The sequence below is a fragment of the Bufo gargarizans genome, chromosome 7 (assembly GCF_014858855.1).
Source record: "Bufo gargarizans isolate SCDJY-AF-19 chromosome 7, ASM1485885v1, whole genome shotgun sequence".
NCBI classification, from domain to species: domain Eukaryota; kingdom Metazoa; phylum Chordata; class Amphibia; order Anura; family Bufonidae; genus Bufo; species Bufo gargarizans.
This window is the reverse complement of record NC_058086.1, coordinates 161,544,903-161,605,850: the sequence shown is the minus strand read 5'-3', so window position 1 is coordinate 161,605,850 and position 60,948 is coordinate 161,544,903. Positions and strand designations below refer to the sequence as shown.

Below are 60,948 nucleotides of genomic sequence, written 5' to 3'. Positions count from 1 at the left end.
GAAATGCAATTCTGGAGCAGTTATTTTTATGACTCTGTGTTGTGCCATTCCCCTATTATTCCTGCTAGAATTTTACATATAAGTGTACAGTTTGGGGCATGCCCCTGCACAGCCTCGCACTATCCAATCACTGCTAGCAGTGTCGAAATGTGCAGGAACACACCTCTCTCTGGTAGTACCCATTGTACCATTATTCATAAATTTTTAGCAGGAATAATAAAAGAATGGCACAAAACAGTCATAAGAAAAAAATGTAGTAGATACTGTAAATCAGTGCCAGATTTACCACAGTGGCTGATGCTGGATGATAAATCTGGACACCTTTAGAGTTACTTTAGTCTTAAGATGCCACCTATTGATTGGCTTAGTTTTACTCTACAAATGTGGCAAAATGTTGATGCATTTTTTGATGGAAATGCTCCTTTCCAACACACCCATGCCCATTCCTGTTAAGCCCCCTCCCCTCCGGGCAGATTAGTCACAAAAAGTGTCTAAAACATTAAATATGGCACAAACATATACACCAGATTTTGGTGCAAATAGCTATGAGCACATTTGCACAGATTTTTTTCATTGTTCATTTGCTTCCTAAATGCAAAAATGAATCAACTTTATAAACAGTCTTGATTAAATATCCCCTACCACTTTGCAGAGAGTGTGAAAGTCCTTCACCTAGCTGCTGCTGCACTGAACAATACTGCTTCTGTTTCTGTCTCTCTGCTCTCACAGTTCTAGATATAGCAGATCAGAGTGTGGAGTGAGGGGAGAGAATCCAAGGATGACAGCTCACGTAGACTGTAGATAGGAAGGAAAGCGCACACAAGGCATTTTGTAGGGAGAAGACAGCAGCATCCTGGACACACAGATCTCATATTCAGCATGTATTACTGGGAGAGACACATAGACATGGAAAAAAAAATCTGAAACTAGGGGCAGGTTGCAAACTGAAGATCAGGGTTCTGAAACTTAGTGTCACCAATAACATGTAAAAATCATATGAAATCATAGCAAAGTCCTATGAGGACGTAACCGCGCTGCGATATCATTACCAGTGAACTTGGTGAAGAGCTTCGTATGAAAATGACAGCAGTACAACCTCAGCTGCACCGGTCCAAGTGGAAAAACATGAGATGCTTTTCAAAGTTCACTGAAACTTCTCGGCATCATTTCAGACCGTACATCTCAATCCAGTGAGTCAATCTGTGTCTAAAATCTTCTGGTACGGAAGTTGAAGGGGGGCCGAATTTAGTCCTGCTCAGTGTGTACGGGATTTTACAGTTACATAGAGAAACTCGCCATACCTCCAGATACTGAAAGGAGGAAAAGAAAGAGGAAAGCGGCCCTATAGACCGAACACAAGATTTCTGAACTACTGATATTCAGGAAGTGGATTTTGCGGTTTCCATCACTTTAAAAATAAGATTGCGCCTGTAACTGATGACAGCCAAGTGCTCCAAACTACTGACAACATCTCACATTTCCCCTGCTTCATATCTGGTAAGTTTAGATGGTTTTATAAACCCTTGGTTGTTATTATACTGTTCAATTTGTATGTACGGTATTGGAATCAGTGCCAGGAATGTAAAGTCATACAGGGACCGTATTAGCAAAGCAACATGGGTCCTCAGATTAAATCCAGACCCGGGCATGCCACCCGTTACTGTGTATAATGAACGATGATGATGATGTGTATAATAATTAACCTCTAGCATAAAATGTGCAATAACCACTTTTCCCACTAAGAAGATAGAGGGGCTTTGTACAATTCGCCGATGTTAACCTCCCTACAAAAAAAGAAAAAACTTTTATACCTAAGGCTACTTTCACACTCGCGTTTTGTGCGGATCCGTCACAGACAATACAACCGTCTGCATCCGTTCAGAACGGATCCGTTTGTATTATCTATCCGTCTTGAACACCACTGAAAGTCAATGGAGGACGGATCCGTTTTCTATTGTGCCAGATTGTGTCCCCATTGACTTACACTGTGTGCCAGGACGGATCCGTTTGCAGGCAACGTTTTGGTGTCCGCCTGCAGAGCGGAATGGAGACTGAACTGATGCATTCTGAGCGGATCCTTTCCCATTCAGAATGCATTAGAATGCAAACTGATCCGTGTTCAGAAAACTGCATGAAATCTGCACCAAAACCACATAAAAAAACACACATAAATCAGCTCTATAACATTTTTTGTGCGTTTTTTTAATGCAGCTTTTGGTGCAGATTTGAAAAGGGTGAAATGCGCCCACAAAAAAAAACTGAATAATAATTGACATGCTGCGTATTTCAAAATCCGCACCTAAGAAAATAACCAAAGTGTACATGAGATTTGTCTCATCTCATACACTTTGTTGGTACTGTATTAGGGCTCATGCACATGTTGCCGTCCGCAAAACACGGATCCACTAAAATAAACGGATGACGCCCGTGTTGCATAATTTTTTAGTTTTTTTTTGTGGATCCATTGTAACAATCTCTGTCCTTGTCCGCAAAACAGACAAGAATAGGAAACTTTCAATTTTTTGGGTGGAACGGACATGCGGACACAGAATGCACATCATTTCCATTTTTTTTCAATCCCCTTTCAATTAAATGATTCCGCATACAGACCTGTAAAAAAATGGAATGAAAACGGATGAAAAATACGCTTGTGCATGAGACCCTACAAAATCTGCATGGAAAAACTGCGCATAATCCACAACATGTGCAGGTAGCCTAAGGCTGGGTTCACAAGTGACTGAAAATCCAGAGACAAAAACACACAAAAAAAGGTAACAAAACTATACATATTACATGCGTTTTGTTCTTTTTTGTTGCAGAAAACCCTGCAGACTTCATTCTCTCTGTTGACAAGGGTGAAATCCGCAAGAAAAATCGTCTGGATTTCTGCTGTGTTTTTTAAAGGCAGTGTGTGGATGAGAAATCCGAAATTCTCATCCACTTTGCTTGTTCTGAACAACGCTGCACAAAAATCCACAGCTAAGGCTACTTTCACACTGGCGTTTTGGCTTTCCGTTTGGGAGATCCGTTCAGGGCTCTCACTAGCGGTCCAAAACAGATCAGTTTTGCCCTAATGCATTCTGAATGGAAAAGGATCCGCTCAGAATGTATCAGTTTGCCTCCATTCCGTCTCTATTCCGCTCTGGATTCGGACACCAAAACACTGCCGGCATGCGGTTGAACTATTGTAACGGATCCGTTTTTGCAGACCCATGACGGATCCGCCCAAAACGCGAGTGTGAAAGTAGCCTTATCCGTCAAGGGTGCCTTCACATGTGGCAGATTTTGTAGCAAAAATCTCTGCCACTGAAAATCAGTTTCATGTATATGAGTGGGTTGTTTTGGCGGCATGCATGTAGGATTCTGCAAGCCCCATTCTAACCGTTGGAACTGATTTCCACTTGCAGAAAATTCTGCAACAAAATCTGCAGTGTGTGAAAGCACCCTAACTTTTTAGCTGTAGTTAATGCAACCCCCCCCCCCCCCCCCCCCCCCCCAGATCCACAGTTGGCATCGGTACAGAAATGGGTAACATCAGACATAACATGGGTGAGTTAAAGGGGCAGAGTGATGAGATCAGGCACAGGGGGAAAACCTGTTTGAGGGTGCAGATGCCATTACTGCTGTCTGACGAGGAGTGCCTTCATGTATGGATGTGGTCATTGCCTAACCACATTTTTCGTTTTGTCTTGTCTACCATCTGTAAGTTCCTCCCCAGAAGCAGGATGGAGTCGATGTTCTCCTGGGGCTCAAACATAAGGATGTTCGGTGCCTACAGCAGCACAATTTAAAGGCATCAAAGAGGCAGTTCTGTTTATTAGATGTATCTAGATATTTTACTATTTTCAGTATTTTTTTTGTCTTTCTTTATAAAAATAATAAAAGAGATGGAGACATTATATGGGGGCGTCATGTGGCTGACACTACTGTGGGGAACGTGTGGCTATCACTGTTTGAGGGGACTATTTGGCTCGCACCATTACAGTTCACACTGTAGTTGTATGAGTATCTTAAAGGGGTTATACAGACAGTAAATGCTAATTGAATCTATATCGGTATAAAAAAAAGTTACTTTTGTCATTTACTTTCTGTTACATAAAAAAATTGCTTAAGCTGTGAGATACTGTATTTTGTTTTATTCATTATAATGCGGCCCCCTAGTGTTTTATCTGTATAGCAATGTGCACGTCCACCTAATGGGGAGGCACATGCTCAGTCACTGAGCATCCACTGAACTGTTATAGGGAGAGAGCTGCCGCAGAAAGGAACATGACTCCTGAGCTGTAATAGGGAGAGAGCTGCCGCAGAAAGGAACATGACTCCTGAGCTGTAATAGGGAGAGAGCGGCCGCAGAAAGGAACATGACTCCTGAGCTGTGATAGGGAGAGAGCTGCCGCAGAAAGGAACATGACTCCTGAGCTGTGATAGGGAGAGAGCTGATGCAGAAAGGAACATGACTCCTGAGCTGTAATAGGGATAGAGCTGCCGCAGAAAGGAACATGACTCCTGAGCTGTGATAGGGAGAGAGCTGCCGCAGAAAGGAACATGACTCCTGAGCTGTAATAGGGATAGAGCTGCCGCAGAAAGGAACATGACTCCTGAGCTATGATAGGGAGAAAGCTGCCGCAGAAAGGAACATGACTCCTGAGCTGTGATAGGGAGAGAGCTGCCGCAGAAAGGAACATGACTCCTGAGCTGTAATAGGGATAGAGCTGCCGCAGAAAAGAAACATGACTCCTGAGCTGTAATAGGGAGAGAGCTGCCACAGAAAGGCACATGACTCCTGAGCTGTAATAGGGATAGAGCTGCCGCAGAAAGGAACATGACTCCTGAGCTGTGATAGGGAGAGAGCTGCCGCAGAAAGGAACATGACTCCTGAGCTGTAATAGGGATAGAGCTGCCGCAGAAAGGAACATGACTCCTGAGCTGTGATAGGGAGAGAGCTGCCGCAGAAAGGAACATGACTCCTGAGCTGTGATAGGGAGAGAGCTGCCGCAGAAAGGAACATGACTCCTGAGCTGTGATAGGGAGAGAGCTGCCGCACAAAGGAACATGACTCCTGAGCTGTGATAGGGAGAGAGCTGCCGCAGAAAGGAACATGACTCCTGAGCTGTAATAGGGATAGAGCTGCCGCAGAAAAGAAACATGACTCCTGAGCTGTAATAGGGAGAGAGCTGCCACAGAAAGGAACATGACTCCTGAGCTGTGATAGGGAGAGAGCTGCCGCAGAAAGGAACATGACTCCTGAGCTGTAATAGGGATAGAGCTGCCGCAGAAAGGAACATGACTCCTGAGCTGTAATAGGGATAGAGCTGCCGCAGAAAGGAACATGACTCCTAAGCTATGATAGGGAGAGAGCTGCCGCAGAAAGGAACATGACTCCTGAGCTGTGATAGGGAGAGAGCTGCCGCAGAAAGGAACATGACTCCTGAGCTGTGATAGGGAAAGAGCTGCCGCAGAAAGGAACATGACTCCTGAGCTGTAATAGGGATAGAGCTGCCGCAGAAAAGAAACATGACTCCTGAGCTGTAATAGGGAGAGAGCTGCCACAGAAAGGAACATGACTCCTGAGCTGTGATAGGGAGAGAGCTGCCGCAGAAAGGAACATGACTCCTGAGCTATGATAGGGAGAGAGCTGCCGCAGAAAGGAACATGACTCCTGAGCTGTGATAGGGAGGGAGCTTCAGCAGAAAGGAACATGACTCCTGAGCTGTGATAGGGAGAGAGCTGCCGCAGAAAGGAACATGACTCCTGAGCTGTGATAGGGAAAGAGCTGCCGCAGAAAGGAACATGACTCCTGAGCTGTGATAGGGAGAGAGCTGCCGCAGAAAGGAACATGACTCCTGAGCTGTGATAGGGAGGGAGCTTCAGCAGAAAGGAACATGACTCCTGAGCTGTGATAGGGAGAGAGCTGCCGCAGAAAGGAACGTGACTCCTGAGCTGTAATAGGGAGAGAGCTGCCACAGAAAGGAACATGACTCCTGAGCTGTGATAGGGAGAGAGCTGCCGCAGAAAGGAACGTGACTCCTGAGCTGTGATAGGGAGAGAGCTGCCACAGAAAGGAACGTGACTCCTGAGCTGTGATAGGGAGAGAGCTGCCGCAGAAAGGAACATGACTCCTGAGCTGTAATAGGGATAGAGCTGCCGCAGAAAGGAACATGACTCCTGAGCTGTGATAGGGAGAGAGCTGCCGCAGAAAGGAACATGACTCCTGAGCTGTGATAGGGAGAGAGCTGCCGCAGAAAGGAACATGACTCCTGAGCTGTGATAGGGAGAGAGCTGCCGCACAAAGGAACATGACTCCTGAGCTGTGATAGGGAGAGAGCTGCCGCAGAAAGGAACATGACTCCTGAGCTGTAATAGGGATAGAGCTGCCGCAGAAAAGAAACATGACTCCTGAGCTGTAATAGGGAGAGAGCTGCCACAGAAAGGAACATGACTCCTGAGCTGTGATAGGGAGAGAGCTGCCGCAGAAAGGAACATGACTCCTGAGCTGTAATAGGGATAGAGCTGCCGCAGAAAGGAACATGACTCCTGAGCTGTAATAGGGATAGAGCTGCCGCAGAAAGGAACATGACTCCTAAGCTATGATAGGGAGAGAGCTGCCGCAGAAAGGAACATGACTCCTGAGCTGTGATAGGGAGAGAGCTGCCGCAGAAAGGAACATGACTCCTGAGCTGTGATAGGGAAAGAGCTGCCGCAGAAAGGCACATGACTCCTGAGCTGTGATAGGGAGAGAGCTGCCGCAGAAAGGAACATGACTCCTGAGCTGTGATAGGGAGAGAGCTGCCGCAGAAAGGAACATGACTCCTGAGCTGTAATAGGGATAGAGCTGCCGCAGAAAAGAAACATGACTCCTGAGCTGTAATAGGGAGAGAGCTGCCACAGAAAGGAACATGACTCCTGAGCTGTGATAGGGAGAGAGCTGCCGCAGAAAGGAACATGACTCCTGAGCTATGATAGGGAGAGAGCTGCCGCAGAAAGGAACATGACTCCTGAGCTGTGATAGGGAGGGAGCTTCAGCAGAAAGGAACATGACTCCTGAGCTGTGATAGGGAGAGAGCTGCCGCAGAAAGGAACATGACTCCTGAGCTGTGATAGGGAAAGAGCTGCCGCAGAAAGGAACATGACTCCTGAGCTGTGATAGGGAGAGAGCTGCCGCAGAAAGGAACATGACTCCTGAGCTGTGATAGGGAGGGAGCTTCAGCAGAAAGGAACATGACTCCTGAGCTGTGATAGGGAGAGAGCTGCCGCAGAAAGGAACGTGACTCCTGAGCTGTAATAGGGAGAGAGCTGCCACAGAAAGGAACATGACTCCTGAGCTGTGATAGGGAGAGAGCTGCCGCAGAAAGGAACGTGACTCCTGAGCTGTGATAGGGAGAGAGCTGCCGCAGAAAGGAACATGACTCCTGAGTTGTGATAGGGAGAGAGCTGCCGCAGAAAGGAACATGACTCCTGAGCTGTGATAGGGAGAGAGCTGCCGCAGAAAGGAACATGACTCCTGAGCTGTGATAGGGAGGGAGCTTCAGCAGAAAGGAACATGACTCCTGAGCTGTGATAGGGAGAGAGCTGCCGCAGAAAGGAACGTGACTCCTGAGCTGTGATAGGGAGAGAGCTGCCGCAGAAAGGAACATGACTCCTGAGCTGTGATAGGGAGAGAGCTGCCGCAGAAAGGAACATGACTCCTGAGTTGTGATAGGGAGAGAGCTGCCGCAGAAAGGAACATGACTCCTGAGCTGTGATAGGGAGAGAGCTGCCGCAGAAAGGAACGTGACTCCTGAGCTGGGATAGGGAGAGAGCTGCCGCATAAAGGAACATGACTCCTGAGCTGTGATAGAGAGAGATGCCGCAGAAAGGACATTCCCCCCTGAAAAAGGAGACTACACCCCCTGCAGCAGAAAGGACACGCTCCCTGAGCTGCCAGTTTGTAATAAATCTAGCAGAGAATTGGAGCAATGAATGGGGAGATCACTGGATCCATGTGAGGTACAGGGCTGGTTGTCACATACTATAGGATATCTTTTTTGTTGTTGTTTTTTTTAACCATACACGGCACAAACCCTTTAAAGGAGAAATCTGTGCAAAACTGTTACTGTGTTGTGCCTATTGCAAACCTTGGGGGGGGGGGGGGGGGACTGTGAATCTCTGAATACCTGTGGCATGCACATGCATCCCCTCCAACTCAGCAGATGAAGCGAAGAGGTGGCCAAGCGTGCACGACGCACACTCCATTATAGATAGGAATACAAAAAATGTAACTTCCACTTGCCAGTTAGTTGTGGCATATATTCTGTTGTTATATAATTTATCACTGGGGAATACCTTTTGAAGGGGCAATCCCAAAATTAGACCAGAAAAGGTTGGACAAGCTTGTATGGAAGTGAACCCAGAGTAAATTCACAAAAGGATGAGGCTACCCCATCCTTTACAGGCCCCATAGCAGCCACAGGGGTCCCCCATCCTGCATTGTATGTAGCACCAGATGAAAGCTATAATGTATATGCTTTTATATATATATAACATTATATATATATATAAATATATATATAAAATTATAAATTATATATAAAAAGAATATATTCAGCAAAAAGATCTAGAAATTATAAGAGCTTCCTGAGAGTAGAGTGAATCATCTTTTTATATATATATATATATATATATATATATATATATATATATGTTCTTTATGGGAAGACACAACTTTAAAGATGATTCAATCTACTCTCAGGAAACTCTTATAATTTCTAGATCTTTTTGCTGAATATATTTTTTTAGATGGTTTGACAGTGATTATTGTCTGACATAGTTTTGATTTTATCACTACCAACAATCTCCATTATTGCTTTCATCTAGCAGCCAGACAGGTTCAGTCTCCGTCAGCCACATGGCAGGGTTAGCACATCAATAATCCAGGGCTGAGGACCTGCAGCTATACACCACAATAGGCTTGGTATGTGAGATGCTCTGACGGGGGCTGTGGACTGTAGAAAATGCCTCCTGGTTAAATGTCAGTCACACTCCCAGGTTTCCCATATGCTGCTGCCGCTGGTTGGGTTTCGTGGTGAGCCAGGTGGGACTGGACATGTATTTCTCACATTAACAACCAGAATTATCACAATTTTTTGGCCTTGACATTACAAGCCGGGAGAAAGATTTCCACCTGGGTATAAACAGAGTTGAGATTAAGTCAATCACTGAACACACAGAAAGGGTTTTCAGTTAATTAGGTACAAAAGTTCAGTTTGTGGAGGATGAACACACTGAGGTCTCCACATATCAACGGTAATCCAAGAAAAGATGTCCAGCAAGCGCTTAATCCATTGAAAACCTGATCTGCTTTATTTCCATAGGTTAAAATCAAAGGGTTCACATTGACAAATCTGACACGTATCGGACACTTGACGTGTCCTTAGTCATAGGTTAAGATTACTGAAACATGGTTTCTATCTAGGAAAGGGTGGTGAGCACCCAACACCAAAGATGGCCATACGCATGAGACTAAGGGCTCATGCACACGACTGGATGTATATATATTACGTCCGGATGAATACGGAACGGCCGGCCCCTAATAGAACAGTCCTATCCTTGTCCGTAATGCGGACAATAATAGGACATGTTCTATTTTTTTGCGAAACGGAATGCACACGGAGTAACTTCATTTATTTTTTGCAGACCCATTGAAATGAATGGTTCCGCATACGGTGCAAAAAAGAAAAACGGAACGGACACGGAAATAAAATACATTTGTGTGCATGAGCCATAGGGTTGGGACTAACCTTGGCGATTTTGGTAGCAATAGAACGCCATTTAATGTATATGTGCCAACATTCAAACCGATTGTAGATGCAGTGGGAAATCGGGATCGTTCTGTTGGGTTTCAACATGCCCAATTCTTTTGCTGTCAAATGATATAAGTTGATGCCAAAGATGCTTGGCGGTGGCACATTACCCTCTTCTCATTGTATGGGAGGAATGGCTATTAGTCTACAGAGCACTCGGCCAACACTAAAGTGTACGGGGAGGTTAAAGGAAATGTGTCATCAGAAAATGACCTATTCTTTATATCATGTTTTTATCTTTATCTTATTTTAATCTTTGGTGATGTTATTTTTAATTTTCCATGTCACTATATTTAAACAAAAACCTTAAATTCCTGCAGTTTTTGCACTGACACTAAGCCCAAAGGCTGTATTACACCTGCTGATTTTTTGGCAGATCGCTAACGAGCGTTTGTATGAACACTGGTTAGTGATCATCTTGCAGGGTAATACTGCCGCTGACTGCCTGATGAACGAGCAATAGGGCAATCCAAATCTTTTGACATGTTATAAAATAATCGTTTGCAGGCAGCAGATCGTGGTGTTTAATAACGATCTGCCGCAGGCAAACCATTATGCAGGATGCTATAGCAATCACTCTTCCCCATGTTGCGGAGGAGATCGCTGCATGTAATAGCAGTGGTCTCCTCCGCTAGCGAGCAGACGATTGCCGGGAGGGAACACTTCCCTTTTGATAAATCACTTGCTCAATCGGCCTGTGTAATACAGGCTTAATAATAGGCGCCACTTTTTAGTCTGTACAGATCACTTTACTGCAGTTATCTGCTTATCTGTCATTCTAATGCTGCCTGTAATGATATCACCTATGTGTATAGATAAGACAGGATCCTCCATTCACAATAGGTGATTGTCAAAGATTCTCTATTCTTTCCTTGTACAAAGACCTCCGCGCAGGTCACAGAGCATGCCTAAAAATTCTCCCATAGAAGTAAATGAGGTCCACTCCTGTCCATTGTGTCTATGGACCATGGGGATGCTGTAAAGCAATTTTTTTAATGCTCATACAAGATGGCCATCCCAGTAATCATGGTCAGGAAAGAGAATAAATAAATCTGTAAATAAAATACAGAAAATCTGGTAGAATACTTTTTGGTGACATTCTCGTCTGAGACATTGATGTTATATCGCTAGGATATGCCATGGATGTCAGATAGCTGTGGTCCCAGAGGAGATCCTATCTCCAGAACGAGGCACCCAAAGTGAAGGGGAGATCACTGCACAAGTGCGGCCGCCCTCCATTCAATGGTATGGGAGTTCTGAAAAATAGCCGAGCACTGGCTATTGGCTATTTCCACCAGTCCCATAGCGGTAAATGGCGAGGCGGCTGCCCATGCGCTGTGCACTCTCTATTCACCGCTATAGGACTTACAAAAGTAGCCAAGCGTGGCTATTTTCTGGACTCTCCACTTTGGGGGCCTCATTTCATAGATAGGTATTCGTCCCACCTCTGGGACTCACTCCGATCTAACATTGATGGCAAACCCTAGCGATATGCCATCGATGTGGTGCTTTTTCCTATAGAGTGCAAGCCCGGCCACCGCTGATGGACTGCAGGGTGGTCGTAACTCTTGGAAACGAGCAGCGTATAATGTGATAGAAAAATAAATCCAGCCAGCAAAGGAAACAATATGGACAATCACAATACATTAGTAAGTGACTTGTATTAACTTTCTCTACATGATAAAGGCCACTTACTGAAGTGAGACAACCCCTTTAACTGGACTATATATAGTCAACTGGTCTGGGACAGAAAATCTGCTCAGGACCTGGCTCCTTCATGAATGGAGACTATGTACACAGGCTTATCAGCAAACTCTGATTTTTTTTTTCCCTCTGTTGGATCTCAAGGATACGTATATAAACAGATGGTGGACCGGCCGCTCTCCCATCAGCATATTTTTTGCCAGGTCCTTAGTTTTTATGCACAAAACGTATTACCAATTTTTGATAGCAGTGAAATAACACACGACTGATCCCGAAAAAAAAAACATGTAACAGAATTGATTCTTATTATTTTGTATAGTGGTATTATATTCTGTGACGCTGTACAAGGTGATAGAAGCAGAATGAGTGTCCAAATACTGCAGAACAGACACAGTGGTAAGGCTGCTTTCACACTTGCGTTGTTGTTTTCCGGTATTTAGATCCAGCAGAGGATCTCAATACCGGAAAAACACGGTTCCATTTAGTCCTCATGCATTCTGAATGGAAAGAGATCCGTTCAGGATGCATCAGGATGTCTTCCGTTCCGTCAGCATTCTGTTTTCCGCTGCAATCTGCGGTTTTGTGTCTGGTCATAAAAACGGAAAACAAAAGGATCCGGCACTGAAAACAATGTAAATCAATGGTGGCGGGTCCATTTTTTATAGGAGCCTAAAAAACTGATTCGTCACCCATTGACTTTCAATGTATTTAGTGATGGATCTGTTTTTTTCCGTTTTGATTTCACAACCGCATCCTAACGGAACGGATGCATCCTGATGTGCAAAATCAAAACAGATCTGTTTATATCCAGTACAGAGATCCTCTGCCGGATCTCAATACCGGAATTAACAACGCAAGTGGGAAAGTAGTAAAGTTGTGGGAAAGTAGCCTAACAGATACTGTAGGAGGACTACAAAAAATGTGAGATTGCACTTCAGTCCCTGTCTCCGGGAGAGGGGGGGGGGGACACAATCTACATTTTGATTAAACCTATTTGTATGTTTTTGGATTGTGGATGGAAACCTTAGCACTGAAATGGATCGAACAGAAGATCCTTATTCAGTGTGCCGGCCTCAGTCTCCCTCCCTCCCATTAAAGTCCATTTACAAGAATCGGGATCCATGAGTCACGTTGGCGGATTGTAAATATTTTTTGAGGTTAGTTGGTGATTAGGCAAAAAAAAAAACAACAAATGAAACTGATGACAATTTCTTACAGTTTTTTGATCACTTTACATTAGCCGCAGAGCAGAAGCATACAGGGGGGGAAAACTAAGTGTGAAGTGTGGTTGTTCCGTATAATGTCAGATGAGTTAGAAGAGAGAAGATTAGAGATGAGCGAATTTCATCGTTGGAAATTCTCTCACGCTTCGTTTAGTCATAATAGAAGTCTATGGGCTGCAAAACGGATCCGTCCTGTTTCCTTTATACAGAGCAGTCCTCCCCTGCATAACGGAAACGGGACGGATCCGTTTTGCAGCCCATAGACTTCTATTATGACGGAATGAATAACAGAATTCCTCTAAACGCTTTCGTTATGCATTCCGTCATGGAATTGCGTTATGGTCCGTGGTAACGGAATCCATAACGCAATTCTGCTTTTACCAGTAAACGAAGTGTGGACGAATTTCATAACCTGAAATTCGCTCATCTCTAGAGAAGATGCCGGGAGGCGCACTGAACATTTTGGCTCTGGATGCTCAGTGGACAACTTTACATTAACACAAACTGTATATAGCGATGCTGCCTTTAAAGAGCCTGTATGGGGAATACATGCATTATGGATAGGGTTGAGCGAAGTGAGCTTAAGATGCTTCATCCGAAGTCTCTTCATTCAAAACTTCGTTATAATACTGTACAGAGATCCGTCTCCATTCAGTATTAGAATGTATGGGCTCCGATGAGCTGAAGTTAGTTATTCACAAAGTCGTGCGTGACTTCGTTCAATACCTTCAGTAACTGATTTCTAAAACTTGAAATTGAACTCGGTTTTGGTTCTAAGCTACTAGTCTGAACCGAAGCCGAGTTTGGTTTCAAGTTTTAAAGTGGTTTTCCACTTTAAAAATCAAATACCGAAGTTATTCAACAAATTCACGCGCGACTTCGCGAATGACTTACTAATTATGGACATACAGAGAGTGCAGTAGAAGCCCATAGTAGATAACAGGGGTCATATTATGGATCTGTACAACATAGATTCTTAAAGGGGCCATGAGTATATGATTGGTGGTGGCGGCCTCCTAGAACTTTCCCTAGGCCAGTGACATCACGTTTATCAGTCACATGGCCTAGGCGCAGCTCAGCCCCATTGAAGTGAATTTGTAGTGCTTTGGTTTCACGCCAAGCCCAGCAAAAGTCAAAGACTTTGTTCAGATTTGCATTGGAGGCTCCATTCAGAGTGTTCCATGTTCTGTCAGATTTGATGGGAAGGATAGCACTCTCATCAAATAGGGAGGCCTGGAAGGAATAGCTATCAGCCTAGAGAGCACTCAGCCAACAGCTAAAGTGTATGGGGAGGTTAAGGTTAATTCACTAAGGAGGGAGACACAATGGTGAAGCCATATGAGAACTCCCTTCTGCTACTTGGTTCCTCCCTGTCCCTGACACCTACACCCCCAACAGTCTTTTTGAGTAGTGTGCTCTCCTTCACTTCAGGGGCCCCTTCTGGAGACAGAATCAGGTCCCAGATCACTTTACTGCAGTTATCTTCTTATCATTAAAGGTAGGATTAGAATGACAGATATCACCTATATATAAATATATAGCGATAGCACAGGATCCACCATTAGTGGGAAATGCACCTATCTGATATTGAGCACCTAGTAATATCCCATCAATGTCTGAGATGGGCCAACATTTCTGATTAATGCGTTATGGAAAGAAACACATTGGTGAACCCATATGAGGACCCCCTTCTGGTACTTGGGTTCCTCCCAGTCACTGATACCCCCACCGCAAAAACTGACCGTGATTTTGGTTCTTAAAACACCTCACCACAAGCATCATTAAAGGGGTTGTCTCAGCTGGACATCTATGAGATATTGATAGAATATGCCATAAATGTCCAATAGTTGCAGGTCCCACAACTTGAACCAGCTTCTATCTGAAGAAACAGGGGGCCCACCGAGGACGAGCACACACTAGTTCATCAGGGGATGGCATCTTTCATGCAGCACATCGCCATGTGAAAACAGGAATTTGAGTGTTGCATGTTCCGTCAGATTTGGTGGAAAGAATAGCCATCTCGTCAAATCGAAACAAACCTTGACAGAAAGTGGGAACGGATTCTAGAAAGAATATTGGATTATTTATAGTTTTTAAAATTAAATAATTATATTTTGAAACCTTTTTACCCGCTATAGTAGAGAACTGCATTATTTTGACACTCAAAAAATACATCCAGGCCCTTCTTGAATTTATACAATGAATCGGCCACCACAACGTCCTCTGGCAGAGAGCTTCCATTGTCTCACTGCTCTTACAGCAAAGAATCCCCATCTATGTTGAAGATAAAACCTTATTTTCTCTAGACGTAGAAATTGCCCTTTTATAATGGTTACAGATCTAGATATAATCTATATTTGGTCGGTACAGCATCAAATGCTTTTGAAAGTCTAGACACACAGCTATAGATGGTTTATTGCTTTTTATAGATAAGTTTTGTTTTCCATGAAAAAAAAAATTTTGTCTTCGTGTCTAAAAATAAAAAAGTGATTTGGCTAGCCTAGTTACGGCTCTGGTAGTTCCTAGCAAGATTTTCCGGTCATAGCTCATGTATCACTGATATATTGACCCTATATACCCTCTTCAAATTACCAGATGCAGGGGTGGAATTGCCATTTCCGGGGCCCCAGCTGCACTGCTAAACTATGGTCCTGTGGAACCTCTACCCACATGAGCCCACTAAACCTCACTCTCCGCTTATAGCCAGGGCATTTCTGCTACTGCTCCACGGCTGAAAAGCGCCCCCTCCCTCTGGGCCCCTGTGTAGCTGAAGCGGAAGAATGTCCACCCCTTTAGTGGTTTCTTTCAGCCAACCACTTGTGGCCAGCAGGGGGCCTCCTGATCTCTGAAGACCCAAGCTTTTGCTTGGTTTGTGTGATGGTAAATTCCTTCCCCAACCAGAGAGGAGGTTCGGTGAGATGACCCTCTGGCTGTTTCCCCTCAGACTGCTTTGACTGTGGAGACAGGGTCTAAAGTAGGTTCACACCTCCATATGATCTACCTGGGCTGGACTGCCCCTTCTTATGGACCCTACGGCAGATGCCACCATGGTACATAGGCTGTTGAATTAGGTTGGAGGCTTTGGTCTCTATAGAACATCCCCTATGGACAAATAATCACCACAAGAATGGGTCTCATACCTGTAGGAATTAAACCAAGTACAATGCACGTGAAAAGAAATCCAAGGCGCTCTGTCACTCGGAGGGGAAGGACCCTCTGGGTAACCAGGTGACAGAAAAAGCAGTCCTTCAAGAGCTTGCCTGGCTAACAATGGTCTCATAAACTAAAAGCACAAGAAGTCCGGCATTGTAATACTGCACAAAGTAAGGGCTCATGCACACGAACATATTTTTTTTCCATGTTCGTTCAGTTTTTTTTGCGGACCATAAGCGGAACCATTCAATTCAATGTGTCCGCAAAAAAACAAAAAAGACTCTGTGTGCGTTCCGTTTCTTGTCCATTTTGCGTAAAAGGATAGGCATTGTTACAATGGATCCACACAAAAAAAAAACAGATGCAATACGGATGTCACACGGACGTCATCTGTATTTTTTTGCGGATCATTGTTTTGCGGACCCCAAAATACATACAGTCTTGTGCATGAGCCCTTAGTATAATATATACTTTACTACTATTTTGCACAGTGTAAATGTTCATCTCCATTTCTATAGATGGGTAGAAACTAGGGCACACTCGAGTTTGCAGCTGTTATGGTTGATCTGCTAATAAATCAAGATGGGTTCACCAGGTCACACTGGTACAGATTTGACTGTGCGGGGTTGTATCTGCCCTGATTGAAACCTCTCATGTATGAGTCAGACCTTCCCATCTGCACATCTGGAGCCACTGCACTGTGTAGAGCAATGAGTGTGATACTGTAACAAGGTTACACCGCCATACCGGCTCCATATCATCCATACCGTCAAGGGGAATGATACAGAGCATTTATCAGACATGTTTTCATTGGTGATCATAACTGGGGTTTACAGGATTCTAAAAATATGTCTGCTTTCGATTAAAAAAAAATAATTATATATATATATATATATATATATAAAATAAAAAACAAACAAACAGCACAGCACCTGCCCATGTGTCGTATGTGGCATTTGTATGCTGCTCTATTGAGGTGAATGGAGTTGAGCTGCAATACCGCACGTAAGTATAGGGGGGGGGGGGTGCTGTTTTGAAAGAAAGACATGTTTTTCTAATCCTGAGTAGAGAATGGTAATTCTCTATGGAGCACAATGCCACCATCCTGCACTTACCTGATCATGTAGTAATGACACACTATGAACGTTTGCTGATTTCTTGTAGTTTAACTACATTATAATCTTAGGGCCCTTGTATACTGTCTGATGATCGGGACAATTGATGAGTATGAATGTTCACTATGTAAATGTGCCGCCGATCAATCACTCATTTTCACTTTGCATTTGACCATTTAAAAAATGTACTTTAATTGACGATCGATTGGCGCTTCTCCAGGGTTGTAAGTGCCCTGTGCTAAAAGACCCAAGTCATGTCCAGTGCACACTCCATTGACTTCAATGTGAAGAAATGAAGGGGCTGGCTTATAATGTCTTAAATAAAAGCTTATATTCTTGCTATATCTATTGACTGCACTAGTTCTCACTGCATTTTAAAACATGCAGGGCCACATATTAAAAAACAAAAAAAACAAAAACAGTATGAATATATTCTACACTAAATGGTTATGGAAATGCTAAAGACCTCAGGTCTTCCATGTTCCGCCACATGGTACACAATTGCTGCTAGGGAACAATACCTCCATATTATCCATCTGATGGCAAATTTTTTTTCTTCTTAGGCTACTTTCACACTAGCGTTTCTATTTTCCGGTATTGAGATCTGTCATAGGGTCTCAATACTGGAGAAAAACGCTTCCATTTTGTCCCGATTCATTGTCAATGGGGACAAAACGTAACTTAGCAGAACAGAGTGCACCAGAATGCATTCTGTTCCATTTTGCTGCATTCCCATACCGAAGAGCAAACCGCAGCAAGCTTCAGGATGGATCCATCTTGGCTATGTTAACCCCTTCACGACTGCCATACGGCTCGGCTATATACGTGCTATCTGCACATACCCCATGCAGATAGCACGTGTATAAACGTCATGGCAGTCCTTTAATCCAAGCGCTGCAAAAGGCTTGGATTAAACCTTCTGCCCCTGCCCTGCTGCTGTCACCGACAGCATACAGTCCAGTAATGCCGGTAAGGGACCAATCAGAGTGGTCCCTTGTCGGCGATTGCTCCGATTGGTTAGTCTGTGCAGACTGACTAATCAGAGCGTGGCCAGGGCCGTCTTTAATATTGATTGGAGCCCCCCTTAATTTACTTGGGCCCCCTGGATCCCACCTTCCCACACCCTAGCATGCAAACACGCCCTCCACCACAACACTCACCTGGTAGAGTACTGTGAATGACTGTAAATACTTACAGTACTGAAGACTCCAGCGGCTCAGGATCAGTGCTCTGGGCAGCTGGGCTCAGGCTGGGAGTGGGCACCGCTCTGCAGGAAGGAGACCAGGGCTCAGCTCACCCTAGTGTTACAGTGCACCCCAGCACCCCACAGTATGCAGTATAGCACCCTATAGTATACAGCACCCCACAGTATGCAAGCAGTATAGCACCCTATAGTATACAGCACCCCACAGTATGCAAGCAGTATAGTACCCTATAGTATACAGCACCCCACAGTATGCAAGCAGTAAAGTACCCTATAGTATACAGCACCCCACAGTATGCAAGCAGTAAAGTACCCTATAGTATACAGCACCCCACAGTATGCAGTATAGCATCATATAGTATACAGCTCCCCACAGTATGCAGTATAGCACCCTATAGTATACAGAAACCCACACTATATAGTATACAGCACCCCACTATATATAAGAGCAGTATAGCACCCCACAGTATACAGCACCTCACAGTATATAGTAGAGCAGTATAGCACCCCAGAATATACAGCACCCCACAATATACAGCACCTTACAGTATACAGCACCCCAAAGAATACAGTATACAGCACCTCACAGTATACAGCTCCCCGCAGTATACAGTAGAGCAGTATAGCACTTCACAATATACAGCACCTCACGGTATACAGCACCTCACGGTATACAGTATACAACACCCCAAACTATACAGAATACAGCACCTCACAGTATACAGCACCCCACAGTATACAGTAGAGCAGTATAGCAGCCCACAATATACAGCACCCCACAGTATACAGTAAAGCAGTATAGCACCCCACAGTATACAGCACCTCACGGTATACAGCACCTCACAGTATCACAGTATACAGCACCCCACAGTATACAGTAGAGCACTATAGCACACCACAATATATAGCACCCCAAACTATACAGAACACAGCACCCCACAGTATACAGCACCCCACAGTATACAGTAGAGCAATATAGCACCCCACAGTATACAGCACCCCACAGTATACAGTAGAGCAGTATAGCACACCACAATATACAGCATCCCACTGTATACAGCACCTCATGGTATACAACACCCAAACTATACAGAATACAGCAACTCACAGTATACAGCCCCCCGCAGTATACAGCACCCCAAAGTATACAGTAGAGCAGTATAGCACTCCACAATATACAGCACCTCACGGTATACAGTATACAGCACCTTACAGTATTCAGCACCCCACAGTATACAGCACCCCACAGTATATAGTAGAGCAGTATAACACCCCACAGTATACAGCACCCCACAGTATACAGCACCCCACAGTATACAGCACCCCACAGTATACAGTAGAGCAGTATAGCACCCCACAGTATACAGCACCTCACGGTATACAGCACCTCACAGTATACAGCACCCCACAGTATACAGTAGAGCACGCCACAATATACAGCCCCCAAAACTATACAGAATACAGCACCCCACAGTATACAGTAGAGCAGTATTGCACCCCACAGTATACAGCACCCCACAGTATACAGTAGCTTACAGTATAATAGCATAACAGCCCCTGTCACCTTTTCCTGATGTAATCTTCACAAAAAAAGCTCCACAGTTAAGGCAAACTTCTCCTGCAGCAACACTCCTGGTAGAAAGAAAGGACCTTTGATTACCTCATAGCCATGTGACCAGTAATATTGCTAGGTTACTGGTCACATGGTGATGGTGTCATCTAAGGTCCTTTCTCCTAAGAGAATCACAGCTCTAACGGTTTGCTGCCTAGAGTGCCGGCAGGCGGGCATGGCATGGCAGCACCCCCCTGTGTAGATAAAAGCCTGACACAAGGGGCAGTGACCAGCAGGGCTCAAGAGGGAGCTGCCTTGGGCCCCCCAGGAGCAACTGGGCCCGGGGTAGCTGCCCCTTTTGCCTCTTGTTAAAGACGACCCTGAGCGTGGCAGTGTTAAAATGCCGGTTTCAGGCTCTGATCTGCCCTGTCAGATAAATCTTGTAAAAAATAAAAATGGTGCCAAAACAGCACTTTTTGGTTAGATTGCCTCACAAAAAAATGTAATATAGAGCAATTGAAAATCATATGTACCCCAAAATAGTACCCATAAAACTGGCACCTTATCCCCTAGTTTCTAAAATGGTCACTTTTTTGGAGTTTCTATTGTAAGAGGAAAACAGAGGTGTTACGCGCGACAATACGCCCCAAAGAAGCTCCTGTACTTCTTGGGGCGTAGGGCGTTTTACAGCCCGTTCGTACGCGCTGTAAAACGCTCAGGTGAGAACCATGCCCATAGGGAAACATTGGTTTTTGCCTATTGAGCGTTTTACAGCCCGTAGGAACGTGCTGTAAAACGCTCAGGTGGGAAGCTAGCCTAAGGGTGCATCAGGGGGGCTTCAAATAGGAGATTATCTAGAAACCAGTCCAGTAACATTTTAAGAATTGCTTCTAAAATTCTAAGCCTTCTAAAAAATAAAATGACATTTCCAAAATGATGCCAACATAAAGTGGACATATGGGGAATGTTAAGTAATAAATATTTTATGAGGTATCACTTTCTGTTTTAAAAGCAGAGAAATTGAAATTTAGAAAATTGCTAATTTTTCTAAATCCTTGGTAAATTTGGGACTTTTTTTATAAATAAAGGTGAAATATAGTGACTCAAATTTCAGTGTGTCACTCAAGTTCAGTGTGTCACGAGAAAACATTCTCAGAATGGTTTAGATAAGTAAAATTGTTCCATAAAATTGTTCCACCACATAAAGTGACATGTCAGATTTGTAAAATTAGACGTGGTCATGGGGGCATCAATGACCCTTGGTCATACAACCGGATCCGTTCATAACGGATGCAGACGGTTTTATTGTCAGTAACGGAAGCGTTTTTGTTGAGCCCTGCCGGATCCAGCAAAAACGCTAGTGTGAAAGTAGCCTTAGATTCCCTATGGATTAGGCTACATGCACATGAACGTTGTTTGTTTCTGTGTCCGTTCCGGACAGCACACAGTTCCGTAGCCCCACAAAAAATATAGAACATGTCCTATTCTTGTCCGCTTTAGGCATTGTTACAATGGTTCCACACAAAAAAACGGATGGCATACGGATGTCATTTTTTTTTGCAGATCTGCAATTTGCGCACAAAACACATACGGTCGTGTGCATGTAGCGGGAAAGAAAACGTATGCCTCATATGAGATCGCACGAGGATGTACATTCATGGCTCCACATAAGTTTGGGCTCCCAGTAGGATGGATTTAAAAAATATATATTATTTTTTTTGCAGCAGATTTATTTCCCCCTTTTTTGTACAACTTAGGCCTCATAAACACGACCGTTGTTCTGGTCCGCATCCGAGCCGCAGTTTTTGTGGCTCGGGTGCGGACCCATTCACTTTAATAGGGTCGCAAAAGATGCGGACAGCACTCCGTGTGCTGTCCGCATCCGTTGCTCCGTTCCGTGGCCCCGCAAAAAAATATAACATGTCCAATTCTTGTCTGTTTTGCGGACCAGAGTAGGCATTTCTACAATGGGCCAAATGTTCCGTTCCGCAAATTGTGGAAGGCACATGGGCGGCTTCCGTGTTTTGCGGACCGGTCATGTGCATAAGGCCTTATAGTGGATTCACACTAGCGTTAGGGATTTCATTATGGCTTTCCGTTATAAAATGGTTTTCTAATGCAAAAAAAGACACTGCGTCTAACCTGCAGCTTTTCTGCAACAAAATCCGCAGTGTGGACGCGTTTTTTTTCTGATGAAGATTAGAAGCAGAAATGCTGCAGAAAATCCACAGCTAATCGGTCACGTGTGAACTCAGCCTTAAAAGGTTCACAGGCACCAAAGAATGAATTCTGACCAAACTTGTCCAGAGTGAGGCTTCTTTTATCAGACATGAATAGGAGAATGGGGGTGATAATTACCGGCAGATGCACGATACAGAGTAACAATGTAACTACTAATATTATGATGATCAATATTATTATCAGTAATGTATCCTTTCATCTAGCAGAGGAAGATCAAAGGAGGACCCAGGCTCAATCAATACATAAGACATACAGTTGCAAGAAAAAGTATGTGAACCCTTTGGAATGATATGGATTTCCACACAAATCGGTCATAAAATGTGATCTGATCTTCATCTAAGTCACAACAATAGACAATCACAGTCTGCTTAAACACAAAGATTTAAAGGGAACCTGTCACCGGGATTTTGTGTATAGAGCTGAGGACATTGGTTGCTAGATGGCCGCTAGCACATCCGCAATACCCAGTCCTCATAGCTCTGTGTGCTTTTATTGTGTATAAAAACCGATTTGATACATATGCAAATTAACCTAAGATGAGTCAGAGCTTGAAAATATGACTCTTCTCTGGTCACACAAGTAAGATGTGACTCTTTTATGTTAATTTGCATATGTATCAAATATTTTATTTTTTTTACACAATAAAAGCACACAGAGCTATGGGGACTGGGTATTGCGGATGTGCTAGCGGCCATCTAGCAACCAATGTCCTCAGCTCTATACCCCAAATCCCGGTGACAGGTTCCCTTTAAATGTTACCATGTTTTTATTTTATATACACCATGTAAACATTCACAGTGCCGGTGGAAAAAGTATGTGAACCCTTGGATTTAATAACTGGTTGACCCTCCTTTGGCAGCAATAACTACCCTGTAGTAACGTTTCCTGTAGTTGCAGATCAGACGTGCACAACGGTCAGGAGTAATTCTTGACCATTCCTCTTTACAGAACTGTTTCAGTTCAGCAATATTCTTGGGATGTCTGGTGTGAATCGCTTTCTTTAGGTCATGCCACAGCATCTCAATCGGGTTGAGGTCAGGACTCTGACTGGGCCACTCCAGAAGGCGTATTTTCTTCTGTTTAAGCCATTCTGTTGTTGATTTACGTCTATGCTTTGGGTCGTTGTCCTGTTGCGACACCCATCTTCTGTTGAGCTTCAGCTGGTGGACAGATGGCCTTAAGTTCTCCTGCAAAATGTCTTGATAAACTTGGGAATTCATTTTTCCTTCGATGATAGCAATCCGTCCAGGCCCTGACGCAGCAAAGCAGCCGCAAACCATGATGCCCCCACCACCATACTTCACAGTTGGGATGAGGTTTTGATGTTGGTGTGCTGTGCCTCTTTTTCTCCACACATAGTGTTGTGTGTTTCTTCCAAACAACTCAACTTTGGTTTCATCTGTCCACAGAATATTTTACCAGTACTGCTGTGGAACATCCAGGTGCAGCAATGTTTTTTTTGGACAGCAGTGGCTTCCTCTGTGGTATCCTCCCATGAAATCCATTCTTGTTTAGTTTTTTACGTATCGCAGATTCGCTAACAGGGATGTTAGCATATGCCAGAGACTTTTGTAAGTCTTTAGCTGACACTCTAGGATTCTTCTTCACCTCATTGAGCAGTCTGCGCTGTGCTCTTGGTCATCTTTACAGGACAGCCACTCCTAGGGAGAGTAGCAGCAGTGCTGAACTTTCTCCATTTATAGACAATTTGTCTTACCGTGGTCTGATGAACAGCAAGGCTTTTGGAGATACTTTTATAACCCTTTCCAGCTTTATGCAAGTCAACAATTCTTTATCGTAGGTCTTCTAAGAGCTCTTTTGTGCGAGGCATCATTCACATCAGGCAATGCTTCTTGTGAAAAGCAAACCTACCACTGGTGTGTGTTTTCTATAGGGCAGGGAAGCTGTAACCAACACCTCCAATCTCATCTCATTGATTGGACTCCAGTTGGCTGACACCTCACTCCAATTAGCTCTTGGAGATGTCATTAGTCTAGGGGTTCACATACTTTTTCCACCTGCACTGTGAATGTTTACATGGTGTGCTCAATAAAAACATGGTAACATTTAATTCTTTGTGTGTTATTAGTTTAAGCAGACTGTGATTGTCTATTGTTGTGACTTAGATGAAGATCAGATCACATTTTATGACCAATTTGTGCAGAAATCCATATCATTCCAAAGGGTTCACATACTATTTCTTGCAACTGTATGACCAATAGGTAAAGTGAAATAAATTATTACTGGATCAACTCCTAAGAAATAGTAACATGGGCCAGGGTGCACCACCAATGAGGCCAGGTGAGGGGATCGCCTCAGGCAGCACCAGATAGGGGCAAGAGGGAGGGGGGGCAGCCAAAGGGCCATGGGCTGAGGGGAAAGAGTTAGGTTAAGAAATTGTCATTGGGGAGGGGGGCCTAAGTTGTACATTAATTATTACTGTCATTAATATTTAAGGAGCAGTGTATTGGGGGACAAGGAGGGTTATTAATATTATTGTTACTAATGGCAGCATACCAATGATAAGATGATGATGATGATGATGATGATGAAGAATAATCAGTAAGTGGTTATTATTGATGTGGATTATTAATTTTAAAAACTAACTAATACTTGCATGACAATTATATAGTTTATTTTATTATGGTTATTGTGATGATGGAGCAGAGCATTGAAGTGATGAAAGTGCAGAGCATTGCACTGAAGAACGTGCAGAGCATTGCAGTGATGTGGTGTCAGTGCCAGCTCCAGGTCTGTACACCTGTGCAGGTTATTGCAGGGTGTCTCCTAGCACAGAGCAGTGTGGTGCCCCAGTTCTGCAGATGGCACAGTGTGATAGGGGCCATGGTGGGGGCACTCTGCCCGGGCCAGTGAGTCAGGTTTCGGAGCTGATTGAAGACATGAGAGGCGCAGAGATGTCTGTGATAAAGCTGAGAAGCTGTATCTGCTGCCCTGGACACAGCCATGGATCCCAGTCCCAGCAGAAATACAGCGAGGATGATGAGGGTAGTGGATTCTTCACCACTAAAAAACTGTGTGAAAAATGGAAATTGACCTGTTGCTAATATATAACTGTGATATATCAATATAACTCAAGATTCCATATTTACAGGTCTTCTGAAGTCTTCCTCAAATGTGTCTGTCTATATTATCTCTATAGGTTATATTATCTATATATGTATCTCCAGGGGCGTAGCTAAAGGCTCATGGGCCCTGGTGCAAGAGTTCAGCTTGGGCCCCCCTTGACTCAGCGCTGGTGCACCTAGCTTTTCTGCTGCCCAAGGCAAATATTGAAATGCCCCCCCCCCCTTCCCTCCAGTCCTACTGTTAAAGGGGTTGTCCTCTTTTTACTACTGATGACCTATCCTCAGGATAGGTCATCAATATCAGATCAGCCGGGGTCCTCCGGCACCCCCGATGATCAGCTGTTTGAAGAGAGGGCAGCGCTCATATGAGAGCTGCTTTCTCTGTTCACCTGCTCGCCATAGCATTTGCAGTGATGAGCAGGTAAACAGAGCAGAGAAGGCAGCGCTCATACAAAAAAAAAATAATAATAAAAGAGGACAACTCCTTTAAAGACATACTTGTAAAACATTACATACAGCACTACAGAACATACAGGGTCATACAGCGCCACATATGTACCTCTTACATCCAGTGACTTCTCTTCTCTGATTTAGATATTCTCTTTCCTCTTCTTCTCCTGTCAGACCAGACCACCATGGTGACTTCTTTCAGCCGCATCCCGTCTCTGCAGAGTTTAACAAACAGACATCTTACTTTCCTACTTTTCTATCATCCTCCCACCTTCTCAACACCCCATCCTGCCACCCCCAATACTGTGTCCACTGTGCTCCCCAATACTTTCCTGCAGAAACAGTCCCCCTGAAAATACTGGTACCACACAGATAGTGCGTCAGTACAAAAACACCCCTTTATATAGTGCGCTAGTACAAAAAAATCCCCCCTTCCTTTCAGATCAGACATCCATATAAAACCCTGAATGAGATCCCCCCATCTCAGACCAAACCCCCTTTAGACCTCTATGTCAGACCCCATATAAGACCCCAGTTTTAGACCTCAGATCATACCCCATTAGACCTCCATGTAAGACCCCCGACCCAATATCAGACCTCCAGACAACCATTAGACCTCCAGACCCCCATATCAGACCTCTAGACCCCACTAGACCTCCAGACTCCCACTAGACCTCCAGACCCCCATATCTGACCACCATTAGAACTCCAGACTCTCAATCAGACCTCCATTAGACCTCTAGACCTCTAGACCCCCATTAGACCTCCAGACCCCCAATCAGACCACCATTAGACCTCCAGACCCCCAGTCAGACCTCTCTAGACCCCCCAGTCAGAGCTCTCCAGGCCCCCCAGTCAGAGCTCTCCAGACCCCCCAGTCAGAACTCTCCAGAGCCCCCAGTCAGACCTCCAGACCCCCCCAGTCAGAACTCTCCAGAGCCCCCAGTCAGACCTCCAGACCCCCCCAGTCAGAACTCTCCAGAGCCCCCAGTCAGACCTCCAGACCCCCCCAGTCAGACCTCCAGACCCCCCGATTAGACCACTTCAGACCCCCAGTCAGACCTCCTCCAGACCAGTATTCCCTTTATAAAGGATAAAGTACAGTACCACTGGCTTAGGGTCCCGGTCGCAACCCCGACCGCTGCGACCCCTATAGTTACGCCAGTGTGTATCTCAGTATTTATTTATATCTATATTCATCTCTATAAGTTTTTTCAATCTCATATATAGCTACCTACCTGTGTATGATGTATGAATCTTTACATATATCTATATTCATCTCTTTTGTTTTTAATCTATTTACTAGCAGAAGGGCCCGGCTTCGCTCGGGTATATTTTATCTATTTCATTTAATGTTTGTGTGGGTTGTTAAAAGATATCAACACTATCCACTATAACAGTGACATCTACAGTCCCCCGCCCCTTTAACAGTGACCTCCACAGCGGCCTGCCTCCTTAACAGTAACATCCACAGCGGCCGCCCCTTAACACTGGCCTCCATAGCAGACCGTCCCCTTAACAGTGATCTCCACAGCAGCCTGCCCCTTTAACAGTAACCTCCACAGCGGCCTCCTCTTTATTAGTGACCTCCACAGTACCCCATCTCCTTAACAGTGATTTCCACAACACCCCGTCCCCTTAACAGTGGCCTCTACAGCATTCTGCCTCTTAACACTGTCCTCCATAACGGATTGTCCCCTTAACTGTGACCTCCACAGCAGCCCTCCCCTTTAACAGTGACCTCGACAGCATCCCGCCCCCTTAACAGTGATCTCCACAGCAGCCTGCCCCTTTAACAGTAACCTCCACAGCGGCCGCCCCTTTATTAGTGACCTCCACAGTGCCCCATCTCCTTAACAGTGATTTCCACAACACCATGTCCCCTTAACAGTGGCCTCTACAGCATTCTGCCCCTTAACACTGACCTCCATAGCGGATGGTCCCCTTAACTGTGACCTCCACAGCATCCTGCCCCTAGGGTGGCCGGAGGTCCGGTTTTAGGCCGGACAGTCCAGCTTTTAGACTCCCTCTCAGGGATGTCCTTTTAAACAGCTCCCTCTCAGACAGCAGCACCGTGCTGTCTGACCTGAGCTGCAGGGAGAAAGTCATACACTCTCTCAGGTTTATATATTAGATGTATCTCATATCTATCTATTTCATATCTCATATCTGCCTACCTACCTACCCACCTACCTACCATGCTCCCCCTCCATCAGTATCAGTCTCCCCTGCTGGTGTCTGTGGTACAGCCAGGGGGACTCTGTGTATTACAGCCGGACTCCTGGATCTGGGGGGCAGGGGGGGTATAATCTAGCCGGTGCACTGCTGTTCTCCTTGTCTCGCTCCACACACAATCACACCAGTCTCTTATCTGTAGGTCTCGTGCCTCTGCTGCCGGCCCACCTCTTGCTCAAGAGGCTGTCACCAGGCTGCTGATGAAAGATAGGGGCTGAGGTTGAGTAACTCCCTGTCAGTTCCTGGCTGCCCTGATTCCCAGGTGGACAGCGAGGGGTCTGTAAGAAAAGACTGAGGAGGAAGTCGCTGCTCGGCCACCTGTCTGAATGCCACCTGGTGAATGGAGCCGGCAATCCGAGCTCGAGCTCCGCCTGGCCCCGCCCCTTCTGTCTCTCGCCACGCCCACCGCCCCTACCTCTCCCTCCCCAGCTACTGCCTCCTCCTAACCAATGGCCAATGTCACATTTGTGACCAGATAACAGGTCTGGAGATATAGAGGCAGCCACCACTACTGCTTGTCACCACTGCTGGACCTAGGACTGCAGCCATGCCCAGGTCATTCCTGGTCAAGAGCAAGAAGGCTCACAGCTACCACCAGCCCAGGGCTACTGATGGGGAGGACTACAGCCTGCAGCAGGGGGTTCTCCTGGCCCAAATCTGTGCAGGTAAGACATAGAGACATATGAAAAGTATATGCATTTTATAGATATGTCTGTGTGTGTTGATATATATATATATATATATCATAATTTAATCAATTTACTATTTATTTATTTTTATACATTTTTATTTTTATAAAATCAAGTACAATGCCAGTGCATGCAGATTGTGAATACCTAGGGTTTATGGAGAGCGGATCCAGCAGCCAACATTACAGTGAGAAACATAACATTTTGGTCCCAAATTAACTGAAATGGACCCATTTCTATTAGAAGAATCACAATGTGTCATAGATATAATGTATAACCTAATATTACGTCACTGGATGTTTTCTTCTATTTTCCAATCACTTCCGACTAAACCCAAATTCTCCGTTAATTGATGATGGCTCCTCCACTCCGGGGGCATCTGCCAGCTCTGTGTGCCCACACCTCTGCCCCTCTAGTGACCCCCCTGCCTTATGAGGGAATAAAAAATAAAAAAAAGTCCCATATATATAATGTTTAATACACATTTATATTTAGAAATATTGATAAAGATGATTACAGTATCTGTACTGCACAGCATAATACAGGGCGACATTGCGTTCTTATAGTTTCCTATAGCCTTGTGATTGACAGTTTTATATAGCTTAGTGCTAGATAGTATTGTATAGTATTGGGTTTTAGAGTTTTATATGGTTTAGTATTGTATAGCCTTGTTATTTCGTTTTAAATGGCTTAGTATTGTATAGCCTAGAGTTTTATATCGTTTAGTATTGTATATTGTTGTGATTTATAGTTTATATCGTTTAGTATTGTATAACTATGTGATTTATAGTTTTATATCGTTTAGTATTGTATAACCTTGTGATTTATAGATTATATCGTTTAGTATTGATCATATAGCATATACTGCTTTCATACTGTGCTGTATGTAATAGCACTGTAACTCACTACAGAATTATATTGTAGTGGAGCATACTAGTGGATAGAAATAATTTGTATACTGGAGCACTCTAGTATAGCTTAGTACAGTATGCTTTATAATATATATTTGTATGGTATTGTGCACTGCTAAGGATATTATTTGATGGTACAGTAGTATTATATCAGATTGTATTTATTCTCCATGATACAGACAGTAAAGATGTCCCCCCCGTGGAGGGCAGTGTGTCCCCTGTGTCCTCGGCCTCCCCCCCCAGCCTCTGTGACACCACAGCCTCTGAGTGTGAGGACTTCTGGAGACCTCCTTCTCCCTCTGCTTCTCCAGGTAATGATCATGACAAGCTCTTCTGGTGTATGGATAATGTTTCTATTAGTAATGTATCTGTATATTCCTATGAAAAGATCCATGGACATGTGAGATAGAAATACAGATTTTCAGATAGATATGAGGTGTAAATCGCTATTTATGGATTAATAAGAGCTCAGTTTTGCTTGTTTTCAGGCAAAGCTTTGTACATATGGTCTTTTAAATGTATTGGGAAAAGATACATATGTACAAAAACTATGGGCCATTTGTTTAGCATTTTTTTCTGAAAAATAGCATTATGGAAAAAATATTAAATCGATGGCTATGATAAAAAGGTGTGTAGATTCATTGTATGAAATCGATGGCTATGATATAAAGGTGTATGCATTGATTGTATTAAATCGATGGCTATGATATAAAGGTGTATGCATTGATTGTATGAAATCGATGGCTATGATATAAAGGTGTGTGCATTCATTGTATGGAATTGATGGCTATGATATAAAGGTGTGTAGATTCATTGTATGAAATCGATGGCTATGATATAAAGGTGTATGCATTGATTGTATGAAATCGATGGCTATGATATAAAGGTGTGTGCATTCATTGTAGCTAAGTAGAAGAAAATAAAATCTGTATGAGGATCTGACAATGTGATCTTCCTATATGATGATGATTGGCCCCTTGCAGTGAGGACATATAGATTGGCAGACGCCGGAATATTCCCATAATCAGCAGATTTTTCAGAGTTTTATCTTCTACTTTGTGTTTCAGAAAACCAGGGCTTTACTACTGTGTATGGTTATTGTAATCCACAGTCCATATTGCTGCCATGGTCGTTCTTATTCCGTTATAATTCGTTAGAAATAGTTCTTTATCAGAATCAGTGGAGGAGTTTCCTATCAGCGCCCAAGTGGTTAATAATGAGCGCCTGCGCATTTTCAGTAGGAATAGTAAATAGCGCAGGATCCTGGGAGATATGTACTAATCCTGAGCGCCCTGGTGTCTGACTGCTGTGATGTGACCATATAAACGTGACGTCATAGGTACATGTCATCACATGAAGGCCCCTATACTGCTGGGCTTCCTAAGGGTTTGGTCCTTATAGTAACGAGTATTATACACAGTAAATGTAACTACATTCAGGAGTTTTTGTCTATCTATCTAATTATTTATCATCTATGTATTATCTATCTCTCATATATATATACACACACACACACACACACACACACACACAATTCACCTTCTCATGAGTGATGTATGAAGATATCACAGTTATCCATTTATTTTTTAATTTTAGAATTCATTCTGGTACAGTCACTTTCCATGTTTCCTATACATACATGGACATATGATGACAGGGCTAACTATATAATAATAGACATATACCACATACCACTTTGTTTGTTTAGAGCCAGTAATGTCTCTTCATTTACTCACTTTGATCATCCACCAATCAAAACCAATAAAGTAAAAAATATCCAACTGGTAAATTCAAAAATGTCCAATTGATACATTCAAAAAGTATCCAATGAATAAAAATATCCAACTCCAACTGATACATTCAAATAGTATCAAATAAATAAAAAATATCCAACTGATACATTTCATTCTCAGCATCTAAATCACAACATTTATGAGCAATCTCAATGTGTCCCAGTGAATCCAGTTTCCTCCATTTACATAATATTAGCTACACTTTCTTAAAAATAAGGTTGGTCAATATTGTGTTTTCTGTACTTCTGTACAGAAGTAAATGAGCACATCCACAAGTCTGAGTTTTTTCTAAGCTAATTTATGCATGATGCAAATGAGAGATGGATTAACATTCTACAGAAACAGATGATTTCATCAGTAATAATATGGACATTTTGAACATTTGTGGCAACAAACATACACTAAAAAAAATCAGTTGATAGGATTTTAAGGACCTTTTATCTGTGTAATTTAATGGGACAAATAACAAATTTTTCCTGAAGTTAAGAACTAATATAGAAAATGAAAAAAACGAAAACAATAACAAATAGAATTCGTTCACACTAGTACCCTTTGAGCCTTGTAGGTATGAAAGAGTGAAGAGAATTGTGCAAATCATTTTCATCATTTTTGGTGTAAAATACAGAGAAAAACATGTCTCTTCCTCTTTTTTTTTTAACAGGGAAGTAAGAGGAGTATGGATTTAACTAATGCTTATTTGTATGTGTCCTAAAACCAGAGCTCTGTAATAGCAGTACATTAGAAATGAACCTACTGTATATATCTAAAGCACATTCTTTAATTATTCTATATATCTGAAGCTAAATTTTCCTCTATTATCTATATCTATATATATATATAAAGCAATTGAAAAATATTATAAAACATAAATAGATATAGATAGACATACAGACAGAGATATGAGACAGATAGATAGATAGATAGATAGATAGATAGATAGAAGAGACAGATAGATAGACACTTTGTTCTTTTTGCATGCTGACCCAAACTGATTGGACAAGTGATGCATAAAATATAAAAATTTTAGGCTGTTTTTTTAATCTACAGGTTCCAACTATGTAGCACTACTCTGTTCACACTGGGTTTTTTGTTTTCTTTGTTTCTTATTGATTCCCTTTTATATCAGTTTAAGTCTAGTAGACATCAGTCAACATTCTTTCTTTTTTGAGATTTTTTTTAATTCCTTTTTTTTTAAATTAATCTACAAACACAACATATCTTGATAGATGAAGCGTGCACTTCTGCATTAGCTTACATCCTGGAGATGGGATCTGTTAAATTGATCTCTTTCTGTTTCAGTTGTTTTTTTAAAAAAAAACATGTGAAATCCAAGTTTAGATGCATTAGGTTCTCTTGAGTCTGTATATTTATATCTGTGCATTTTTCCCTTAGAGCCATATGTTTTTCTATATGCTCCACTGAGATCAATGAAGTCCAGAGGAGCTGCAGTTTTCTTTACCCCCACAGTCTATCTGTAGCACTGACCTGCTTGCCGTATGCATATTGGCTCTTCATTATGGATGTTTCAAAATAAGGATTCAGATTGAAATTCAGCTAAATCTTTTCGGGACTTTTAGGGTGAATTTACATGGGACAGATTTGTTGCAGAATTTCTTTGACTGAAACTCAGTTCCATGCATCTGAATGGATTGTTTTAGGGGCAAGCACGAGGATTTCTACAAGCCATTTTCTAATGAATAAAACAGTTGCAGAAATTTCCCTAAAACTACCCAAACACTGATGAATTTTGCTGCCTGTATGAATGTGCAGAATGCGGATCTACAGTACATCTGTATGCTATAGAGGCAGGAGCTAAAGTGCACAAACATGTCATCTATTGAGTCCAGCTCAACTGGTTGTGTAATCAGCCGCACAGGTCATAGACCATCGATATCTGCAATGTTCAGTATTTTTTAATACTAAAAAAATTAAGGAAGGGGGATTTATCATTGTAGGTGTAGATGGGAGTTGCTATACGTACCTGTGCCAAATTTATGAAAATGGCGCACAGTAATAATAAATTTGGTGCATGTGCAATGTGGTTGCGCCTATTTCAGTAAAAGGATGCGTTGGGGATGCCTGGCGTGGAGATGCGACTTAAAAAAAAAAACACATTTTGTAAATGTTTTCAAATCTTTACTTCAAATCTGTAGTCCAGTGCTCAAAGGGTCATAAAATTGACCCCAAAAAGTGGCAAAAATCCCTACTTGGGACTTTTGAAGCCATAATTGTGGCATGCAGGGCATTATATATATCTGTGAAGAAAGAATGGTTATTTTTTATTTCGTTTTCCTCCTGTATGTCTAGGGTATGGATTAAACATGTGCAACAGGTCTAATGGGAAAGCTTATTATTTCAATTACATCCATACTGTCTACAACTCTGTAAAAAAAAAACGCCCCATAGATTAACATTGGCTCCACCATGTGAACCCTATAAATATAGATGTGAAATAGAGGGGGACATAGGGGGAGATGTATCAAGCTGGTGTAAAGTAGAACTGGCCTAGTTGCCCCTAGCAACCAATCAGATTCCACCTTTCATTTTTCACAGCTCCTTTGGAAAATGAAAGGTAGAATCTGATTGGTTGCTATGGGCAACTAGGCCAGTTCTACTTTACACCAGTTTGATAAATCTCCCCCATTGTTTTTAGATGGACAAATTGCAGACAGGTACTTCCCCTTTGGCTCTTTTATAAGAATTAGCATATTGATTAAGAACAGTTTTTTGGGGAGGAATAGCATATAAATGTATGTAAAACTCCCCGTGGTGGTGACAGATTCCCTTTAAAGAAACCTGAGAATTTTTATTACACAGTTCATGCGCCTCATGGGGAATTATAGTTATGACCGGTCACCCCAGTCACAATTAGCCATTGCCAGACAAAAATCTACTAAGAACGGGTTCGCATTTGCGTTATGAAATTCTGTTATAGGTTCCATTATAACCGTTATAATGGAAAATAACGGAATTTTAGGACGGAATGCAAAAAGGAAGCCTTTAAGAGACATTCCATTTTGCTCCATCCTAAAACATGTCTACGGGGACACATAACGGTTCCGTTGTACATGACGGAAAAAAAAGTCCTGTCGCCAGGACTATTATTTTCCGTCATATAACTGAACCGTTATGTGTCCACGTAGATATGTATTAGGATGGAGCAAAACAGAAGGCCTCTTAAAGGCGGAACCTATAACGGAATTCCCAAACGCCAATGTGAACCAGTCCTAACATATTAAAATATACCTTTTTATACAACTGAATGAAATTACTTTGAACCTCTGTAGATTTCCTTAATTGAGTTTAGCAACCTAAAATAGAAGATAACAGCGTGCGCCTACTCTTTGTCAGCAGCAGACCTGGCATTTATACCACCCTCGTACTTTGCTGTCCAGTGTCTCTAACATTGCCATTCTCTTGTAGCTTCAGAAAGGTCTGCCTGTCCGTCCTTGGAGGATTCTCCACCATTTTCGTCCTCCTTCAAGCCATACATGTGGAGCAGCCTAGCAGGATCAGAACTACGGCAGCTGGTGCACGACTACAGGCCCTCAGGACTGGAGAGAAGTTCTTCTCTGGGTGTCTATGGAGAAAGTGTGCCGTCAACTCTGCCGCCACCTTTGTACAGCTCTGAGAATCGTGTACATGGACTCTATGGAGATTATACACAGGGGGTGTCCCACTATGGGGATTCTCGTTCTTCCCCTACATTGTACACCGAAAAGACTCAAGGGATCAAGGTGGAGTCTGACCTGCTGTGTACCCGATTGTTGCTCAACACTGGCTCATACAAATGCCTTAAGTGCAGCAAGGTACGTCAAATAGATACCTAAAGACGTGCTACACAACATGGGCACTATATCTAGAAAGCATGATTGACCATGGTTTTAGACATTAGAACTTTACCACTGAGAACCTTTCCAATCGTACATGTATTTTTTTTAGGCCTCTTTCACACTACCGTTTTTTTTTCCGTTTTGCGGTCCGTTTTTTGCGTTCCGTATACGGTCCGTATACGGAACCATTCATTTCAATGGTTCCGCAAAAAAACGGAATGTGTTCCGTATGCATTCCGTTTCCGTATTTCCGTTTTTCCGTTCCGTTGAAAAGATAGAACATGTCCTATATTTGGCCGCAAATCACAGTCCGTGGCTCCATTCAAGTCAATGGGTCCGCAAAAAAAACGGAACACATACGGAAATGCATCCGTATGTCTTCCGTATCCGTTCCGTTTTTTGCGGAACCATCTATTGAAAATGTTATGCCCAGCCCAATTTTTTCTATGTAATTACTGTATACTGTATACGCCATACGGAAAAACGGAACGGAACAACGGAACAGAAACGGAACCACAACGGAAGCAAAAAAACGGAACGGATCCGTGAAAAACGGACCGCAAAACACTGAAATGGACATACTGTAGTGTGAAAGAGGCCTTATTATAATGAAGACTGTCTGGACTGTCCAATCAATTTTTACTCTTTGTTCCCAGGTCTTTTCTACGCCTCATGGGCTAGAAGTCCATGTGCGGAGGTCTCACAGCGGCACAAGACCCTTTGCCTGTGAAATATGTGGCAAAACATTTGGCCATGCTGTCAGTTTGGAGCAACACAAGGCAGTTCACTCCCAGGTACTAAGGGCAAAACCTTCTCGTGTGGGTAATGGAATTAAACTAGAAAAACTTCATCCACTTCATTCTGGAGCAACAGGAAAGTGTATTGGACCTACCACAATCATTCAATATAAAGTCAAACCTCTCCCAAAGACCACCTCTTTGAGAAGACTACATTCTTCTCCAAACCAGATTTACTGTGACAGATTTTCAGTTCCTCTATATATAATACACATTGGCCTTCTTTTTTAAGAATTTCTTTCCTCTAGAAGGCCACCATATCATGAGCACTGTGGGGTTTCGATCTGGTAGACAGGATTAGCGGACGCAGTATAGAGGCAACAACAAGTTCTTTGGATCAAACAGTTCAGTGTTTTATTCACACTTTTAAGTGACAAAACAAGCAGTCATAATCAAACAAAAAGTCACCTTGCGGTGTTGGTGGTAATTCACACCATGCGGCAATTCTGCCTCAAAGAGTCCTTGCTGATAGCAGCACCAACCTGTTTTCACGCCAAACAGGTAGCAAGCCTTCATCCAGACACAAGGCTCCCAGATCCAAACACAGAGACCTGGCTTCTGAGCCCAGCTGCCTATTTAAGGACAGCCAGGTGTTGCCAAACCCCGGACTGGCATTTAAAATCCGGTCCAGTATTTGACCTCACCTGGCTGTAAATCAGCCCAGCAGCACATGCTGGGAGGAAAATACCTGTTTTCCCAGACGAAACCTCTCACTCTCACACAGCACTCACATATTCCCATTCATGGAGGCCAAAGCTCACAGTGCCTGTATGACATGTTAGAATTATATTATGAATTTAACTGAAATGTCTCCTCAACTTAAAGGGTCATTGAGTTTTTAAAAAACTTTTGATATCTCATAGAGACAAATCAAAAGTTTTGATTGGTGGGTCTTTGAGTGCTGAGGCCCTCACCAATCCCTAGAATGGTATATCACACTCTCTCTGCTAGCTGCAAGAGTTGGGCTCTATAGAAGTCTATGGACCCATCTCGATTCAGTCTTCTGCAGCGAGGAGATAGAGCGTAATATGTGAGCGCTTCTTTCTCCTTATTCTAGTGAATGGTCTTAGCACTCAGACTCTCACCAATCAAAATCTTTACTATGTCTCTATGACATAGCAACAATTTTTTTTTTTTTTACTCTGCGACCCTTTAAATAGATAGACAATATTCACAGGTTGGTATTGATGGACTTTGTCTCTCTCTTTTATGCAGGAAAGAAGTTTTGATTGTAAGATTTGTGGCAAAAGCTTTAAGAGATCATCTACGCTCTCCACACACTTACTTATCCACTCGGACACAAGGCCGTACCCCTGCCAGTACTGCGGCAAGAGATTCCACCAGAAGTCAGATATGAAGAAGCACACCTTCATACACACCGGTGAGTGTCTGTCACACACACAGCATATACTGGCGTTCTACATACTGTATTAGATGCATTTGTGGATATGAAGTCCATAAGATCATTCATTCATGAAAGAGATGTAAGAAAACAATGTCCCTATTGCACCCAAGGGCTTATTCTCCTAGGCAATTGGAGCACAGCTTCCACTCAGTTATTATAGATATATCTAGATCTATATCCTTCCCCTGAACATTTACAGAAATAATATCATTAAACATTTTTATAATTTTTTTTACCAACTTTTTATATAGGCTGCAATGATGATTGGCAGGGGTCCTGAGTGTCCAACCTCCACCAATCAGATACTATATGCACTGATATAAATTAATATCTGGTTCCACGTTCTGTCCCAAATATACCAATTTACATACGGATATGAGTCTCCTGTGTGTAAACCAGCTGATTGTAGCTTAGTGCCAGTCCCATTGAATAAGCTTTGTCCTTCATCTTGATGATTAAAGCCACCGAGTCCGTCATCACACAGCTAACACTAGTCCATGCACAATAGCTGTGGAGAGATTTTTGTTCCATACCACCATCTGTTTAATGAATCCTGGCCATGCAATCAGTGTCGCTTTAATATGATCTGCCCTGTGTTTGCACAGGGAGACTTTTCTATAGGATCCTCTCCAACCCATTGTGCATGTGGTCTTGAATTTAAAGGCAACTAGAAATGACAGGTGATCATGGATGACAATGAAAAGCAGCCCTTTCCCATCATCTGTTTCCGTGCAAAGTCAAATGCCTTTATATTTAATGTTATAATTCACTGTTCTGTGCTCTTATTTGGCACTGAAGGGGTTAAGCAATGCATACATAAATCAATGTCATAAGCAATGCATACATAAATCAATATCATAGCCCTGTAGGAGCTCAGTGCTTCTGCCCTACTCTAAATGGAGGTAACGAATCAGTCAAGTTCATATACAAGCAGCCCTGTTGGGCCCAGGCGCTGATACCATAGCGAGCCCCAAAAGTCCAAGAGAAATACAACATTTTACCACTAAGGTCTTTTAAAAAAAAATAATAATCAAACCCTATTAGTCTTTGGGGGTTAAACCCAAGAAACCCCAGTCCGACACTGGTCACAGAGAGAAAATTACCTACTGTTTAAATTATTTTAAGGTAAAGAGATTTCAATTTTTATTTTCCATTGCACAATCTATATATATATTTTTTTTTACTAAAAAGATTCTAAAATCTTGCAGTTTTTTGTACTGGCCACAAAGCCTCATATTACTAACACTATCTGTTCTGTACAGGTCACTTTCAGCAGTCATCTCATTATCATCACAGACAGGATTACAATGAGAGATAATACCTTTGTATAGATAACACATGATACACCATTCACAGTAGGCGATATAGTCCCAGTTTATCTGCCTCCCCTCCCTGGAAAGTAACAGGAAATGTCTAGAAAACTTCCCCATAGTCAACTGGTTCCCCTCCTGTCCATTGTGCCCTATGGCCCATGGAGGCTGCTGTAAAGCATCTCTCTAAATACTGTTAACAACATCTTAGTCGAGGCCGCCCCCATGACCATGTTCAGGAAATAGAACGAAAATGACAATCAGAAAATAAACACAGATTAGAATAATGGAATATTTCTAGGTTTTACTTGGTAGAAATCTGTAGGTGGTACATTTCTTTTAAAGGGTGACAAACCATGAAAGTGCAATCTGTAGACAATATGCTCAGGAGCTGAGCAGAATAAGATATGTAAAGTTTTATGGGGAAAGATTCAGTAAAACTTGTAATTTATTCAATTAACCCTCTTCTTTTTCTCTGCTTAGGAGTCACCTGGGAGGTATGATCAGTTATTGACAGCTACCTCTGCATGGGAAATAGCTGTCAATCACTGATTAACTCCTCCCACAGGAGTGAGTGACACTTGAATAAACTATGTATCAATCTGCTCAGCTCCTCCTGCTCTATAACATAATGTCCACAGTCTGGACTGTATTTTCATGGTGACAGGTTCCCTTTAAGAGCCACCTAACATTAAACCATATTAATGGGGAAAAAAAATAGCAATCAATACTACAGCCAAAATTAGGCATTTGTTAAAGGGGCTGTCTGAGATCATCAAAAATCTCTTACAAACCCTACAATGTCTTAAAATGTGAACACATGATATACTCAGTGCCGTTTTCTCTGCGGAGCTCCTCCAGTACTCCCACTACTGCTTGAATATGGCACTGCTGCAGCCAATCAGTGTCCTCAGCTGTAGACCGCTGAGGACACTGATTGTCAGCAGCAGTCACATGCAGGCACGTCAGCGCTGCTGTTTGTAAACAACCAGTGGTGGAAGTACTGGAGGGGCAGCCCTGGAGAAAAGGGTGAGTATTTAAATTTTTTTACATTTTAAGACATCGAAGGTCGTCCAAAATGTTTAATTTTCTTGGACAACCCCTTTAAATTTATTAACAGCTTGCAACATTTTATTAAGCATAACAAATGAAAGAACCAAAATTTCAGTGTATAGAAATCCAAGTGGCCGTGGCCTGTGGTTGCGCTTGTGCAACTTGAGTGGAGGCTTTAGTGTCCAGTGCATGAAATATGATCCTACCAGTAGGAATAACATGGTTTTTACTTTGGTGCTAAGTGGTTTCAAACCTGGTGCCAAGTTTCCGTAATGCTATATCATTCCTACACTAGTGTATCTTTGGCGGCAAATAGCTGGAGAGCCACAAGGGGACCAAATGCCACTAAGGTTTCTGTGCCATCTAGATGGTAATATATACTAGCAATTATAGGCAAAAATTTAATTTTGCTCATCCAACTGCCCAGCTTAAAGGGAACCTGTGATGTTGAACGTGTTGTGTGAGCTGAAGGCGGCATGTGATAGAGCAGGAGGAGCTGAGCAGATTGATATATAGTTTTATGGGAAAAGATTCAGTAAAACTTGTAATTTATACATTTATATCCCTGCTCATTCTAGGCTTTAAAGTCAAGGAGGCGGTTCCATCTAGGATGGTGTATACAGAAAGAGCTGTCAATCACTGATAGGACCGCCTCCTTGACATCAAAGCCCAGAATGAGCTGGAATTTAAATGAAGGAAATACAGGTTATACTAAAACTTTTCCCATAAAACTATATATCAATCTGCTCAGCTCCTCCTGCTCTATAACATGCTGCCTGCAGATTACTTAGCATTTTCATGGTGACAGGTTCCCTTTAAAAATTGGCAACTTATTTTTCACACTTCAGGATGTATAAATGACACACGGCAATACTTTTTAAAATATGCATGCTGTAAGACCTGGATGCTCAACCTGGTTGGGCATCCCTGCTGTAAGGTAAAAAATTGAATATCTATGCTCTGACCCTCGAGTTTCATTTCTTCCTTCTCTCTGTTGTAGGAGAAAAGCCTCACAAGTGTCAAGTTTGTGGCAAAGCGTTTAGTCAGAGCTCGAATCTCATCACTCACAGTCGGAAACATACTGGTTTCAAGCCATTTGGCTGTGACCTTTGTGGAAAGGGCTTTCAAAGGAAGGTGGATCTGAGGAGACATCGCGAAACGCAGCATGGACTGAAATGAAAGTGTCTCTTGGTCTGTGCAGGAAACCTATGTCTTCTGAGAACACTAGGTGCACATCAACATGCAGATCTGTAGTGTTGATTCCATGAACCACTAATGGGGGTGGAACGTGCAAATCAAATCTCACCTTAGGGCCAGTCTTCCATGATCAAGGTCGCGAGCAAGGTCAAGAGTATGGTATGGTATGTGGATATTGACTTGGACTGCAGATCTTGAGGACGGATGCAGAGAAGGAGTCGAGATGGACTTAGGAATTCCAAAAGGACACCTCTTAGTCTCAGCAGTTACAATGTCTAAACCCTCATTAAATACATATTAATGTGTGTTTATTTTTGTAATCTAGAAAATATCAATTATTTTTTTCCGTCAGACACAGAGAACTGAAGCATTCCTCTGCAATGAACTCTGACTGTCTGATACCGAACCTTGCTTTGTTGCTGTGTTTCTTAAGTGGTTTTCTCCCGCTGCTTCACATGTGGCCTGGGCTCAATTTTTAAGGAAATTGGATGTACAATTGGCATCTAAGCGTTGAGGCCAACAAGATGACAGGACCTAATAGTTCAGTTTTCTTCTATGTCTTCCCTATGGATACTGTCAATATCATTGTCTGTTTGTACCAGTAGGAAGACGCCTACAAGGATGTGAGTGTGAGGGGTTTAGCCATCTCCGCATCTACTGATTAGTGTGTTGCTTCTGTTTAAAGAGGACCGGTCAGATCTCCTCCTAACAGGTCTTTTTAGTCATTGAAATCATAATTCTGGAGCACGGTTTCGTAAAATTTTATGTTGCGCGGTTCCTCTGTTATTCCTCCCTGAAATATATTAATAAATTGACAGCTAAGTCAACGGGATGTGTTTAACTCTGTTTAATCAGTATTGACACACATGTAAAGACACACCCTATCGACAGGAGTCAGCAGTTTTGTCCCTATGACACTGGCTGACCTGTTACATGTGCGCTCGGCAGCTGAAGGCATTGGTGAAGGTCCCGTGTTCATATGTGTCCGCAAATGGACCTCTAGGAGCAACGGGTGCATTGCCATAACACCTAGAGGCTCTGCTCTGTGCAACTGCCGTACCCTCTCTGCACTTTAATTGACAGGACCAGGTGACGTCATCACACCTGGCACTGTCAAAGTGGAGAGGGGGCGGCCGTTCCAGAAAAGGCTGAGCCTGAAAATTGCATTTCATGGGGCAGACATGTACCTGTCAGAGGAGGGGAGAGAGGTCCTCTTGTCTCTTCCATGTATGATCTTTCTACCATTCACTAAGAGTTGCTATTCTTTCCCACTGATCCAGAAGTGAATGTATCCAGAGATCAGAGAACTGGAGATACATAGCTTTTCATGATAAATTAACTGCACAGGAATGCATGAAGTGAAGTAGATGTAGCCTAGACCTTGAAGGGGTTGTACAGTCGGTATTTATTGATGACCTATCCTCAGGTTAGGTGGTCAATATCAGATCATGGGCACCCCCATCAATTAGCTGATTGAAGAGGAGGCAACGTGCTATGTGAGCCCTGCTTCCTCTTCATTACACTGCCCATCGTCTCCCCTGTAGAGGCGGCATAGTGTAATTACAAGTACCCGCTCCATTCAAGTGAATGCAGCGAGTACTTGTAATTACACTCGATTCTGAGAGGATGCGCAGTGTAAAGAAGAGGAAGTAGTGCTTGCATAGAGCGTCGCCTCCTCGTCAATCAGCTAATCGATGGGGGTGGCGGTCCACACCGATCTGATATTTATGACCTATTCTGAGCATCAATATATACTGTCTGCACAACCCCTTTGAGATGGTCACACATGTCTCCTGCTGTGATACCACCGCTGACTTTGCAGCAAGTGCCAGTCTGTCCCTCATCTATGAGAAAACAGATTTTGAATCTTCTCTGGGCATTGATTCTGATTCACTACTGGCCCTCTAAACAACCCAACTACTGATCCAATAACTCAATCTGGCAAAACTATTGGGCATTGTGGGGCCAGCTTAAGACAAATTACCCAAAAGGGTTGCAGCTCTTAGGTGGTCTCTGGAACGCCCTTTGATTTTTTTTCTCCCCAGAGGTTTGTTATTTGCATTTCAGTCATAGTCTTCCATCGTCATTTCCTCTTTCCCAATATATTATAAGCTTTTCTAAATCTCCAAGCTGATGCACTGTTTTGCTACTATGTGGCCAAGGTGTGAAGGGATGCAGACAGAGCGGATACAGGACGGAGTGAAGTGCGAGCCTTGTAGACATTTCTGTGGAACCCAAGCTGGAGAGTGAATTTACTAATCTGTTTCTATACTCTCTGATTTCATCATTGCCTTAAATATTTGTCTCACTGTTAAAGCTGTTCCCAGTGAATCTGTATGTAAATATATGATAGTCGCAGGTCATTCTGAAGTGTTATTTGTGTAATGATGCCTATTTATTGGAAAAATATCTTTTAAATTAATAAAAAAGTAATTTCTTCATTTCTTGTTTGAAGATTGTTTACATATAATGAATAGAAATCAAACTATTAAATATTTATCTATCATATGTATCTGTCTATCTATCTCATATCTATCTATCTATCTCATTTCCATTATCTATCATATCTATTTGTCTATCTCTCTATCTCATATCTATCTATCTATCTATCTATCTCATTTCCATTATCTATCATATCTATTTGTCTATCTATCTATCTATCTATCTCATATCTATCTATCTATCTATCTATCTATCTATCTCATTTCCATTATCTATCATATCTATTTGTCTATCTATCTATCTATCTATCTATCTATCTATCTCATATCTATCTATCTATCTAATTTTTACACACATACATAATTAATTGGGGGTTAAATAAGCCCCAACCAGAAGTAGCAGTGATGGTCAGGTTGGGGTAGGCTTAAATATCTATCTATCTATCTATCTATCTATCTATCTATCTATCTCAAATCTATCTAATTTTTACACACACATAATTAATTGGGGGTTAAATAAGCCCCAACCAGAGGTGGACAGTGATGGTCAGGTTGGGGGCATCCCCAGAGGTGGGCTTAAATGCCCCACATTTACCAGAATGTGGGTAAGTATGGATACACATTTAAAATAATAATACCACTGATATGAGTCTGTGAATCCATGCAAATACTATCATGACATAACCTTAGCGGATGGAAGAGGCTTTGTGAATAAGTAGCTGTATTGTTGGAAAGTGATGGCGTGGGGCCCCATTTCATGTTTTCCAGTGGACCTCCTTAATTGTTATGCCCCCTGAGGAGTACTTGACATAATTTCCAGAGGATAATAAAAACTACAAACTCTATAATACACAATATAGTAACAGTCATTTAATACAATACATTGGGAGTCGGGACCATAACATTAATATAGTGCTCCCTCAGGTTACAATTTTGTTGGTTCCAAGAGGCTCAATGTAAGTTGAAAATATTGTAATTTGCAACTATAACTGTGGAAAACTAAGAATTTGCAACAAAAGTGTCAAAATGCCATCTCAAAATAAGAAAAGATAAAGATTAAAGAAAATTGGCAGATAACCAATACATATAAAGCAATTCCTTACATATAAAGGCTAGAAATAGCTGCTGGAAGCTGTAAAGGTGGATTTACATGGGGAGATAATCGGGCAGATTATCGTAAACAAACGTTCCTGCGAATGCTAATTCCCGACAATGCAGCCGATCACCCAATGAAATGATTCTTTCTGGGCAGCATATTTTGCTGTCTAAACCGCGATCTGCTGTCCAGAAACAATACAGCTGTATGAGGACGAAGGATCACAATAGCGAGGAGGTGGTCACTGCATGTAAGTACAGCGCTTCACCTCCACTTAATGAGCAGCCGACTGTCGGGAAGGAACACTTCCAACAATCGGCTTTAGCTTGGCTCGTCTAAATTCATCTTAAATAAATTTCTATGTAAAGGACAGTAGCTTCCTGAGGGTCTTGTTCAGTACTCTCTGGCCTAGATTAACTATTGTGTTTGGGACTTGATTGTGGTGCAACATGTGGCCCTTACTCCTTTTTTTTTTTTGCCTCACTGGACAAGAGGCTAAGGCTTACCGGTAGTTGAAAAGGTGGAATAGACTAAATTGCGACTTATTGTGCCAAAATGTGCCAAGATTTCTGGCATAAAAACTGAAACAAAATAAGACAACTAAAAGTTTTAAGCAGGGAGTCTATAGATGTGCCTGATTCATCATACAACCTGAGTCACTGGGATAATTCTGGAGCGTTTAAAGACTTCCTGCCTACATGTCTAGCCGTACTAACACATAGTAAATTTGGGGCACTGTGTACCATAAAAATAACATGGAGCAGCTCATCCTGGCAGAGGTAAGGAGCAGAACAGAACATACCGGACCACACTGTACTGTAGAGAGGCGCCACTAGACAGCCAATCACTGCATACATGACAGTAACACTGGTGTTTTACTAGTGAAATACATACTTACCAACATTCTTGTTGGTAAAGTTAGAGCATTTAAGCTCCACCCCTGAGGAACACTCCAAACCCACCATGGAACACCCACTTCTGGGTAGACTTACATAAACCCTGCTCATTTGTAGCCCAAGAAAGCCCAAATTTGAAAGGATTGACTTTGAAAATTAAGGGAAGTCCCTGTAAATTCGAGACTGTTGGCATCTATGGATATACACATGCTGGACCTTCTAGACAAAGTGTATTAAATATGGTTTTACTTTACTTTTGTTGAAATTATTCTAACTGTAGGACACTGTATCTTGAAGGAGCCACAGTTTCTATAATATATTGCAAATGATGTATAGAAGATGTGTACATATAATATTAGCCATAATGCCTAAGAAATCTTACCAGTCAGGATGTCTTCTATTGTTATAGCAGCTATGGTACACACAGATGCCAACCATAGTCGATCCATATATAGGAAACATAGTGGTGTAAAAATAGTGCCATAGTTCCCATATAATATAACCTTAGTGTACACTATGTACTACTGTATACCTTAGTGCCAACAAGATATCAGGCTACATGCACCATAAAACACTGCCATGCCAGCTATTGTATGCCTCACAGTACTGTACTGACAGGAAGTCACCTGATGTTACTTCCTTGCTCCTTGCCAAACTCGATATCAGGGCAGGGCAGGATAAAGATTATAGGGCCTACTTGGAGAGGTCTTTCCAGGCAGGCAGTCCCATACCCTTCAAGTGTACCTATTTGGGAAGTATTTTTGAGCCACCTGAGGAGCCTGAGCAGAGGATGACAGTGGTGGTGGCCCTGATGATGTGTCACGGTGTACTTTCTAGGCCGTCGCTCCCTGCAGTCGATGCAGTGAAGGAGGGGCACCGTTTATTCCCTCGGACGCTCCCTGTAACTAAAGCTCCTACCTGATGGTAGTTTTGAGGTGGCCTCAATGTTAAATGTCTGTGTTTGTGCAAAGCAAGGCTTGAAATGATGCATTGGCCTGGTGTGTGGTGTTAGGAGTGTCAGTAACCAGGCCAGATTGAATTTAACTAAAGTCTCTCTTTACTGTGCTGACTTGTATACAGTGTGATTTCTCCCCAGATGTCCAAGCATGAGCTATCCAAGTAGTTGGAAACAATGGACCTCGGATTACTCTTTCTCTTGCTACAGTCTCTAGCACTGGGATCTCTGGCTACCAACCATAATCTGTCTGCAATTTGCGGTTCCAATAATACAGCAGGGAATGCTGTACACTGATCACTTTGCTGACTCTTTCTCCTGCTTAAGTCATGAAAATTCTCCAATTCTTCTTTCTCTCTCTCTGATGGTAGCGGAGGACACACAGGGATCTGTTAGTCTCCGGAAGCATTGAAGTTGAATGCTTGAGAAGAGGAGTGCATAATGTCTGCTCCCTGCCTCCTCCAGGCTCGTCTTCACACTGCTTACTTCTAGAATCTTCTGGAACTAGGGCAAGGGGCTAGCCTACACCCTAAGCTCCAGAGAAGGCTGAGCCAGGATAGTTAACTCTGGCCATGCCTGTTTCATGCTTAAAGGGAACCTGTCACTGGGATTTTGTGTATAGAGCTGAGGACATGGGTTGCTAGATGGCCACTAGCACATCCGCAATACCCAGTCCCCATAGCTCTGTGTGCTTTTATTGTGTCAAAAAAACGATTTGATACATATGTAAATTAACCTGAGATGAGTCCTGTATGTGAGATGAGTCAGGGACAGGACTCATCTCAGGTTAATTTGCATATGTATCAAATCAGTTTTTTGACACAATAAAAGAACACAGAGCTATGGGGACTGGGTATTGCGGATGTGCTAGCGGCCATCTAGCAACCCATGTCCTCAGCTCTATACACAAAATCCCAGTGACAGGTTCCCTTTAAGCATACTGGGTGTGTCACATTATATAGCAGTGTGTAACACAACATTACAGTCCAGTACATTACCAAACAATTGCAGATACCTCTTTCCACTGGGGTACTGCTCTCCGTCTATTTCAAATGGCCTGTACCTCTCTTTGGTAAATAATTGGAAAGATACAGGGGAAATATCTAGCCTGACGTGGCTTTTCCTGGTGATAACAGCTGACTACAGTGACTAATGCTTATGGCGGTACAGTGAACTGGCTACATATATGAGGCCCCAACAACTACTTCCACATTGTCCAGGCCACGCATAAAAGCCAGTAGTCTCACCATTACTGAGCACGGATGGCTAACATAGGAGCCATCATCATGCCTAGTACACCCTGACCCCGAACTCAATTAGTACTTTATATACATAATGATGGGTCTCAAATATTTGGTTACTGACCCTATGATTGCTGGTCTTGCTGATTTGCTTACTTCTACAGAGTGGACCATCTACTATAGGTTACCTAGTCACCCAGGGTTGTTATGATGAACCCTTTTAACATTTTGGTTACCCACAAACCATGATTTCCAATTCAAATAATATCACTACCCACAAACCATAACATTCACATGCAAATGTGTCATTTTCCCACACACAAGCAACTCATAAAACATATTCTACGTTATTAACAGTAAAAAATTACAGTTAACTTCCTCCCCTCCAAAATATTATAAGAAAAAAAAAACAGAAGGAAAATCTTTGGCTTTTAAATGTACTTGTTTTCTAGGAAGGAAGTGAAAGATCCAGAGCCACTTTCTCATGTCATGATGTAGACAGATGAATCTGGCTTGGAGACAGACACGTGTTTAAGGGAAGTGCTATGTTCACTATGTGAATAGGCTCGGGCCACTAGTTCACAGTTAGTGGTTAGGTCAGGTGACACTTCCGTATTACGCTCACCCAGTCCGCTTCCCAGCAGGGTCAACTTCGGCTGTTTTTCTGATCAAATGGAAAATGTGCAGGGGATCAACTGCCTACAAATATCAAAATGTTTACTCTGGTACCCTGGAGGATCCATGGTGCTCACCAGTTTAATCTATTTGGTCATGGGGCAAAGGTATTATTATTTAGTCTTTGCATAGTGGTCACTATATGACATGTGTTTCTGCAATGCTCCCGTACTATAAATGACCATACATTAAAGGTGGTTATCCCAAGATACACATTTATTACCTATGTACAAGATAAGATGATAAGTATACGATTGTTGAGAGCTAAGCTGATCACTTGAATGGGGGTCCATGGTCTCCCCTATACCTCCTCACCTGCTATCACATAGCAACATATTAATATAAGCTGGGAAAAAAAACGTATGTCCATCCAGTTCAGCTTGTTATTCCGCAAAGTTGATCCAGAGGAAGGGAAAAAACCTCATGAGGTAGAAGTTATTTTTTCCCCTTTTAGGGAAAAAATTTCCTTCCCGACTCCAATCAGGCAATCAGAAGAACTCCCTGGATCAGCGACCCCTCTCTAGTAGCTATAGCCTGTAATATTATTAAGCTCCAGGAATACATCCAGGCCCCTCCTGAACTCTTTTTAGGAAATTCACCATCACCACCTCCTCAGTTTCATAGTCTCACTGCTCTTACAGTAAATAATCCTCTTCTATGTTGATGTGGAAACCTTTTTTCTTCCAGACGTAGAGGTATACTATAGAACAGGGCCGGACTGGCCATAGGGCAGACCGGGCATTTGCCCGGTGGGCCGGGCCAAACACAAGCAGCCGTTTTTATTTATTTTTTATTAATGTGGCAGGCAGCAAACAGCAACAGGACGGCCCGATGTGGGCGGAGCTATCATAGCCCCGCCCCTTTTCTACCCGCGAAGCGATTCCTGCAGCCTGAACCTTTCCTGCCCAGCAGCAAGCTGAACATGAGTTGGATTGTCACCAGTTAACTGCACCAGTGATGTGAGTGACAGGGGAACTGGGGTTATATTCAGCTTTCCCAGACTGTGCACATGTGACCTGCAGTACAGTAGGAAAGCTGGGTGAATTATATCATGAAATGTCATCCAGCTTCCCTGCTATCCTGCATGGCACAAGTGCAGAGGCATTAGAGTATGGGGGAGAGGCACAGCAGGAAAGCTGGGTGTTTATATATGTGTATGGTATATGTGTGCGTCCATGTATGTGGAGAGTGTGTGCATGAGTGCGTCCATGTATGTGGAGAGTGCGTGTATGAGTGCATCTATGTATATGGTGAGCGCATGTATGACTGCATCCATGTATGTGGAGAGTGTGTGTATGAGTGCATCTATGTATATGGTGAGCGCATGTATGTGGAGAGTGCGTCCATGTATGTGGAGAGTGTGTGTATGAGTGCGTCCTTGTATGTGGAGAGTGTGTGCATGAGAGCGTCCATGTATGTGGAGAGTGCGTGTATGACTGCGTCCTTGTATGTGGAGAGTGCGTGTATGAGTGCGTCCCTGTATGTGGAGAGTGTGTGTATGAGTGCATCTATGTATATGGTGAGCGCATGTATGTGGAGAGTGCGTCCATGTATGTGGAGAGTGTGTGTATGACTGCGTCCTTGTATGTGGAGAGTGTGTGTATGAGTGCATCTATGTATATGGTGAGCGCATGTATGTGGAGAGTGCGTCCATGTATGTGGAGAGTGTGTGTATGACTGCGTCCTTGTATGTGGAGAGTGTGTGCATGAGAGCGTCCATGTATGTGGAGAGTGCGTGTATGACTGCGTCCATATATGTGGAGAGTGCGTGTATGACTGCGTCCATGTATGTGGAGAGTGCGTGTATGACTGCGTCCATGTATGTGGTGAGTGCGTGTATGACTGCGTCCATGTATGTGGAGAGTGCGTGTATGACTGCGTCCATGTATGTGGAGAGTTTGTGTATGACTGCGTCCATGTATGTGGAGAGTGCGTGTATGACTGCATCCATGGATGTGGAGAGTGTGTGTATGACTGCGTCCGTGTATGTGGAGAGTGCATGTATGACTGCGTCCGTGTATGACTGCGTCCATGTATGTGGAGAGTGCGTGTATGACTGCGTCCATGTATGTGGAGAGTGCGTCCATGTATGTGGAGAGTGCGTGTATGACTGCGTCCATGTATGTGGAGAGTGCATGTATGAGTGCGTCCATGTATGTGGAGAGTGCATGTATGACTGCGTCCATGTATGTGGAGAGTGCGTGTATGAGTGCGTCCATGTATGTGGAGAGTGCGTCCATGTATGTGGAGAGTGCGTCCATGTATGTGGAGAGTGTGTGTATGACTGCGTCCATGTATGTGGAGAGTGTGTGTATGACTGCGTCCATGTATGTGGAGAGTGTGTGTATGACTGCGTCCATGTATGTGGAGAGTGCGTGTATGACTGCGTCCATGTATGTGGAGAGTGCGTGTATGACTGCCTCCATGTATGTGGAGAGTGCGTGTATGACTGCGTCCATGTATGTGGAGAGTGCGTGTATGACTGCGTCCATGTATGTGGAGAGTGCGTGTATGTGTGCGTCCATGGATGTGGAGAGTGTGTGTATGACTGCGTCCGTGTATGTGGAGAGTGCATGTATGACTGCGTCCGTGTATGACTGCGTCCATGTATGTGGAGAGTGCGTGTATGACTGCGTCCATGTATGTGGAGAGTGCGTCCATGTATGTGGAGAGTGCGTGTATGACTGCGTCCATGTATGTGGAGAGTGCATGTATGAGTGCGTCCATGTATGTGGAGAGTGCATGTATGACTGCGTCCGTGTATGTGGAGAGTGCGTGTATGACTGCGTCCATGTATGTGGTGAGTGCGTGTATGACTGCGTCCATGTATGTGGAGAGTGCGTGTATGAGTGCGTCCATGTATGTGGAGAGTGCGTCCATGTATGTGGAGAGTGCGTCCATGTATGTGGAGAGTGTGTGTATGACTGCGTCCATGTATGTGGAGAGTGTGTGTATGACTGCGTCCATGTATGTGGAGAGTGTGTGTATGACTGCGTCCATGTATGTGGAGAGTGCGTGTATGACTGCGTCCATGTATGTGGAGAGTGCGTGTATGACTGCGTCCATGTATGTGGAGAGTGTGTGTATGACTGCCTCCATGTATGTGGAGAGTGCGTGTATGACTGCGTCCATGTATGTGGAGAGTGTGTGTATGACTGCGTCCATGTATGTGGAGAGTGCGTCCATGTATGTGGAGAGTGCGTCCATGTATGTGGAGAGTGCGTGTATGACTGCGTCCATGTATGTGGAGAGTGCATGTATGACTGCACTATGGGGGCATCTACTGGGGGCCCTATATACTGGCACGCATTATAGGTGGGCACTATGGAGAAGTAGGGGACAAGAGCACTATGAGGGCATTATATAGGGGCATTTAATACTGGTACCCATTTTGATGCCACTATGGGGAAGGGAGGAAACGAGCATTATAGGGGGTATCTATGTCGGGCATTTTATAGTGCCACATTATGGAGGGCACTATGGAGACGGGGAAGGAGCACTATGGGGGCATCTTCTGGGGGGACTATATAGGAGTATTTTATACAGGCACAAATTATAAGGTCACTATGGGCACCTAAGCTCAACTGGGCACTAAGTGTTTTTTGTAGTGGCACACAGTGCAGGTCATTAGAACACATGAGGGCCCTCTGGGGACATTGGCTCTACTGGGGGCACTAAGAGGAGGTGTTTCTTTTTTTACTGCCACACGACTGAGCATTTTTTGTACTGGTGCACATTATAAAGATAATTATTACTATCGGGGCATTATGGTGGGCTTTATTACAACTGGGGGACTATGGGAGCATTATTACTTGTGGGACACATTACTGACTTTGGGAGCACCATTACTTTGGGGGCACCCTGGCACAGCATCAGTTTAGCACAGTTCTTTTTGCAGTATAGTTTTGGGGAGCACAGCTTCTCATTATTGGGGGTGCATGATGGGATGTTAATTGGAGGATGATGGAAAAGTAGGAAACTAAGATGTCTGTCAAACTCTGCAGAGACGTGAGATGGCTGAAAGAAATCATCACGGTGGTCTGGTCTGAATGGAGAAGATGAAGAAAGAGAACATCTACATCAGAGGAGACGTCACTGGATATAAGAGGTATGGGGCACTGTATGATACTACTGTCACATCTGCGATAGTGATCCTGGCGGCTGTTCCAGCTGAGAATTCACTGGATCCAGCACTGCTGGATGCAGACAGAATGCCCGCCAGCCCCATTAACTATAATGGGGTACGGCAGAGATCGGCCACAATCTGGGAAAAATGCAGAGAATCAGCGGGACATAAACCGCTGCATGCTGTGCTTTGTGTCCAGTCGATTCCTTGCATTTTCTGCCGGATTAGGTGGCCGGATCGTACTAAGACCCCTAATGTCACCTGGGGACCCCCAAAGAACCTTGTGTGTTGGCTGAAGCCTTCCTATCTTACTGGTGGCTGGCCCTGCCTCTCAATTGTGCTTCCGATGGTGGCTCCGCCCCTAGACTGCAAGGGGGTGGGGCCTGTTGTGGGTCATGTGATTGGGCTGCTCAGTCAAAAATGCCCGGGCCTATTTTTTGTCCCAGTCCGGCCCTGCTATAGAAATACTAAATACTATGGAAATGATGGAAACAGCTCAGGTCTGTGGTCAGAAAAAAAGAAAATATGTAGAAATACTATTCATATAGTTCCCACAACATTAAAGCTATAACATATTTTCTTCATCAATCAGTTCCACTTAATGAAATTTTCCAAAATCTTAGAAGATGTCCATGACAAGGCCATGAGCATCCAACACTTGCCTCTTACCATTCAACTGGACTACCAGGTTAGGTAAGTTTGGCTAGTCTTTTAGGTAATAGGAATAAATACCGTAAGCTTATATTTCAGGAAACTGAAGAGCGCCTTGAATGATTAATAAAATTAGCCTTATAACTTCAGCTTTTATTGCTTTCGCTTTCGTAATATAAGGCCACAAACTATAGCAGGTGTATATGGTCATGTACAGCATTCAGTCCACAAGCTCAGAACAAAATGAATGAGGGTTTTGAAAAAATGTATGATCATCACGGGTTTTTTTCAAGACATTTTAACTGATGACCAATCTTCAGGATAGGTCATCAGTATCTGGTCAGACACTCGGGACCCCCGCTGATCAGCTGTTTGAGAAGGCGCTCCTGTAAGTGCTGCAGCCATCTCACAGCTTTCCCTTGGCCATTGATCACGTTCATTGGTCACATGGCCTAGGTGCTGCTCAGCCCCATTCAGCGATGATCCAATCACAACTTGTAGTGACGATTCACCTCAGCCAATAATTGGTTGTGTGGCTTTCACAGCCACTTCCTGTTGAGACAGGAGCAGGAAGTGGAGTGCAGCACAGACCAACACACCATCAAAATGGCAGTGAGGCAACTGAGGTGGGTATTAGCTTTTTTTTTTAAACCAATCTTTACCCCACTGTAGGCCTTTTTTTTTATTTTGCTGTAATACTCTACATTTTATAATACTTTACATTTTCATTAAAGAGGACCTGTCACCTCTCCTGACATGCCTGTTTTAATAGTCTCAGGCATTCCCTATGTAATAACAATTCAGGAGCCTCTATTCTTAAGGCTCTGTGTTGTGCCATTCCTTTATTATTTCTACTAGAAGTTATGATTGAATTGCTAGCAGTCTGCAGTAAGGGTACAGAGGGGTGGTAACCAGTTGGGGGTGTGTCTATCCAATCAGTGCTGCCATGTGCAGGTACACCCCCCAACTGGTTACCTCCCCTCTGTACTCTTACTGCAGACTGCTAGAAATTTATTCATAACTTCTAGTATTAATAATAAATGAATGACACAACATAGAGTCATAAAATTAGATACTCCAGAATTGTTATTACATGGGGGATGCATTAAACTGCTACACCAGGCATGCCAGGAGAGGTGACAGGACCTCTAAAGGGGGTTCCCTTTCTTTAATGATAATGAAATAACTCCCAGATATGCCAAAAATGTTTAATAGGTGGACATACCTAACATCCATTCTGGTAGGCAAGGGGGCCACTGCATCCTGAATGAACGGATAGACGGCTGTCCATGCCTGTGGTCCTCCACATTCAAGTCTACGGCAGTTGCAGAAACAAGCTGTGGATAGGCCATAGAAGTCCAAGATGAAAATGTCCTGTAATTAAGTATCAGGCAAGTGACAAAAAAAATACTGAATCAACAGGATTATTAGGGCTCATACACGCAAATATGATATAGACAAGATCCAAGCGCAAGCACCATATTTTATACATAAGTAACCGTTTCTGTACACACTTTTTCTTTTGACTACCTTTGACATAGATCCATAGAACCCTATGAAGTGTCGTATCCCAAAAGAGTGTCATATTGCCATAGTGGGCTAAGTCGGCATACCCTTTTGTATAGCGTAGCCTGCAGTGCTTTTCTATACAGAGGTATACAGTATAACAGACATATAGCCCATGTCATATAGTAGATGAGATGTGTATCACATGGCTCCTGACTACAGCTGTTATTTATCTCAATAGGGGCATGAATAGTGCAATATTTGCAATATATAGGACCAAGTAAGGAATAGTACTGACCACAATGGGATGTGCAGTGCAGATGCATATACCCATAATTCACTGGATTGTAGACCAGCAAGATGAGTGCCTGCATTTTTTGTAGTCACAATCCTCTTTTTTTATTATATATATTTTTTTTTAAATGGGTGGGAATTCAAATCTCCCATTCACTTCAATGAGAGCTGAGCTGCAGTAATCCACCATGACCACTGCACTTTGAATGGAGCTGTGCTTCCTGTCCTATTCAAAATGGCGATTCCAGCTCCAGAGGCTGCAGGGAACGATGATCGGTGGCGGTGTGGGGTGTTGGAACCTCACTGATCGAGTATTAGTGGCCTATCCTGGGGATAAGTCATCAATATCAGTCTAATGGAAAACCCCTTTAAAGCGCTTGTCTCACTTCAGCAAAAATATCATTTACCTTGTAGAGAAAATTCTGATTGTCCATATTGCCTCCTTTGCTGGCTGGATTCATTTATCCATCACGTTATACACGGCTCGTTTCCATGGTTTCGACCACCCTGTAATCCAGCAGCAGTGGCCGTGCTTGCACACCATAGGAAAAAGCACTAGCCTATGTGTACTCCGATGGTGCACTTTTTTCTATAGTGTGCAAGCACGACCAGGACTGATGGATTGCAGGGTGGTCGTAACTAGAGATGAACGAATTGAAGTTGATGAAGTGGAATTCGATCAGAATTTCAGAAAAAAATTGATTCGCACCGAATCCGAATTTCCTGACGCTAATGAATCACATTTTTTCTTAAAATGGCTGCTGCACATGTTAGGATATGTAGCAAAGAACTCTGGGAAAGAGGGATCACCCACAATACCATGCATGCAGCCAATCAGCAGCCAGCCAGCCCTGTGATGTCACAGCCCTATAAATAGCATCAGTCATCTTGGATTCAGCCATTTTCCAGTGTACTTAGTGCAGGGAGAGACGTCAGCAGGCGCTAAGGACAGTGCTAGGATAGACTTGAAAACTTTTATTTTGCTGAATAGAAGTTTAGGGAAAGAGAATTAGTAGTGTAGGGAAAGGATAGGGAGGAATTATTCCACAGTATTGAATCAGAACAGGGTCCAATAGGGGAGTGTACAGCCTGGGTAATAGGAACAATCCTATTACACCTTGCTGCACTGACTGGGGATCCAAATTGCCATTATACTGCTGCTTTCAGGTTTGCAATAGATGCTACCTCTGTAATTCCAGCAAACCATTATTTTTATTGGGGTGCAAGTGCTGTGTGATACAGCCATTAACAGGGTGTATACGAGGAAATATTTCTACGTCTTATTAGCCCTTGTGCGGTGCAGTTATATATTCTAAAGCCTTTTTTGGCCTGTATAAGTGGGGGAAAAAAGGCTTATTAGCCATTGTGCTGTGAAGTGAGAAAATAAGAGCATTTATTAGTGGGGGGAAAAAAAATATTATTTGCCATTCAGCAGTGCAGTTATATATTCTAAATACTTTTTTGGGGTGCATTAGTGGAAAAAAAAGTTTTATTTGCCGTTGTGTGGTGAAGTGACAAAATTACAGTCTATTTTGGGGTGTATTAATTTCCTTTTTATTTATTATTTATTTGATCTAACAGTATGTCAGACAGAGAAGTGCCAGGTCCTGCACAGGGGAGGGGCAGAGGCCTAAATGTTTCTGACGCAGGCAGAGGTCGCAGCAGAGTAAGGTGGAGTGGCAGCAGCGGTCACTTCGAAAGGCCTCAGCTCCCCGTGTCATCTCGCGGTCGTGTCTTGACCAGCAACCCAGCGGTTCTTGAATGGTTGACTCGGTCATCCACTTCATCCCAAGTGACATCAGATGACCCCAGCCAAGACTTGGTGGGTTCGTCAGACACAACCCTTAGTTGGCATGGCCCGGGAGCAGGCCCTGTGCCCTCACATGTCCTCAACCTGCCTCTGTTCTTTTCTGTTCCCAAGTAGTGATGAGGAGAGTGGCGTGGGAGCTGGTGTTGCAAGTGGTCAGGCTCCTGGCTCAGCAGTGGAAGGGCGGGAGCTAAACGTGCCCGGGGTAGACCTCCCGCTTCGCAGGAGTCTACCTGCCTGGAAATTAGTGGTGCAGAGTTTCACGGAGGCAGCGGCGGTAGCAGTCAGTCAGTGCGGAGTGTTGGGGGTAAAATAACCTACTCAGTGGTGTGGCAGTTTTTTGTTAAGCTGCCTAAGGAAGCGAACATGGCCATTTGCCGAATCTGTGGGCAGAAGGTGATGCGTGGCCAGGATGCCAATGCTAGAACCACAGCCCTGCGTCAACATATGCAGCGTCACCATAAAGTGGCCTGGGGGAACCGTGGCTCCAATGTGGTGGTCCAGCCTGCCGCAGCGACTGCTGCATCACCCAGTGGCACACACCCGATTTCAGGCAGTCAAGGCTACACCACCTCAGCCGAAGGGAGCTGTCTGTCCTTCCCATCATCTACCGGCTCCTCGCCCTCCTACTCCTCGTCAGTCACTCCGTCAACAATCGATCACCGAATCAATTGCCAAGAGATAGCAGTATGTGTGCACTCATCTAATGGTGCAGAAGCAGAACGTGCTCCTGGCCAAGTTGCTGATGCTGCAGTCCCTCCCTTTCCAAGTGGTGGACTCTGCACCTTTCAGAGAACTAATGTCCTTCATCAAGAAATCGAATCCTGGCTTTCTTCACGACAACTCAAAATCGAAACCATGGTGATTGACAACGGGAAGAACATGATGTCGGCGCTAAGTCATGGAGGGCTGATCCATGCGCCCTGCATGGCGCACGTGTTCAATCTGGTTGTCAAGCGGTTCCTGAAGTCCTCCACCCATCTGCAAGACATCCTAAAAATGGACATGGAAACTTTGCATGCACTTCAGCCACTCGTACGCTGTAAAGTACACCCTCCTTGAGCTGCAGCGGTAGAACGATGTCCCCCAACAGAGGCTGATATGCGACGTTTCCATCCATTGGAATTCCACCCTCCATATTTGAAGCGACTATACGAACAGAGAAAGGCCATAAACGATTTCTTGATGATCCAAGCGGACAGGAGTACTCCCCAGTGGCAGCTCATGTGTGACACCTGCCGTTTGCTCAGGACCTTTGAGGATGCCACATTATTTGTCAGTCGCCAGGACTACGGGATGAACAACGTCATTTCACTGCTTCATATCCTGGAACAGATGCTGGTAAATCTGGATGGTCAGGGTACTGGAGACGTGGTGCCTACATCTCACGGCCACATGATCCCTGTGGGGGCTGAACTGGAAGAGGAGGACTTTGGAGCACAAGCAATGTGTACCGAAATGGGTGGTTTTTCTACACAGGCGACTTATGAGGAGGAGCAGGAGCAGCTGGAGGAGCAAGAGGGACATGAGGAAGATAAGGCAGATGACCCAGACACACCGTGACAGTATGCAGTGGGGATGGAGGCAGGGAGTCCCTCCGAGTCACTTGCGCAAATGGCCCGCTGCATGCTCACTTGCTTGGATAGTGACAGCCGAATTGTCACCATTCGGCTGAGGGATGATTTCTGGTTCTCCATCTTGTTGGACCCTCGCAACCAGTCCAAAATGGGGGTCTTTTTTACACCCGTTGAGAGGGAGGACAAACTGAACTACTATAGAGACCTCCTATGTAGTCAGTTGGCCGCTGCCTATCTGCGCCATCGCCCATCCTCTCCTCATGCTGCTGCTGCCACTTCCACACTATGTCACCTTGCCAGTCTGTGGCTTCCTCATGGTGCTGCTGCTGCCACCTTCACACTATGTCACCTTGCCACTCTGTGGTCTCCTCATGCTGCTGTTAACTCAACACTATGTCACCTTGCCAGTCTGAGGCCTCCTCATGCTGCTGCCACCTCCACACTATGTCACCTTGCAGTCTGTGGCCTCCTCATGCTGCTGCTAACTCAGCACTATGTCACCTTGCCAGTCTGTGGCCTCCTCATGCTGCTGCTGACACCTCCACACTATGTCACCTTGCCAGTCTGTAGCCTCCTCATGGTGCTGCTGCTGCCACCTCCACATTATGTCACCTTGCCACTCTGTGGTCTCATCATGCTGCTGCCACCTCCACACTCTGTCATTGTGCCACTCTGTGGCCTACTCATGCTGCTGCGTCTGCCACCTCCACACTATGTCACCTTGCCAGTCTGTGGCCTCCTCATGCTGCTGCTAACTCAACGCTATGTCACCTTGCCAGTCTGTGGCCTCCTCATGGTGCTGCCGCCAACTCCACACTGTCACCTTGCCAGTCTGTGGCCTCCTCATGGTGCTGCTGCTGCCACCTCCACACTATGTCACCTTGCCACTCTGTGGTCTCTTCATGCTGCTGCTAACTCAACACTATGTCACTGGGCCACTCTGTGGCCTCCCCATGCTGCTGCTAACTCAGCACTATGTCACCTTGCCACTCTGTGCCTCCTCATGCTGCTGCCACCTCCACAATATGTCACCTTGCCACTCTGTGGCTTCCTCATGCTGCTGCCACCTCAACACTATGTAAATGAGCCACTCTGTGGTCTCCTCATGTTGCTGCTGCTGACACCTCTACACTATGTCACCTTGCCAGTCTGTAGCCTCCTCATGGTGCTGCTGCTGCCACCTCCACATTATGTCACCTTGCCACTCTGTGGTCTCATCATGCTGCTGCCACCTCCACACTCTGTCATTGTGCCACTCTGTGGCCTACTCATGCTGCTGCATCTGCCACCTCCACACTATGTCACCTTGCCAGTCTGTGGCCTCCTCATGCTGCTGCTAACTCAACGCTATGTCACCTTGCCAGTCTGTGGCCTCCTCATGGTGCTGCTGCCAACTCCACACTGTCACCTTGCCAGTCTGTGGCCTCCTCATGGTGCTGCTGCTGCCACCACCACACTATGTCACCTTGCCACTCTGTGGTCTCTTCATGCTGCTGCTAACTCAACACTATGTCACTGGGCCACTCTGTGGTCTCCCCATGCTGCTACTAACTCAGCACTATGTCACCTTGCCACTCTGTGCCTCCTCATGCTGCTGCCACCTCCCCACTATGTCACCTTGCCAGTCTGTGGCCTCCTCATGCTGCTGCTACCTCAACACTATGTCAATGGGCCACTCTGTGGACTTCTAAAGCTGTACTCCAACCCTCTCCACTCCATGACTGGGCCACTATTTTGCCTTTTTGGCCTGGTTGACATGATCCATTATTTGACCCTTCTTCTGATCTGTCAGAAGGAAAGAAAAATGAGATGCACAACGGATCTTGTCTGTGTAGCAGCTGTAAGGCTTGTATGGTCCCATCAGAATTGGCTTATGATTTGGTAGCCAAAAGCAGGAGTGGGTACAAAACACAGAAGACATGCAAGTATTCCATTCACGTGTCATCTCTGTTTTGGATCCGCTCCTGTTTTTTTTTTTTTTGCTTTAGCAATACTGATGGATTACTGACCAAATACTGACCGAGTGAAGGCGGATGCTCGAAAGACAGGATCCGTTTTTTGGGGGGTTATTGTTCTGACGGATCAGAGGAAGGGCAAAATAATCAGTGACCTCAACACAAACTTACTGCTGACACCCTGCTGACACCCTCTCCACTCCGTCCGGGGGGCTCTACTTGTATGCCAGGAAATAACTGTTTTTTAACGCGATTTGCCGCGAAAAAATTCAGAACCATGGAAATGAGCAGTGTATAATGTGATGGAAAAATGAATCCAGTCAACAAAGGAGGCAATATGGACAATCACAATACATTAGTAAGTGGCTCTACATGATAAATGCCACTTGCTGAAGTGAAAGTACCCCTTTAATATAGGATCTTTTATTGGATTTTTACAGTAGTTCTCATTTTTATTTCAACACTTCTATCTCATCTTCTGATTGGCGATACTTGTTCTGTCTGTGCCCAAAGTAAAATCACTGTAGTGCACATTTTTCAGCTTTTTCCCCCCTCTTTGAATTGCCAAATACAAAGAGAGGACTGGATTGATAGTAGACATTGAGCACTTATTAATGGTGACAGCAAAGTGCAGACAATGAGAGTGTGACATAGCGGCAGCGCATTATCCACCAGCCATATTGTGTTACTCACCTGATGTGGAGAGACCATGCCTGCCAAATGTTATCACAGAGGTCACCTCAACAGACCCTCCTTTCATTCTCCTGGATCTATGTCTTTGACAGGTATCATCTTGGTTTCCTCGCCCAGGTAATGCAAGCTGCTGTGCCTATATATTATGTCACCAGGTGGGATTCTTTGACCTGAGGCTTTTTTTTATTTTTTATCAGGACATCAAGACTGGAAATGTATGGAAAATGTCCTAATCTCACAATCAT

The 60,948-nt window shown here is 43.7% G+C and overlaps 1 protein-coding gene across 3 annotated transcripts; it reads left to right on the top strand.

Annotated features, from left to right (window-relative positions):
* The first annotated feature begins 1,272 nt into the window (after nucleotides 1-1,272).
* On the top strand, nucleotides 1,273-41,807 carry GFI1 (growth factor independent 1 transcriptional repressor). Of its 3 annotated transcripts, none has more exons than XM_044301122.1 (7): nucleotides 1,273-1,497; nucleotides 27,945-28,467; nucleotides 29,582-29,713; nucleotides 34,619-35,004; nucleotides 35,685-35,822; nucleotides 37,041-37,206; nucleotides 40,594-41,807. In XM_044301122.1, the coding sequence occupies exons 2-7, from the start codon at nucleotides 28,350-28,352 to the stop codon at nucleotides 40,770-40,772; spliced, it is 1,119 nt and encodes a 372-aa protein (XP_044157057.1). In that variant the 5' UTR covers nucleotides 1,273-1,497; nucleotides 27,945-28,349; the 3' UTR covers nucleotides 40,773-41,807. The 3 variants fall into 3 exon arrangements, with proteins under 3 accessions (XP_044157057.1, XP_044157058.1, XP_044157056.1); XM_044301123.1 differs by having other exon boundaries at nucleotides 1,466-1,497; nucleotides 28,278-28,467; XM_044301121.1 differs by lacking the exon at nucleotides 1,273-1,497 and having other exon boundaries at nucleotides 27,877-28,467.
* Nucleotides 41,808-60,948: the final 19,141 nt, after the last annotated feature.

Excerpts from the sequence above, each read along its gene's own strand:
- GFI1 (XM_044301122.1), top strand. The coding sequence starts at position 28,350 with ATGCCCAGGTCATTCCTGGTCAAGAGCAAGAAGGCTCACAGCTACCAC. Across the intron at positions 28,468-29,581 it reads CCTGGCCCAAATCTGTGCAG|ACAGTAAAGATGTCCCCCCC; the intron begins GTAAGACATAGA and ends TCCATGATACAG. Across the intron at positions 37,207-40,593 it reads GCACACCTTCATACACACCG|GAGAAAAGCCTCACAAGTGT; the intron begins GTGAGTGTCTGT and ends TCTCTGTTGTAG.